Genomic DNA, 72089 nt, shown 5'->3' on the forward strand with positions numbered 1-72089 from the left:
TAAGTAAGTTGACCTCCTTCAGGCTACTCAGCAAATGAGAATAGGACTTCCCCTTAACTCCAAGGAAAGGGTTCCCTCAGGCTGCCCAGTGGATGTGTCTTTTTTTCCTTTAAAAATATTTTTCTATAAAAATAAAATAAAGTAAAATATAATCCTTTTACTTAAGCACCAGATGAGTTTCTGTGTCAAGTTCTTATCTCACTCCTGCAGTAATTCATCAATACTATCCCATGGGAAGTTATGCAGAAAAGCTGAAATATCACATGGTTGAAAAGAAAGAAAAATAAGTGGTGAGCTTGCAACATTTTTTTAAAAATAGAGAAACAGGTCTATCTTTATTAGAGAAAAATCCCTACAGAAAGTGGCATAATTCAATAATATCTCCTGTTTGAAATAATAGTGGAAGAGTCCCATGTAGTGACAGAATGGCATGGTCTGTGTGTGCCACAAATGGCTTTAATCTTTTTCTATGCAAAACCGTATTGAAAATTGCAGATTAAAGTGAAAATCGTTCTTCAGGTTGCGTAGAAATTGTCATAGACATGAATGTAGGGGAAGACTGTTGTTAACCTAGTCACAGCAATGGAGAGATGGGCACAAGCAATGTAACTTGTACAACTGACTTGGTGGTTTAGAAAGAGAACTTGGCCTGCTGCAGTGAGCCAAGAGCAAATGCACAATGACATCATTCATCAAGTAGTGCCATCCATGCAGTAGGGTAAAACAGCCTCAATGACAGCATGTACCTTGTGTTGTAGGCTGGAGAAGGGAACCATTTGACAATGCAGCCTTGCACAGCTGAATGTGACTCACTTTGTCACTGAGTGCTTGGGCAGGGAAGAAAGAGCTGTGTGTGTAGGAGCTTGCTGCCAGAGGCCAATTCATTCTCCTGCTGGGGCCATAGTTGCCTCCCTGCCATCCTGTTCCTGATGGCAGAGCACAGGAACTGAGCCCAGCTGGCTAGCAGGAGGAGCCAGGGGTGGAATGACCCAGCCCCAGAAAAACAGATTCAGGTAGATGGGCAGGAGGCACAGAGCTTGGGACAGACATAGGAGGGGCTTGGGAGTGCCTTGGAAAATGGGACCAAGCTGTGGTGCCAAATTTTGTGCTGTCCATGTTGTGTTCCTGCAGATCAGAGATGAAATCAATTTGCATTTTCACAACTAATTTGCATACAGCCATAAACTGCACCCTTCCCAGATGGACACAGTGAAAGATGCAAGCTTCCTTGCATCCTGCCCTGCTTTTCTCCACAGCACTCGCACCAGAGGGAGTAAACAGTAGCTCCCTTTCCATTGCCCAGGCATGTCTTAGCCTCTCGGAGAAACCTGCTATTAGTGCAAAGCTTGCAGAGGAATTACAGTATGGAAGGTGGAGCTGGGCCATCTCTCCCCATCCAACCCCCAGCAAATTCCTCTCAGAAGAGTCACCAACTTCAGTAACAAAGTTAGAAGAGTGTTAAAGTAGCAGACTTAAACACAAAGGCTAGAGACAGACATTCAAAAATCCAGAGCCTGAGTTGACTCAATCTTTGCAGATTAGTCTGACCTACCTAGATTGAACCAGTTTGCAAGTGAACAGATATTCATGAAATGCAGGCACATGCTTGCAGTGGCTCAGACCAGGTGCCAGGGAGTGCTAGAGCAGCCCTTGGCTGCAGGGAAGCTGTGCTGGGGGGTGTGGCCAGCCCCAGCAGTAGCTTGGAGTGAAGTGGCCAGGAAGGGGGTTTAAGTCCCCCCTCCCTGTCCCACTGGCACGGACTTGAGCCGGGGTCTGCTGGGCACTCCCTCCTCGCTGCTGCAGCAGTGGGGCCGGTCTGAGGCCAGATGATGGGTAGCATGGCCCCTGAGGCAGAGAGGGGCAAGGAGTGGGGGTTATTTTCCCCTCAACCCCCACTGCCTGCCCCAATTGTCACTGCCACCATTCACTCCCTGAATGGGGCAAGCAGCGCAATAAGCCTCTTCTTGTCCCCTCTGCCAGGCACCAGAGGGAGGGGGGAATAACCCCTGTCCCTGCCACCTTGTCTAAGAGGCCATGTTGGCCAGCCTCTGGCTGGGCCCTTGACCCTGCCACTGGAGCAGCAAGAGGGCAGGGATCTGATGGGGCAGCAGCCCCTGTCCTGGTGTCTGGGGAACATGAATCTCTTCCTGGTTGGGAAGCTACAAGTGGGGATGAGAGCTGCACAGACTGCGCGGGTGGGCGGTGGCACCAGGGTTTGGAGGGAGCCATAGCCCCCCAAGCCACACTACTGCTTCTACTGCTTGCCCCATGCACTCTGCAGCAGCTCTGCCTACCCCACAGTGCAGCCCCCCTGCCGGGAAGAGGCTCACAGTCTCAGACGCTGTGACAGGGTTTGCAGCCCCCATCAGGATCACTCGTCCCTCACCGCTCCAGTGCCAGGGGCAGGGCCAGAGGTCGGCCAGCAGGTCCTCTTAGGCAGGGGGCAGGAAGAGGGGTTATTCCCTCCTCCCTCCAGCATCTGGCAGAGGGGGTAGGAGTGTGCTTATTCTGCTGCTCCTTCTGCAGGGAGTAAGCGGTGGCAGCAGCAGTTGAAGCAAACCGTCCCCCGAGGGCAGAGGAAGGAATAACTCCCTTCCCTGCCCCTGCCTAATAAGGCCCTGTTGGCCGGCCTCTGGCCCCACTTCTGCCATTGGAGCAGCGAGGGGGGAGTGACCCTGATGGGGGCTGCAGCCCCTGCCATGGTGTCCCAGAGCATGAGTCTCTTCCTGGCAGGGGGTCTGCACTGCAGGGCAGGGAAAGCTGCCACGGACTGTGCAGGACAAGCAGCAGCAGTACTAGGGAGGCTTGGGGCACTATGGCCTCCCTTGATCCCCTGTTCTGTGATCCGCCCCACTCAGTCTACGGCGGCTCTGACCCCCACCCATAGCCTCCTCCCCACCCCGCTAGGAAGAGCTGGTTAAACATACTAAATGACCGTGCAGTAACCATCTTCACTACATAGTCCCATCAGTACATGAGTCCTTTCTGACCATACTGCATAGTATGCTGCCCTGTCAGGGCCATGCCATGCCATGCCCTCTCACTGCTCCAGTAGCGAGGTTGGGGGCCCAGCCAGAGACCAGTCAGCATGGCCCCTTAGGCAAGGGGGCAGGAAGGAGGCATCATTTCCTCCTTCCTCCAGCATCTGGCAGAGGGGGCAGGATAGGGCTTATCCCTCTGCTTGCCCCATGCAGGGAGTGAGTAGTTGCTGTGGCAGTCAGGGCGGGAAGACCCCAGCTACGGTCCCCCAAAAACAGTGGGGGTAGAGGGGGGAATAAATTTCTCTTTTCTTTTGTGAATGGTGTGTATCTGTTATTTTGACTTTTGTATTAATTGCTTTTCTGCAAACTTCAAGAAAAGTTAGGTTGCAAAAAAGACAGCTTATTAGTACTGTTATTACATGTATATGGTATCACCTTTTGTTTTATGCTGTTACAATTCCTACAAGTACTTAGCAAACTTAATTGTGGTTGGTGTTGGACAAATAGTAATAATAGCCTGTCCCTGCCTCAGAGTTACAATTTAAATAGACAAAGTAGACAAATGGTAGGAGGAAAAAAGAAGAAGAGAAAAAGGAAATGATTCACCTAAGGATTTTAAAAGACATTCTAAATTTTGATACACACTAAAAATAAACAGTGATGCTCTCCATGTGACTCTTGGGATTCTGAAAAAGACTTCTGATAAACGGTTTTGTCATCAAATTGACATGGGTGTAGTAGTGCCTTCCATTAATACTTTAACAATATCTAGAGAAGACTTGTCTGAATCTTGGCTAACATCCCTCACCATCATCATCACCAGAGAGAAAAAGAAATATCTGTTTTTGTACAGCCTAAGGTGTACAAAATTTGAAAGCAAATTTTACATCAGATTATTTACTAGCTGAAATTCCTTAGTTCTTTTTCATAGCTTGTTTGAGCATGTTAAAATAATGAACAATTGAGAAATTTGTAAATTATTCATCATCATTTCAGTAAATTATTTTTGATTTGTAGACTTCTTTATAAGCAGTTGATTTGTATTTAAAATTTGAACTACAGATTACTTTTGATTCAGTCTCATAGTGTATATCTATCCTCTGATTGGATTAGAGCAGCTTTTGGATTTGGGAGGAAAAAACAGGTTACCTTGTGTGTTCATTTTGACTGGTATGTATATTTGGACAAATGTGCTTCAAGCAACATGATTTTATTTAATAAAATACATTTCTTGTTGTTATAGCTACAAATAACCCTCAGAATGTGAACAGGATACTAAGCAATGTCATAGTACCTGCAAACAGCTAAAAACAATAGATCATAGACTATACATGTATACATAGGCACTTGCAGGGGGGACTTTTTTATGCTGATTAACTTTATAACTTGAGTTGTCTTAACTTTCTTTAGTATCTCCAGTTAGACAAACCTATTTTCATGTTAAATGAATGTTTATGCTGAAACTTAATATTAATAATCAAAGTATGAAGATCAGCTACTTCTCTGTTGGTTAAAGCACTCAAAATTAGGATATCATCACAATTTATACACAATCCACTGAGTTCATTTCATTTTCATTTTGGGACCAGATTGGTCTAATAGACTGTGTTTTGCATTTGGAAGAACAAAGCATTCCACCCCCCTCACTGGCCCCATTTGAGTCCTTCTTTCATGGAACAGTTTTCTGGTACAAATATGGGCATTTGTAATTAAGAATGTGTTTTCTACAAATATTCTCCAATATTTGCTGGAAATAACCTGTTTAGGGAACTTTCTTACAAGCGCATTTGTCTCCCGAAATATAAGTGGAAACTGAATGTGAAATGGCATGAACAGTCCAAGTGAATACATTTAAAAACTCAAATCACCATTTTTAGGTATTCCTGTTGTCAGTATGTGCTCTTCACAACATTTGCCTATTGCAGCCAACAGGAATATTTGACCATAAGAGCCAGTGAACTTCTGACTTAAAAGTTTTTTCTTCCCTGCACTTGACCCTGAAGAACCATTAATCCCCTGCCTCTGTGAAAGGATTTAGCCTTTTAAAGAAGGAAATAAGATGTCAATACAAGTTTCTGCAGCAAGTACTTTGAAAACTGGTTAATAATTTATTTATGCTCAAATACACATCTCCTGCAATGAGTCTCGGAGGAAAGAGCATTTAAGACTAGATAAACATTTTTATGATCTCCGTGGGGATAACAGCATTCTGGATTACAGATTTTTTTGTTCTGAATATTTTAGTTTATATCATCATGACATTGCTTCAAAACTGCCTAGAGTCATATGCATAATTGATTTGGGTTCTAGTAAGTCCGCTCAAATAAATTTGCCTTGCAGTGGTGCAGTAGCTGGGGCAGAGCCAATGCATTGTAGTGGAGGCTTTGTTCCCTGCTGCCACTATGAGCCTCACATCACAGCAAATCTTTGAAGGCCTATAAAGGTATTTGGATACCCTAATGACAGGTGTGTTGTAAAGATGGGGACTGATAAAAGCAGTTTCTGTAAAACATTTAGATTTAAACACGAAGACACAAGATCTGCTGAATGTCTTTATTGTGTTGGAAAAGGGCTTGTGTATACTATTACCTTAAATACTGAAACACCACACTGCCAGAAGTAAGGAATCTGTCCAATTTGGGGTGGTGAGAAGACTGAATAACACTGTTGAGAAGAAGAGATAATATAGCCTCAATTCTGTGCTGTGAGAATGCAGCTATAGTAGAACTGGCACAGTAGATATGCCCAGAAGTTCTTTGTCAGTCCTTCTCTTGCTCATTTGAAAGTAATGGTCCCAGGGAAAATTATGTAAGAGTTCTTTGCAGGTTTTTTGTAATCCAAATAATCTTTTTAAAATTATTTTTTGGAAATTAAATGTTTTTATTTAAAAAATGGTCATTTAAAATTAACAGTTGTGTAAGTTTAGCTGACTCTGTTAAAGGACTTTAAAAATAAAAAATACAAGTAATGCATATTTGTTCCAAAGTTTAAAGGTGGTAAAGATATAAAAAATGAGATATCAAATCCTAATGAACATGGTGACCAGAAAAAATCAGCTTAATTCACTAACCACACATAATTTTCCCTTATTTAGTAAATCGGTTAGTTTTAAATGCAAAACAATTTGATGAAATAAAATTTTCCTTATGTATTCATGATTTTAAGGAGTTCTTTTTATAAATGTTGTTTTTGTATGTATGAATTGAAATCCATTTTGAATTGAAATGCAGTTTGAAATTATTACAAATAAAGTAATTAGTCTGGTGAATAGTAAATGTCATTCATCATTTTCAAATATAAATGATCTGAAAAAAGGTCAATCAAGCTATATACTGTTAAATAATTCTATAAGTAAAAATAAGCTCAGATGTACACTGTACATACATGGAAGTGTAGGGTGGCTGTTGGTCCTGTTTTATACTGGACTGTCCTGTTTTTAAACTCGTTGTCCCCTGTCTGTTTCTGAATGAGGAATGGACTGCAAAAAGTCCTGTTTTTCAGTTCATTGGTGGAAATACACATCAGTCATTTGTCCTTGTAATTCTATTGGCTGTGTCTAGAGATGGGGTGGTGCACAGCCAAGAGAAGCAGGGCTCTGAGCCAGCCAGGGATGGGGAAAGGGGGCCTTTCTGTGATGGCCCCACCCCTTGCTGCTGATTAGCCAAAGGGCCCAGTGCACCCCTCCCCCCCCCTTGCTGCTTTTTGGCCATGGAGGTGGCAGCCTGGAGGGGATGTTCTGTATTCTGGGGATGTGTCAGTGGCCACACTAATGTAGCGTAGTGTATTCTCATCAGCCAAAAAAGAAGTACAAAATCACACTAAACAATGCGAAACACATTTTCTAGAAAAATACCTGAAGTACAAATGCAGAACAGGTTTAGAATTCATGATTTAAAGTAAGGTCTCCTGCTTCATGATTAAATCATGTCAATATAAATCTATCCACACTAGTCATAAAAAGGCTGTTATGTCCTTCCCCAAAAGGCTCATGATATTAGGACCTGATGTGGCTTATGCGATATTTTGATGTCCTGCTGAGTCCCTTGAGAAACAGCCAAAGAGGGTGTATTTGGGTCAGCCAAGTTTCTGCTCCACAGTGGCAAAGAGGGAGGCCCCTAGGAACATACCTGGAGGGAAGGCAATATCTGAGCATTTTATCTATGCACTGTGAAGGGAGACATACTTAAAAAAAGTTAAGTCAACTGAAGGTGCTAAATCAATGCACTCAGCTGTATTAAACTTCCATGTAGACACTCTTATTTACTATTAAACTAGTAAACCACCTTTTTGGTACTTTAACTGCGTAAGCACACAGATATTTGCATATATTACATAGTCCAAACCAATAAGTTTATGCTGACACTTGCATCATTTTCTTTTCTGAAATTTTGATAAGATACAGCAACTACTTTGACATCAAAATAGGCACATTCTGCTCTCTGTCTCCCCTTTGAGTTCAATACTAAGTTCCCACTGGGTGTGTCTACACGTTGTCCTACAGCGATGTAGTGATGCACTTTATCACCATACGATGTGCTACAGTGACATAGTGATCATCTACACATGATCACCAGATACATCACCATAGTGGCATTCTCCCTGGGTATGGTATGCTGCCAAGGTGATATAGCAGTGAAAATTATCCATGCGCCATTTGCATGGTGCAATGAGCCGCCCATAGTGCACCATGCTGTAGTACTTCCAAAAGGAAGTACTAAAGCACAGTGACATGTAGACATGCCCACTGTTACATTCCATTTAGGCAGAACTGTAATACCTGCTGCCTGTTATTAAACAGGCATGCCAAAACTATATATAAATTTATATATAGTTTTGGAGCTTTGCAATTGATTTAGCCCTGAAGGAGATTAAAGATGAACAGAGAAAAGAAGGTAAGCTGTCCTAAGAAGACCAGAGAAATTATCCCTTCCTTTGTTTAAAAAAAACCCCTGTCTTCACAAATATCCTCAGATTTTTAAGGTATCATTCAAAATATTCAGTAAATGGCCTGGATCCCAGTGTAGCTGGTTGTGAGGGACTCAAACTTGCCTAAATTTGAATCTGTCGGTCCTGGGGAAGGCAGCTAGAACAAAAAGGAAGCTCAGACCACTAACCTTCTTTTTCCCAAACAGTGTCTTATGGCCAGTCTTAGTTATGTCCACTTAGAAACAGTTTCTCATACTTCCTTCAGAGCTCCTGCACTCATTCATGCTGAATTTCATATGGCCCACTGTAGAAAAAAATGTTTCAGGTGATGAAGAAAACTCATATCTCTTGGAATGCTAGCATTCAGCTTTGAGTTGTATGATATATGTGTGCCACCTAGTGTAAGCCAAGACATTACCAGCTACTACAACCTCTTGGGTCGTGAGTGCTCAGGAAGTATATGAGCCCTGCTGAAGGGAATTCTTCCTCTGGTGTTGTGAGACAGCCCATTAAGTTTAGACTCCAAGGTGAACTGTCTAGTTTCACTGTCCAAATGGACTGTATCAGTGAAAACTGGGATTCTGCTAGATCTCAAATGCTTTCAAAACATATTTCATATTAATTATATTGTGCAACATAGATACTGTTAAATGTTAATCATAACATTCCAATAGAAAATTACGTTGCATTTTGCATTAGATTAGGGGTGTAACTGGGCAGCTTCGTGCCCTGGAATATTGCTGACTGCCACACTCCTGGAGGAAACACCACAGCAAGCTGTCAGCTTCAGTAATGACTCTTTATGTAATCCCCTCAGTTACACCACTGAATTAGATCATGCTTAAATGGATTTTGTTCTTGAACAGCCCAAGATGGGCTTCCATTCCTTTATATTTGTTTGTGAAGTTCAGGTAATTTTTGTATGCCAACCACTGGGGTGGGGGGAAAGGGAAAGCTTACTTCACTGCTGCTGCTGCTGCTGTATATGGGAGCATAAGCTCCACTCAGAAGCAGCAGCCCTGTGGCCAGGGTCCCTGGGAACCAACCCTGGTGCTCTGTTTGCTCCTCCCTGCCCCCCATACATACATAGTGAGTGCAGTGCTATGTCTTCTCTGGCAAAGGCTCCTTGGGAGAGTGGTGGAGGGAGCACCGTTTTGCTCACTTCACTGGCTCCCCCACCTCCCCAGATACACCACTTCGTGTGGGGCTGGCCCTTCGAGGGAAAAGACTCCTGAGGGCAATTCTAGTGCTCCCTCATTCTTAGCACTTCGTGCTGGTGCCCAGCTCACCTCACCCTAGTTATGCTATTGGTCTTATATATTACCCATTGTAGTAAAGTACTGCCATGGATTATATACCCACAATATTAATGCAGTGCCTGAGCAATGCTGTAGTATCACTGGCACTCAGGTTTGAGTCTAAATGTGTGCATTTTGGGAATACAAGGTTTTCCCTGGGAGACTTGCTATGGGTTAAAAGCGGGATAAGTGGACAGAGAGTCTTTTACCTCTGCTAGGTTAAAATTACTCCTTGTCACTAGTAACCAAAAATTGTTACTCTTCTGTAATCAATATGTAGTATCTGTCTAGTTTCTAGGTCTGAAATATCCTTATCTAAATCAGGCAATGTAAAAAGAAAGACTCAATCCTAACAGACATATCAAGCGATTTACTGTATTTTCTAACCCACAAGTTGTATGGGAACTCTGTCCTTTCCATGCCTTTGCTGTACTTTTTTTTTTTAGGTAAACTGATGCCCCTAGAAAATCTATCTCACTCTTTTTGGGAGTGGTAGAAATAAATGCATGTAGATTTTGAAGGCACAAGGGACTTTCAGTATGTTGTTCTTGTTATTCAAATTCTTGGTGTAACTTTGTGATGACACCAAATTTAATATTTGCATCACAATCGGTGAATCAGCTATTGTGGGCTCATTGCTATAGTTTCTGTTTTCTCATAGTCACAAGCTTGACCTGTGACTCGCAGTTCATTATGATTTGAAGCTAGGATCTCTCATTGTGTTTTTAACAAAATTTCCAAAGCGTAGTAAAGCACTAGATTCAATAACTTCTCTATGTTATTGCCAAAGTTTACTTGTCTGCCTGGTCCCTTAGTCCAAGTAAATGTAACAATTTGAGCAATGCTTTATATTTTTAGATTCCATTATATTTTAAAATCAGTTTAATACGTATTAGAGATTTAGAGCATTTCAGCCTGAAATACTTTACCTGCCTTAGATTAGGTTCAACGTGATGGTAGGTAGTATATGTTTGTTCAGGCACTCTTTTGAACATTAGCCTTGACACCATTTCCAGGGACAGGAGTGAGAGGTTTTAGATCTACATGTCTTTGCTCAACATACTTTTTGAGAAGCTTTCATATCCCGTTTATTTTTGTCCCATTGCCTCCTGCCATTTGTAGAGACCCTTGGTACAATGGCATTATTAGCATAATGCCCGTTAATCATTCTGGATACATCTACACATGCAATTAATATGACATGATAAACCCTGGAGCAGTTTGCGCCAGAGTACACTGCTCCTAGGAGCAGAATCTTCTCGTGTAGGTTGAGATGGGGCAATGCAGTCCTGGGCTGGCAGCAGGCTCAGGGGGAGTCAGCGCTGGGCTCCATGTGGCTCCACATGGCGGCATTGGGTGGCAGAGGGGCTGGCGAGGCATGAGTGTGCTGAAACTGTGAAGCCATGTGACTAACCCCTCGAGTTTGCTGTCAGCCTGGGGCTGCTCTGCCCTGGCTCAAAGTGCTGCTGTCCTGCTCACTTTCTACACGTGTTGCAGGGCAGTAAATGACTCTGTTGTAAGATAGTACTATTAAAGGGTTCATTAGCTTACTGTGGCCCAAATACTGATGCATGTGTAGATGGTGATGCTTTACTGAGGAGGCAATTAGTTTACTTTGTGGTAAAGCACATGTGTAGATGCAGTCACTGGAGAAGAAATGATTTCTGTCATGTATTTTGAAAATACTGTGTTTTAAAAAATGAATTGGCTGCTTGCACAGTTAGTATAATTCCAAACATGGCCTTACCAACAGATTAATTAAATAAGGTTATATATGTGTCATGAATTTTATAGAAAAATATTTCTGTGCAGAGTATAACATGCCTTTTTAGTTTTCAGATTCATCAGTGGCTGTTCTTTTAGGGCTGAAGTATGCCTTAGGGTACAAATGAATCGTCGTTGATTTTGGGCTACTTATGTAAAATATCCCTAAGCAGGTGTTTGACAAGTATTTTTATTTTGTATTTTTATCCTAGTCAGAAATGGCCAATCTTGCAGTTTTCCACTAGTTTGCATACCCATTACTCCTGAGATTTTATAAATAGTATTATTTATTATTTCTGATCCTAGTGAAAAAGTGATGAGAAAATTCGAAAAAACAAAAGACCTCTCTAGGTTCACTTTATGCTTGTGGTGGCTATACACCCTGGATTGGCCAGGACAGTCCTGGATTACATAGGCTATCTCAACATCCAAGCCGCTGAATAAAACTGAAGCAAAAGTCATTGGTGAGACCCTGCCCGCATGTGCCTGGCTCCTGACTGGCTCTAATGGGCAAGCAACTCCTGGCTTTGTCCAGCAGCTGGGACCAGGGAGCAGCCAGTGCCAGGGCCTAGTGCCCAGGTGAAGACAGGACCTCTCTGTGAGGGTGGGCAGCTTGGACCCCTGCCCTGAGTGGAACAGGGGTTCCTCCCCTGATCCTGCCCTCCCAGCTGCTGGGGACCCTTGTTTGCCGGGGGAGGAGGGGTGGCTCTGGGCTCCAGGCTCTGCCTTGGGACTGAACCCCGGCTAGCTGATGGCTGTGTGGGGAGACATGGTGTGGCTGCACAGCATGAGCTGGTGGAGCCTGGAAAGTGCCACACAGGGGCCACTCCTAGCTAGGTCCAGTCTCTGCATGTGGATGATGAAGCCTGATTGTGGGCCTTTGTGCTGTCCCACCCTGCGTGTGTGTGTTTGTGTCTGTGTGTGTGTGCGTGCACGCTCACGCACACGTGCATGCATGCATGCCATGCTGTGCCACCCGGCTCTACTCCTGGGAGCCACGGGATCAGAGCGTGTGTGTGTGTGTGTATACATACACAAGTGTGCCATGCTGTACCACCCGGCCCCACTCTTGGGAGCTCTGGGGTTGGGGCTGTGTGTGTGTGTGTGTGTGTGTGTGTGTATGTGTTTGCATGTACGTGCATGTGCTGGTACTCCCTGTCCTGAATTTCCCTACAATTATTCTGCCTAAGTTAGAGAGGCATAATTAGGATGGCATAATAAGTTACAGGTTTACCTTAACAAAACGGGCACTGCTTGGTTTTTTCTATTTTACCTGTTGTAGTTTATAACCTAGATTTGCATTTTTGTTAAACATTTGCATTGGTTTACCAATCTTGCGCAGTTAGATTTCCTTTAAGATAGGCAATGTCTGTATGACTTGTGTATCGAATAACATGCAGCTAAATGTCATCTTAAGCATTTTTTAAGATGGTAAATTGTTATAGCTTAACTCAGGGATGGGCAAAATACATTGCCCTATAGGTGTATGTTTTGATATAATTGAATTCTAGCCATTGCACGATGGAAATAAACCAGTAGTTATTTGATGAGATAGAGGAGAGACAGTAGCAGCACAAGTGTGACTTAATGCAGCTGAAAGATGTAGTAAGGGAAAAGAGCCTGACTTAGATTTAGGGAGTATGAGAGGCAATACAAAGACCTATATGAAGATTCACAGAGTTTGCAGCTCTTTTAAAAAATTAGACCATGTATATGGGAAACAAGCCATCACTAAACTATAGTGTGTGAATGCTACTGATAAACAACCCATCTGATCTCTTCCTACTAAATGGAAATTTACCAAAACTGTGAAGGAGTTTTATATGAAATCTTTTTTTTCTAACGGTAACTATACATCATTGTCATGCTACAGAGTCTTAATAGTACAGTACACTGCACAGGACTTAAGACACAAACAGAATGTGGCCCTTTAAAGAAACTGATGCCCTGTTTTGGCATGAATAATGGCATGAATAACTAATCATATTTGGGGCCAGGTTGTTTTCTCAAATCAGCTGTCTTTGGTGCAGTCTTGTTGGTTTATTAGCAATGTACACAAAATCCTGACCCAGCCTGTTACAAAGGCCCATTTCCTTGAACACAATAGGAACAAAGAGAAGGGCTTCCTTTCTCATATTTTCCTGGTCTCCACTTTCCTGGTCTCCAGTTTGTTTTTTGGTCAAGGAGCTGTCTCTGTATTCTTTTAGGGGTTATGTTTATCAGTGCTTCTCTTGGTTTCTCTGCCTTTCCTTCTGGCTTTCTGTCTCATATGCAGCTATAACCAGTCAATCCCTTCTTAATTTCTCTGTGTTATTTGTAGTTCAGGTCTTCCCTTGCAACCATTGGCATTAAGCAGCAGTTTTTATTTTTTTCCAGCTATGTCAGTATATAAAGGGGCACTTGCTTCTTCATGTAGAACAGTGCTTAGTACTTTCCAACATTAAGTAGGTCTTGTGATTGTTTACAGATCCATGAGTTGTTTCACAGCAGCCATTCTTGCAATATAACAGTGTTTTCTTAAAGTGCAGAGCTAAAAGTGGCTGCAGTATGCTGTTATTATGTTTTCAGTTTGTTTAACAAGAAGGGCTAAACCATAAGCAGTGGACGTAATATACCTTGACTTTAGCAAGGTTTTTGATACCGTCTCCCACAGCATTCTTGTAAGCAAGCTGAGGAAATATGGGTTGGATGAACGGAGTGTAAGGTGCATAGAAAGCTAGCTGGATTGTCAGGCTCAAAAAGTAGATTTCATAGATTTCATAGACATTAGGGCTGGAAGGGACCTCGGAAGATCATCGAGTCCAGCCCCCCTGCCCAAAGGGCAGGAAGTCAGCTGGGGTCATAGGATCCCAGCAATATAAGCATCCAGTTTCATCTTCAAGGTGTTCAATGAAGGCGCTTGAACAAACTCCGGTGGCAGGCTGTTCCAGACCTTGGGGGCTCGGACAGTAAAGAAATTCTTCCTTATGTCCAGCCTGAAACGATCTTGTAGTAGTTTGTGACCATTTGACCTCGTCATCCCTTGGGGCACTCTGGTGAACAAACGTTCCCCCAGATACTGGTGGTCACCCCTGATAAACTTGTAGGTGGCCATCAGATCACCCCTGTGCCTGCGCTTTTTCAGGCTAAAGAGCCCCAGGGCTCTCAGCCTGTCATCGTAGGGTCTGCTTCCCTGACCTCTGATCATGCGCGTGGCTCTTCTCTGGACTCTCTCAAGCTTCTCCACATCCTTTTTGAATTGTGGAGCCCCAAACTGGATGCAGTACTCCAGCTGCGGCCTCACTAAGGCCGAGTATAGGGGGAGAATGATGTCCCGGGATTTGTTTGAGAAGCATCTATGGATGCAAGCCAGCGTTTTGGTCGCTTTACTAGCCGCAGCATCGCATTGCAGGCTCATGTTCATCTTGTGGTCAATGATGAACATTAAAGTAGTAATTAATGGCTCAATTTCTAGCTAGTATCAAGTGGAATGTCCCAGGTATTGGACTTGGGGCTGATTTTGTTCAATATCCATTAACAATCTGGAAGGTGGGATACATTGCACCCTAAGCAAGTTTGTAGATGACACCAAGCAGGGGGATATAGTAAATATACTGGAGGGGTAGGGCTAGGACTCAGAGTGACCTAGACAAATTGTAGGATTGGACAAAAAGGAATCTCATGAGGTTCAACAAGGACAAGTGCAAACTTCTGCACTTAAGACGGAAGTATCCCACACACTGCTAGAGCCTGGGAACTGACTGGCTAAGCAGCAACTCTGCAGAAAAGGACCTGGGGGTTACAGTGGACAGTAAGCTGGATATGAGTCAGCAGTGTGCCATTGTTGCCAAGGCTAACAGCATACTGGGCTGCATTAGTAGAGGCGTTGCCAGCAGATCAAGGGAAGTAATTATTCAGGTCTATTCTGCACTGTCGAAGCCACATCTGGAGTACTATGTCTAGTTCTGGGCCCCCACTATAGAAAGGATGTCAACAAGTTAGAAAGAGTCCAGTGGAGAGCAACAAAAATGGTGAAAGAGCTGGGGTACATGACTTATGAGGAGAACTGTGTTTATTTAGCTTGGAGAAGAGAAGACTGAGAGGGGATTTGATAGCAGCCTTTAACCACCTGAAGGGTGGTTCTAAAGAGGATGGAGCTAGGCTGTTCTCAGTGGTGACAGGTGACAGAAGAAGGGGCAATGGTCTCAAGTTGCAGCAAGGGAGGTTTAAGTTGGATTTTAGTAAAAACTTTCTCACTAGGAGGGTGGTGAAGCACTGGAAGTTACTTAGAGAGGTGGTAGAATCTCCATTCTTGGAGGTTTTTAAGGCCCAGCTTGACAAAGCCCTGGCTGCAATGATCTAGTTGGGGATGATTCTGCTTTCAGCAGGGGGTTGGATTAGATGACCTTCTGAGGTCCCTTCCAACCCTCATTTTCTGTGATTCTATGATATGGAAAGAACAAATATGTAGTTTTTCACCAGGACTGCCTGGTGAAGGCCATCCCAGCCACAGCAGGGGAAATGTCTGTGAATCACACTGTCCCGGGCTGCGAGAGCCAGATGCTCCCTGACATCATCACCACCCATGAGGAGGACAAGAGAGTCGTGATCATGGATGTCACCATCCCCTTTGAGAATGAGAGCTAAGCCTTCACTGATGCCCAGGCTCGCAAGCCCTGCTGGCTGACAGTCTGAGGAACCGTGGCTACGACATGACAATTGATGCGCTCATCATGGGAATGCTCGGTGCCTGGGACCCCAGCCATGAGAGTGTCCTGTGTGCCTGCCACATCTCCCGCCACTACATCAAGCTGATGCAGTGCTCCATGGTGTCCAACACCATCCACTGGTCCCGTGACATCTATGTCGAGCACAATCACGGGCCAGTGCCAGTACACCAACCCTACCAGACTGATCACCACCAGACTGGACCCAGAGGAGACCTCCTGAACCTCCCTCTGCACCTGATGGACTCTGAGTGCTACTCTCCAACCATGGACCACTCCACTCCACCCAGTGAGGACCCCTGCAGTAGGACTCCATGGACTGAGTAACTTCTTCAACCTGCCCCCTCCATCACTGTAGACTATGGGTTTGTGTGCATCTATCTTCTTTCTCTCTCAGCCTTGCGACCCCCTCCCTTCCCTTTCCCACCCCTCTTCCCCATCCCCAGGCTTAGTTGACTAACACTGTATTTCCTGTAACCTAGTTGCATTCTCCTCCTCATCCTCATCCCTCTTACATTAGTCCCTTGCTTGGCCACTCTGTATTTCCCTAATAGCTTTGTCATTTTTGTCTCATGACTCTTAACATTTTCTAATAAAATTAAATCTGTTATAAAATTAAGACTGTTAAAAAGAATCTCATGCAGATATGTTGTCCTAGGTGGTGCAGAACTACTCTGACCAATATGCTTAGTACAAGGTGTTTTATTTCATGTAAAGCTGCTCTAAGAAGCCTGTGAGTTTAAAAGAATCCCTTCTAAGACCACTTTCCAAATTGCTGCCACCAGACCAATTGGTAGTCAAAGCCTTCCAGTGCTTAGGACCTGATATTTACTTCTTTCTGCTAGTTCTTTCCCCTATAATACACGAGCATTTCCTCTTTTAATAACCTTAGTAGGCTTTTTGTATAATATATATAAAGTAGTGTAAAGGTGGAACTAGTCTGTCCGTACCTGCAAATTATTCTTAGAAAGACACACGTGCTGCACTACTTTCTTCTAGGAAATCAAAGCAGATACACTATATCTTTCAGCTAACTTCTTTCAGCCAGACCCTGTGTACATCCTGAATAGACCAAGGAAATCTCCATAGTTCTCCATTATACTGAGTCACCCAATTTCTGGTGTACAGAGACAATTAATATACATAGATGCAGCATGTGTATATGGAGAGCTAGTAGGGATCCCTTTATGTAAATTTTTTACACTTTCCATCATTAAGGATTCTTGCCACCTTTTTGTGGCAGGCCTTTCATATTTGGTGGGAAAAGAGCCTTAGGCTACAAAAATGCCTTTTTTTTGTTCCATGAAATTCCTTTCAGCTTTTGTTGATGTATCAATGGTTCAAAAGCATAATTTGCTTAGTCTTAGCTGAGTTCCTGAGGCATATTTTGTCAGCTAGTCAAAATAGTAAATGCAATCAAGTGCATGTCATCTGCAAAGCAGCCACACTATCATACTGTAGTGGCACTACACAGAACCAAAGCACCTGCAGTGAGAGATTCTGCTGTCCTTTCACAATAGCATTTGGCCCCATTGGCCCTTTTCTTGCCCTAACTTACCTCTTTTTCATATATAATCCTGCTTCATTCAGTGCACAGGATAGACACACAAGGGAGCTTAATTAAGGTTATAAGGGGAACTCTGTTATCTAGCATTTCCTTGTTTGACTCTGCAACCTAAATATTATTCTTTTAATATATTTTTTGTATGTAATCCAAAATGTGATATGTTCTCTGCATATATGAGATTCCTGTTCTTTATAACGTGTTGTTAACAGTCAAGGGCAATAATAGATTTCCTAAACCAAAGTTCATTAGTTCAGCATATTTCTTTGTGGTGGTAATGGAAAAATATAATATTGTTAAAAATCACTTAACTGCTTTTGCGCCTCACTGCCATTTTCTCTCAGCGTAGCATTTTTGACAATTTAGGGACCCCCCTTCACAGTCCCTGTATCGTGCTGCAGGGAGGCAGCCTGTGTGGCAGTCTGGGTCAGCCAACCAGGACTGACTTGCGCACTAAGACAAACTGTCATCAGGCAGATTGGGGAGCATACAGAATAAGCCATCTGTGCACAGGGGCTCCCTGGCTGTTCAGTGGCTTGGCGTTTGTTCTGCGGTCTCTGAGTATGTGTTTCTACCAGGAAAACAAACCTACAAGAATTCTCTCAGATCATTTGAACATATGTATGCAGCCAAAGATTTTCAAGTTGGGTTTTCAGGAAAATGGTAGTATCAAGAGAAACTGACTTTTCTGTCAGCACTGCATAATTAAAGCTTCCTTAATTCCTTCATTGAAACCCTATTCTGATAAAAGCAAGTCTGCCTTTTGTTAGGAGTAAACAACATCTTGTGCATTTCATGGCTCAATGCCTGCACTTCCACAATAGGACTTATCTTCTAAATCATTTACATGTTATTTTCATGACAGAAATATATACCAGCTGTAGAGGGACATTCAGTGAAAATATCAGTGACTGTATTTTTATAATGTCTAACTTATAGGTGAAGAACATCCGTTACTTCTGGTGTCTTCTAAATAAATTAGCCATCAAGGATTTAGGCATCTCAGAAATTATTTCACTTGCAGATGATGGATGTGTGCTCTCTTGTAGAAAAGAGCTCCATGGGGAATGTGATTTTTCCAAATATGTTTAGAAACTCCAGTTATGTTCTGTATCTCACTGTTCCAATATGTCATATGTCCTGGGAAGTATTGAAATCTTCAAGTTCACAGTTTCTTCATGTCTTATATTTGTCTCTCTGTATGTATGTGCATAGCAAACATGATATATGTATACCAAAAACACATTTATTTTTGTGAAAGTGTGGTAGAGATTGATTTCTCTTGATGTGTCTCATAATAGGGTTGCTAAATCTAAATTGAGAGCATTAATTCATCTTAGATTTTTTCAAAGTTAACTTATTTTCATTCAAATGTCATCTTAATTTGGTATGGAATGTATGATAAGATGCATACTTAATGAACAAGTACAGGTTTTAGCCATGCTGATGCTTATAGTTTTAGATTATTTGGGTAAAAGAAGGACCATAAGGTAAGATTTTTTTTTGAGATGGTGATAGTAGGAAAAGCACAGATAAGTACAAATGGTCAGAAAATAAATGTATACTTCTCCTTCTATAACAGTGCAAGATATTATAAAAGAACAGCAAAAGGGAAGTTGGAAAATTGCATATTTAGCACTTAGGTCTGTGTTTAGAAGCCTTCCTGCAAACAACTGAACACTGGATCTTTTTTACTAAAAATGAAAAGGAAGCTTCCTTAATTATCTGTTACATTCTAAGAGCTGAACACATGATATGTTTTCACTGGTGTAATTTCCATCTGTGTTCTACACCAATGTAGATGGCATCAGGGTCTAGAGTGGACAGATGGGCACCCATCCTGGGGTGGCTATATGCAAATAGGCAGCTTATTACTGTGCCTTGCTGATAGGCATCAGGGAAACGAGTATAGCCTGTTTGTCTTAATGGCATAAACCAGGTATCCAGGTTGTAGCTGTATTGGCCTAGGGGAAAAAATGATCAAGACTTGTAGTAAAGATAATATCTTTTATTAGATCAACAAGATTTTTGCAAAAAAATGTCTTTAATTGCAAGCTTTTGAGCACAAATACCCTTTATCAGGCACTGGAGAAAAGATTGTAAAAGTTCTCCTGGGTAGAAATGAGAGTTCATATTTCACAGAGGATTTTGCAGAGGAGTCAATACAATACTACACTACAATATTATAATACTTTGCTAGATTTAGCTCCCATAGGGAGTAGAGAGAGTTTCTTGAAACCCTGCAAGGGGCATTTAGCTGAGAAAAAGGGGAACCCCTCCAGGGTGGAGAGGAGGCTTTGCTTTGTTTGGGTTTTTTTGGTATTTTTGCTTTCCCATTTTACTGGAGGGGCTGTTAGGGCCAGGACCCACCTAGGCCCATATCTAGGGATCAACTCAGGGATCAACCCCCTTGCATACAAGAACAAAAGAATCAAACCAAAGAAGGCCAGGGAAATCCCATCAGGATTGCCACAGACCATAACCGGATCAGGCTCAAGGCCTGCATCATATTCTATCATCTCAACACCGATGGCTAGCACATGGCTGGGGTGTAGGGGAGGTGGAGCCACAGAGTCAACCACTTCCAGAACAATGAGTACGCCAAGTGGAACCTCTTTAATGATGACACTGAACCCCTCCTGTTAATTTCATTACCATTAAAGTAATGGCAGGTGAGTTGAGGGGAGGCCCACCTATGTGGGCACTTGAGGAAAATCACATGGCATATAAATGGGAGCATTACAGTGGTGCACTGGGGGGACTGGTAGAGGATCACTGATCCGATCCAGGGTCTAGCATTATGCATTTAACAGTTATATCACATGTGGAGCTGTTGGGGCAGGTCCTTCAGGTCATTGACTAGGTTTTAGACCTGCAACAATGTCAAGGTGCCCTGCTGGAAGAGTGGCTATAAAGGAACTCTTCCTGATTCTAAATGCTATTGATGACTAAGGAAGATGATCTGGAGGCTTATATAGAATTGTTTGAATGAACAGCCTTGCAAGTGGGCTTGGACCACTCTCAGTTGGCTCATCAACTGGGAGCATTAGTAGTCAGTAAAGCTCAGGCCACCTACCAGTTTCTGTCTAGAGAGGACACTTGTAATTATGAGACTGTCAAGATGGCAATATTCTACTGTCTTAAGATAACACCAGAAAACCATAGGTTGGAGTTCCGGGCCTGGAAGGTGTGCAAGGAGAGACGACCTTGCATTCTTATGCAGGTACTAAAGGTTAGGTTGAAAAAGTGGCTCCCTCTAAGCTGTTATGACTGTGATGTGGTCCTGGATCAGATTTTGCTAAGGCAATTCATCTGGGACCTAGAGGAAGATACACAGAGGTGGGTGTGCAGACACCAACCCCACAACTGTGAGGAAGCCCTTTGAATCACAGAGGCCTTCACAGTATCTGAATGTGGCAGATGCTGCAGCTGAGGCCTCTGGCCCCCCACTCTGAGTGGGACACGTGAGGAAGATCAGAAGCTGGGTCCACCAAAGGTAATACCATGTGGGGTAGTGTGTTATTTCTGCAGCAGCATAGGACATATGGCTAAGGATTGCTCATAGGGATTTAGTACCTTGAGTAAGTCAACTAGAGAAAGACCTAGGGTGGAGGAGTGTGGGGAACCTATGGATTGCAGTTTTGCTGACAGAACCCAGGCCAAAGGTTGGGAGTGCCCAGTTGTCACAGCCTGGATTGGGGAATGGCCAGTGAGGGCCACCCTAGACACAGGGTGTTCACAGTCACTCTTAAGATCAGACCTGGCTATTACAATTGGGGTCCATCAGGCTGAGCCAGTCACAATGACGTGTATCCGGGGGGGTGGGGGCACAAAATGCATTTCAAAGGCTGCTATGTGCCCCTTTGGAATACTAGAAGGAGTTGAAGGTGGGGATAGCACCAAAATTATCTTGTGAAATGGTTATCGGAAGGGTGTGGAAGCCAATATACAACATCCTGGAGAGGGTTAGGACCACTGAAGAGGAACAGAAGAAATTGCTCAGGGGCAAGGGATGGCTCAGAGAACTGTCAACGGTAGCCCCAGCTGAGGCCGGCATGGACATTGACATAGAACAAGTGGCCAGTCCAGTCCAGTTTCAGCAAGCGCAATGTGACGATCCTGAACTACAACACCTCACAGACGAAGATCCTAAGGAGGGCCTGTCAAGCACAGACACCCTGTACAATGTAAGGAAACTTCTCCTATACTATATCTGGAAATACAGAGGGACAGGGGAAGAAATAGTCCAGTTGGTGGTAATGGGAATATTTAGAAGGGTGGTTTTGCATCCCTTCTGGGTGGCCACACAGGGAGAAATAAGACCCAGGTGAGAATTGTCCAGAACTTCTTCTGGCCTTACCTGTGGGAGGATGTAGAACAGTGGGGATCCACATGTTCAGAGTGCCAAAAGACTCAGGACCACAGACCTCTGAGAGCCCCCTTGTAACCTACTCCCATAATAGAGACCCCTTTTTCTTGAGTGGCACTGGATCTTGTGGGTCCATTACCCCATTACCCCAAACAAGCATGGTGCTTATTGGTGCTTATTGATTACACTACATGCTTTCCCAGGACCATACTGTTTAGGTTTATTATGGCCCCCAGGATTGTGGGGAACTGCTGAAATGGATCACAAGAGTTGGCATCCCTCATGAGATTTTGACCAATCAAGGGATCAATTTTATGTCATGAGGGTGTTGTGTAGCACATTAGGGATTACTCACCTTAAGAATTCCATTTATCACCCACTAACCAATGGGTTGGTTGAGTGGTTGAACAGGACCTTAAAGAGAATGATACAGAGATGTATGCTGAATGACCCCTGCAGGTGGAATCTGGTGTTCACTCCATTGTTATTTGCTTTATGGGATGCCTCTCAGGAGTCGACACAGTTCTCCCCATTCCAACTAGTGTATGGCCACAACCCTAGGGGCCTGATGCAGGTCCTCTGGGAGGAATGGGAGAAGCTGGTAGAATCCAGAGTTGGGGCTGAAGGATATAGACAAGAGTTGTGAGAGTGCCTGCAGAAAGCACAGCAATTGGCTAATGAGAATTCAAAGGATACCTAGCAAAGGCAAAAGACACAATATGATAGAGGGACCACAATGAGGACTTTGTGAGCAGGAGACAAGGTCCTGGTGAGACTTCCTACATCAGTGAGCAAGCAGCTCACACAATGGCAAGGCCTCTTTGAAGTTTCCCAACAGATGGGACCTGTAGATTATGAGGTCCTCAAACTGGGACACTGAAAGGATCGACAAACCTACCATATAAACTCCTTACAGAGTAGAAGATGCCCCAAGTCTGGATGGCTATGCAGGTAGACAAAGTTGAAGAATTAGAGCTCCCGTGGCTGGAGCCAGAGACTGGCTTACATGAGTGGAGGGTTGTATAATGAAGAAATATAAAACTCTAGAACTCTTGATTCAGAGATGATACCTTTTATTAGACCAACTAAGAAATCACAAAAAAACCCCATCTTTTTCTGCAACCTTTTAGGCTCACATGCCCTCCATCAAGCTTAGGGAAAATTAAAGATGGTAAAAAGTCCCTATAGGTAGGAAATAAACTTTATTTTTGCACAGAGGAAGCTGAAGATGGAAATCTGTCCCTCTGGGTGTTTTTGTGAGTTTCTCTGTTGTGCAGATCAGGCAGGAGTCCTTCCCTGGTGGTGTCAGAATGCAAGCAGGGAGGTGTAGAAATCTTTTTGTTGTTCAGCAATGAAGTTTATAATCCAAAATCGGCTAAAATTTGGCATCTTCCATGTTTCAGAGATGTATTTGATAGTCATGTTGGTCTGAGACAAAAAAGTAATGCAAAACTCTAGAACTCTTGGTTCAGAGATGAAATCAATGTGCATTCATTCCTTTATTATACTTGAGTAAAGGCTGACTGCACCAGTGTGAACATGTCCTGTGTCCAAACTCCAGACACATATTTTCAGCCTGATACTACTTCCCTCTCATCAATCATTTGGGAGATTGATAGCTTGCCTGAAAATTCACATGGCTATAAGTCAGAAAGATCTAATTAGCTGTAGAGGGAAAACAGTACATTATATTTAAATATATTTCATATTTGAGAGAAAGGAGATTAATTGTCAAAATCTGGACTAGATTTTGTATTAGTGATCAGTATAATTCAAAAGCCTGAGTTCCTATAAATGTGGATTTATAACACATTATAACAATAAACCCTCCACGTTTTACCAGCTATTCTCATTCCCTTCCCCCGACCATCTTTGTCTCATCCTTTGGCTACAGCTACATTCATTCAAAGGCCTATGTGGTGTCTATCTTCAAGAAAGGGAGGAAAGTAGATCCAGCAAACTACAGAACCATCAGCATGACCTCTATCCCGGGGAGGGTCTTAGAAAAAATGATCAAAGAGGCCATTCTTAACAGACTGGCCGATGGCAACATCCTGAGTGATAGCCAGCACAGGTTGTTGCAGGTAGGTCTTGCTTGACCAATCTTATTTCTTTTTATGACCAGGTGACCTATCACCTGACAAGGGAGAAGAGATTGATGTCATATATCTTGACTTTAAAAAAGCCTTCGATCTGGTATCCCATGATCACCTCTTAGCAAAACTGGCTAAATGCAGTCTCGACTTCACTGCAACTGGCTGGCTGGGGAATTGGCTCCGTGGTAGGACACATACGGTGGTGGTTGATGGAAGTCAAATGTCCTGGTGCGTTGTGACCAGTGGGGTCCCTCAAGGCTCTGTCCTTGGTCCTATACTATTCAACATCTTCATTAACGATGTGGACATTGGTATAAGAAGTGGACTGGCCAAGTTCGCTGACAATACCGAACCCTGGGGTAAAGCGTCCACACCTGAGGACAGGAGGGTGATCCAGGCTGACCTTGACAAGCTCAGGAAATGGGTGGATGAGAACCTGATGGTGTTTAATACCAAAAAATGCAAGTTTCTCCACCTTGGGAAGAAAAACCTGCAGCATGCTTATATGCTTGGCTGACTAGCACTACAGATGAAAGGGACTTGGGGGTCATGACTGACCACAAGATGAACATGAGCCTTCAATGTGATGCTGCAGCTAGTAAAGTGAGCAAAACACTGGTTTGCATCCATACATGCTTCTCAAGCAAATGCCAGGACGTCATTCTCCCATTGTACTCGGCCTTGGTGAGGACACAGCTGAAGTACTGCATCTAGTTTTGGGCCCCGCAATTCAAAAAGGATGTGGAGAAGCTTGAGAGAGTACAGAGGAGAGCCATGCACATGATCAGAGTTCAGGAAAACAGACCTTATGAAGAGAGGCTGAGAGACTCTTCAGCCTGGAAAAGCGCAGGCTCAGGGATGATCTGATGGCCACCTATAAGTTTATCAGGGCTGCTCACCAGGATCTGGGGGAATGTCTGTTCACCAGAGCGCCCCAAGGGATGACAAATTCGAATGGTCACAAACTCCTCCATGACTGTTTCAGGCTGGTCATAAGGAAGAACTTGTTTACTGTCCAAGCCCCCAAGGTCTGGAATAGACTGCTGCTGGAGGTGGTTCAAGCACCCAGTTTGAGCACCTTCAAAATACATTTGGATGTTTGTCTTGCTGGGATCCTATGATCCCTGCTGACTTCCTGCCCCTGGGGCAGGGGGCTGGACTTGATGATCTTCCGAGGTTCCTTCCAGCCCCATTGTCTATGAATCTATGAATCTATTCCCCCTTCACCACCCCCCACCTGTCTCTCACCTACTGACCACCTCAATTTACATTTTTAACTGACTGGCTTTTTTGCATAGGTACTGACCTCTGGCTGCTTTACCACTACATCCAGGAAGAGCACAGACATTCTTCAGAAGCTTTCTCAGGCCAACAAAGGACATTTGTCCTGAAAAGCTTACTAAGAAGAGTTTTTCCAACTATTTGAGTTGGTTTAATAAAAGATACTGGATTTAGCCAAAGAACCTTGTCTGCCTAGTTCCTATCATTAAGCTGAATAAGGATGCTGACTGAAACTACACAAACTTCACACACCAGATGTTGTCTGTATCACCACTGACAGTCTCACATTGAGGCATAATTCAAACTTTCTAAAAGTTAATCAAATTCTTCTAAAACTTTGAATAATATGAGGTGAAATTGTTAGATGTTTTAGCATTGTGAATTAAAATGTAATTTCCATTTTACTGTAAGTGTAATGAGGTGCATGGCTTCTGGGCTGGAGCCCAGCTGCAGGGGGTTAGAGATAAGCCTACCTGCTAAGGGTTCTGGGATCAGCTGGCAAAGCTGATTGACTGGCCAGAGGTGTAGTTAAAGTCTCCTCAGAAGAGTAGCAAAGAGAGAGAGAGGAGGCTACAGCAGCAACAACAGCAGCTGTTTCACCAGCTCCAACTGCAGCAGCAGCAGCAGCAGTTTCAGAAGGAACAGCAACTACAGCAGGTCCAATGGAAACAGAAGCAGTAACAGGAATTCCTGTGGCTGCAGGTGGAATCGAGACAGACTTCTGTCCAAGTTAGTGAGTCGCCCAGTTTCCCGAGGTTGGTGCATGGGGTACTTACCAAGATAGGACCTTCAGATTTACAAGAAACAATGGCCATAAGCTAGCAGAGAGCAGATTTAGATTGGACATTAGGAAGAACTTCTTCACAGTTCGAGTGGCCAAGGTCTGGAATGGGCTCCCAAGGGAGGTGGTGCTCTCCCCTACCCTGGGGGTCTTCAAGAGGAGGTTAGATGAGCATCTAGCTGGGGTCATCTAGACCCAGCACTCTTTCCTGCTTATGCAGGGGGTCGGACTCGATGATCTATTGAGGTCCCTTCCGACCCTAACATCAATGAATCTATGACCCAGAGGCATTCCTTGTAATGTTTGAGCAGGCGGTGGAGATCTATCAGTGGTTCTGGGATACATGGGCTGTGACAATAGCCCTGCTATTTACTGGGGAAGCACAGGCTGTATACCAGGTCCTGGAATAAGAGTCAGCATGGGATTATAAAACCCTCAAAGTGACCATCCTAGACCAGTTGGGTCTCATGGAGGAGGCCTATTACCATCAGTTCCAATCAGGGGCTTGGGACATGAATGTGTGGCCTGGACCATGGCCCAAAAATTAAAGGACATATGTGCCTGCTGATTAAACCCTGACTCATGGTCAGCTATGGAAACTGTGGAACTGGTGACTCTCAGGCAATTCAGTTGCATCCTACCAGCAAAGTCCTGGAGGTGTGTGTATTGGCACTGGATACACCTGGAAGCTAACTTGGAGGAAGACACCTGAAAGATAGAAGACTTAATGGGGACAGAATTAGAATGTCAAGAGCTTTGGGGTAACCAGCAGCTTTTGGGATCAAGAAATCTGGGGAAACAGCTCAGGTCTTTAAGGAGGGCCCTGGTAGGGGCAATACCTCAGTCAGTGCTGAGACCCCAGCCAGGAGGAGGGGCCTTGAGTGACCCTTCTAGAGGAGAAAGCCCCCTAGGGCCTTCCTGCACCCCAGGAAAGGGAAGAGAGGCACAAATAATGTGCTTCCAATGTGGGGGAAAAGGAACATCGATTGTGGGAGTGCCTGCAGATGGACTGTGAGTACACTGACAGCTATGTCTCAGAAGCAGGGCAGGAGAACCCAGATACAAAGAAATATGTGTTCTCAGTCAAAGTCAGGGATGCCCATGTTGTGGGGCTTATAAACTCCAGCATGGGCCAGACATCTGTGCATTAGTTTTTTTGTGAATCCAGCAGATATCCTGGGAGAAGAATGTACATATATCACGTGCATTCATGGGGATATTCAACTCTAACCCATAATATACTTAAACCTGACCATTGAGAGATAGTCAGGCTGCATAAGCGCTGTGGTGGCCCACCAGTTAACCTTCCCAATGGCGGTGGGGTGAGACTGGGGCTCAACTTTCAAGCTAATCCAGTTGTCACAGCGAGTGGAGAGAAGCCAAGATGATCAGAACCCCACTGAACCAGTGTTAGGGGAGATATTACTATTTTCAGACCCAGAGATTTGGGGGCCTCAACCAGATCATACTAGGACCAGTGGTGGGTTAGACAGGAGGCTCTTCCCTGCCAGCAGAAATACACAGGAAAAAGGGTTGGGGTCCAGTGCAATATGAAGCCACCTCCGGAGGGAGCAGAGAATCAGGGACCCTCTGGGACCCTTCAAGAGAGGGGCCTGGATCATCCATACAAGGACCCTGTTTTGAATTACAGGGGGTCTCTTGAAGATGACTCTTGATGAGTGGCCAGGGATGAAACCATAGGCCCTGGTGGTCACAACTACTAATCCCAAGGCTGTACTGCAGTCAGCTTTTGAAGCTGGTCAGCAACATTCCCAGGGAGAGACATCTGGGGATTAAGAAGACTCAGGATAGAGTGTTGGTGAGGTTCTCTGGCCTGGGGTATACCAGGAGATCAAGGAATATCCTGCCTCCTGTCCTGAGTGCCAACTAGTTGTACCCTGGGTCATATCTAAGGCCCCACTGGTGCCTGTTCCACCGGTGGGTTCCTGCCTTTGTGTGGGTTGAAATTGACTTGGGATCTCTGGAACCTGGATCTAGGTTCATCCTGGTTCTTGGTGACTATGCCCCCTGCTCCCCCAAGAGGGTAGCGATCCTTTTGGTATCAGCACAGATGGTGGCATCCGAGCTGCTACAGATATTTTCCTGGGTGGGCATTCCGAGAGAGGTCTTAACTGACCAGGGCATGTCCTTCATGTCCCAGGGATTAGAAAAAGTTTGGGCTCTTTTGAAGCCATGTTCAGTAAAGACTTCAGTGTACCATCCCCAAACAGACGGGTTAGTCAAAAGTTTAAACCGAACCCTGAAGAGAGTGCTGCAAAAATTTGTCTCAAAGGAACCTCAAAATTGGGACCAAATGCTTGCCTACTTGTTGTTTGCCATTCAAGAAGTTCCACAGTCCTTCATGAGCTTTTTGACTTTCCCATTACTATATGGGAGGCAAATCCGGGGCATGCTGTACCTCCGTGTTAGGGCTCTCTTCCTTCTCAAGGGGAAGGTGAGTAACTCACAAGTCACACGCCAAGGTTAAAACAACAAGTATAACTTCATTGCAGAAAACATCACATGCCAAGTCAATACTAAAAGCTTACAAGTTGCTAGTGTGTCGGGCTGGAGGAAAGGCACTCCCCACCCTGTGCTAAGTTATTACCTGATAGGTCTTGGAAACCTCACCCTGCATCCAGGGTGGTGAGACTACTTCCTTTATCGGGTCCTCAGTCTTGTCTTCCCCGAAGCAGTTCCACCCAGGGCCCAATTCTTCTGACTTTTATACCATCCCTCTCGTTAACTATCTCTTCCAGAAGGGGTTTACCAATGAAAATGACTTTTAGCCTTACTGCCTCTCTGGGATTAGAGCCAAGCTATCAACACATTTTGCAAAGCTGTCATTTCTAAGTAAAAAGCTGTTATATTTAAATTCTTCTTGGGCCAGGACTTTCCAGGGCGATTGGTTGGGCAAGGGCAGTTCCCCATTTTTTCCTGCATATCAGCAAACAGTATCAGATACATTACGTCACTATCCCGTGGCTTCTAGGTTCCACGAAGCTGACCCCCCCTTTGGGGTGTCAGCTTGGCCCCCTCCCAGAAGCCTCTTCAGGACGGGCCTCACAATCTCTCTCTGACCGGTTGCATCTGCATGTATTTATGCTGATTAAAATCTTGCAGGGTTACATAGCCATCAATGTAATCTATCAGGCCCTTTACTCGCCAGTACAACCTTCGAGCATAACAGGTAAGCATACACATAAGAAAGCATAGAACAACAATACACAGCAAAATGATAACTATTGGATGTAACACAAAGTTCATCATCTCCATCTAAGTGGGGCTATAACTCACCAAAATTTCATACCAATGATGTCCAGACACTGACTCCAATTCAGCTGTTAACTTTAAAAGTTTTCTCTTTTGATGTATTATATGCAAGCTTACCTGCTTTTCTTTATTCAAAACAGTAGCATAGCTATTAATCATCTTCTCCAGCTCCCCCAATTGCTTGTAGATAGCCTCCCAGGAAGGGCCTAATGACATCATCCAATTCACTGGGAAGATTTTTGCTAAGGCTAATAAACAGGAATAGGTAGGTTGTGCATAGATATGCCCCCCACTTTCTACAGTGGTTGCGTTACAACAGCATTCTCTAACAGGGGCCAGGGAGACATTCCTGTCATTCTAGGTAACTGGGGTCACCGAAGCGACACATAGACACCCAATGGCATTGTTAACTACTACCGTAGTTTGATTAAAGATCTCATCTAGTACATGATCTCTTACACTTTCCTGGTGTAAATGACAGGGGTCCATCAGGAAGTTTCCATGGTAGCACATCTTATAGTTGGTTGGTAGGGTCGGAAGGGACCTGAGCAGATCATCAAGTCCGACCCCTTGCCATGGCAGGAAACAGTACTGGGGACAAATGACCCCAGCACGGTGTTCATCTAGCCTCCTCTTAAAGACCCCCAGGGTAGGAACCATCACCACTTCTCTTGGAAGTTGGTTCCAGGTCCTACCTGCCCTGACAGTGAAGTAGCACCTCCTGATGTCTAGCCTGAATCTACCCTCTGCCAGCTTGTGACTGTTATTTCTAGTCACTCCTGGTAGTGCTCGGGGGAACAGGGACTCCCCCAGCGCCTGCTGGTCCCTTCTAACTAGTTTGTAAATGGCCATTAGATCCCCCCTCAGCCTTCTCTTGTGGAGGCTGAACAGGTTCAGGTCCCTTAGCCTCTCCTCGTAGGACCTGCCCTGCTGCCCCCTGATCATGTGGGTGGCCCTCCTCTGGACCCTCTCCATGTTGTCCACATCCTTCCTGAAGTGCAGCGCCCAGAACTGGATGCAGTATTTCAACTGTGGCCTGACCAGTGTCACATAGAGGGGGAGGGTCACCTCCTTGGACCTGCTCATGATGCATTTGTGGATGCATGACAAGGTGCGGTTGGCCTTCCTGACCACATCCCCACACTGTCGGCCCATGTTTATTTTGGCATCAATAATGACTCCAAGATCCTTTTCTGCCTCTGCACTGACAAGAAGGGAGTTCCCCAGCCTGTAGGTATGCTGCTGGTTCTTCCCCCCCCCACGTGCAGCACCTTGCACTTGTCAGTGTTGAAACCCATCCTGTTCTCATCTGCCCACCCCTGTAACCTGTCTAGGTCCAATTGCAGCCTATTCCTCCCTTCTAGCGTGTCCTTCTTAGTGTCGTCTCTGAATTTGAACAGGGTGCTTTTTACCGCCTTGTCCACGTCACTGATGAAGAGGTTGAACAGTGCGGGCCCAAGGACCGAGCCCTGCAGAACCCCACTGCCCACATCCCTCCAGGTCGAATAAAACCCGTCCACCACCACTCTTTGGGTGCGACCCTCCAGCCAGTTAGTGACCCAATTGACTGTGTAGGTGTCGATGCCACAGTCCCCTAGTTTTTTTAATGAGAATGGGGTGAGAGACAGTGTCGAAGGACTTCCTAAAATCCAGAAATACTACATCCACTGCTACACCTGCATCTAAGGATTTTGTGACCTGGTCATAGAAGGCCACCAGGTTGGTCTGACAGGACCTGCCTCTAATGAACCCATGTTGGTTGCCCCTAAGCATAATCTCCCCTGCTGGCCCCTTGCAGACATGTGCCAGGATAATTCTCCCAAAAAGCTTACTCAGGGTCGAGGTAAGACTAACTGGCCTATAGTTTCCTGGGTCCTCCTTCCTCCCTTTTTTGAAAATGGGAACCACATTGGCCATTTTTCCAGTCCTATGGCACCACACCTGAGCACCATGAGTGCTTGTAAAGCCATGCCAGGGGTCCCGCAATGACCTCTGCTAATTCCCTCAGCACTCTGGGGTGGAAATTGTCAGGACCAGCTGATTTAAATACGTCCAGTCCCTCCAGAAGTTCCCTGACTAGATCCTCACTGACCCTAGGCCTGGGTGCGCCTCCCCTGGGGCCTATGGGGGTCCCAGTTGTGGGGGGGTGACCCGGTCCCTGCTCAGAAAAATGGAGGCAAAGAAATTGTTAAATAGTTTAGCTTTGTCATCTGGTGTGACAATCAGATTTCCTAGCATGCCTTGCAGAGGCCCCACATTACCCATTACCTTCTTTTTACCCCCTATGAGCAATGGAGACGTCATCTACTCATGGCATCTCCATTGCTCACACCTTCTAGGGTCTAAGAGTTCTCTGGACTGAGTCACTTACTTGGCAGGGGACCTGGGGACCCAAACTCTCTCTGCAAATACTATAGGGATTGGGACATACTCATGGAGAGGCCAGGTTTTGGTTTCCACTCCTACTGATCTTTCATGAATATGCCCCCTCAAGGGTGTTTTTATCCCAGAGGAAATAACTTTTGCGAAAAGGGGTTTGCATTTTGGGCACCATTTCCTATAAGAGTTGAATATGACTGCCGGATCTCCTGACTTGATCTAAAACGCCTGTCTTTCATATTGGTGTAATACGAAGGTTTGCATAGTTACACAAGATATGGCAGAATTTGTCTCATTTGTGAGGTCCTGCATCCCTTTTAACACTGAATGCATAATGGTATGTAGTTGCCTGAGTGTTTGCACTGGCACCGTTACGGTCTTAACATGGTTCTCTAGGTATTCTGCATTAGCCTATTTGACCCTCTAATGCCTGTCGGGTGAGTTGTCTCATCTTAGCAAGCTTATTCTTCACAACTTCTATATCTATTTGATTAAGCACCACTCCAGCACTCCCCAAGGAACCCAGGATGGTTGCTGAATTTCTGCAGAATCCTCTATGCAATCTGGGATTCTCTTGCCAAGTGGACAGGATAGGCTCTGCCCATTTGCTACACCACGGATGTACCCGGGTGACATTAATCTCTCACTGCAGAACTACAAACCTTTCTAGGAACAGTGAAGGGAACACCACAAAGGTTTATGGACTCTAGCTCCCATAATTGTGGGAATCTTTTCTGGGTAGGTGTTACTCACCGAAATCTAGAATGAGATTCTCTCTCCATTTCACAACTCCTGTTTCTGCCCTGAATTTAGCAGATTTCCAGGAGTTGTGAAAGGGAAGTTTGGCCTGTCCCCACCCAAGGTCTGCTATACCTCTACAGGGATGGGATGTCTTCTGGGCTTACAATCTGCTATCGATCTCACAATATTGGAAAACACTAGCACAAAGTCTATTTGGAGTTTATTGTGCATGGCATGCTCATTTAAATGCCTTCCATGTGGTCACAGGTGCCTTCTGCTCTGGTGGGCTGAAACTCCTCAACTTCCATGATATATTCATCATCGTAGGCTAATAAAGACCAATTGGTGCCCGGGGCTACAGTCACTTTGTAATGGAATGTAATGTTCTCTTTAGGGTCCAATACATGCACTCTGTGGTGGGTAGCCCCCCACAGCTGCGCTCCACTCACTTGTGGTGTTGATCTATGCATACCAATGCACCCCATATGGGCTACTGGTAGTGTCTGCCCGCTGCCAGCTTTGGAGATCACTGGAATTCTAGGCGTGAAGCAGGAACACCTTAGACACGTACCCTTGGAGAGCCATGGGGGGGAGGGCAAGAAGCATTGGGCCACGTAGCCTCTAGTTGCAGCACCTGGGAGGTTGATTTCCAATAGCCAGGGTAGAAAAAGGCACCACAAGTCCAAATCAGTCTCATCAACAGCAGTACTCCATCTCTCATGATGCTTCCTGGAAAAGAGCTGTTTGATTAGTGGGAATCTAATATTTGCTGGTGGGGGTCTCTACCAACTCCGTATTACCCTGCCTCTAAGCCAAGACCAAGCCCTCTTGCTCTCTTCTTTGCCCTCTTGCTCTCTTCTTTGGCCAGGAGGTAAACCTTAGTTTTACCCCTAACGTAGGTCGGAGGGAGCGGTTCTGATCTTCCTGTTCTAGACCCAACTCCGCCTCCTCCTCCCACTGAAACCTCAGGGGCCAACCCATCATCTGGCTGAAAGGGCTGGTTCCCCATTCTCCTCTGTGCATCCACAAGGCCCATAATACCCAAGGAATTTGTTGGACCTATCCTCTTCCAAAAACCTGTTGTCCAATTCCCAATTTTCTTTTTATCTTCTGGTTCAGTGCTCTACTTTTCTCTGGCCTTGTGGATGATAAGGGATGCCGAACTGATGTTCTACCTTTGCTTTTTCTCACCATTGTCTCACTACCGCATTTTTAAAATGGGACCCATTGTCCGTCTTCAAATGGCATGGTTTCTCAAAACGGTCCTCTATTTCCCTCAAGGCCCGAACTACCATCTCTTCGGTGTCCTCTGTGGTAGGCCATACTTCTGGCCAGCTCATGGCTACATCTGCTGCCACTAATATATATCTTTTTCCTTCACTCATTTTGAAAGGTTCTATAAAATCCATCTGCCAGTCTTCTCCCGGCTCTGAGACCCAAACCTCTATCTTCCCTTTCCCTGGGTATAGGGATCGCCGATGAGTGCTGCAGGTCAGACATTCCTCTAGGGCTTGTCACACTTCTAATTCTGTAGCCCTCTCACCCTCTTGTTGGAGTCTCCTCTGCATCCCTTTTCCCCCTTCATGGGCAAATGCATGGGCTGCCCATGCCATCTCCAGAGAGCTGGTGCAGGAAGGGCAAGTCAGTGAGTCTACCCTGGAATTTGCAAGTGCTTCAGGAGAACCATCCTTTTGATGTCCAGCCACATGTCAGATGGCCACTCTAATCTGGCCACTCATCTCTCAGATATGTTGCCAAATTTCCATTCCCTAAATGGGTCTGCCTTTCAGGTGCCGGATCGGCAGGGTCAAAACTGTCGGCACAGGTTATGGGGCTTATGGTCTCCCCCTCTAAGTGTTTCTAACCAAGAGAGCACAGGATTCTTCAAATTCCCCCTGCCTCCCAATGCGAGTACCTGGCCAGCTGTAAGCTCTACTTTAGCCACTGGGTTTGGTGAGGAGACCTCATAGGCAGGCCTTTCTTTAAGGCAGTCAATATCCCAGGCCATGCTCGAATCTTTAAAGGGGAATCTCTCACCAGCCTCTCCCCCTTTTCGAGTCCAAAAACCACTGCCAACATCTCCTTTTGTAATGGTTCATAGTGAGTCCCTGTATTGGATAGCTCTCAGCTCCAAGCCCCCAACAACTCCCAACTTTCCCATCCTTGTCGACTTCACTGGTATAATACTGCACTGACGGTGGCCCCCCAAACTCCTGCCTCCAAATACTTAGGTGTGCTGTGGTCTGGAGGGAATAGGGGTGGGTTCTCTAATATAGCTCACAGCATCTCTTGGCGAAGTCCCTCTTCTTCCTCTCCCCATGCCCAAGGGTCACTTTTGACCTTTAGCACTTGATAGAGTAGGCGTGCCAGGGCTGCAAAGTCAGGTACTGCTGCCCGACACCATTCTATCAACCCCAATTGGGACTGTAGTTCTTTTTGAGTGCGGGGTGGGGGAGGTTGGGTTAAAGCCTCTTTGGTCTGTTCTAGGATTCCCAAGCCTCATACATCTAATTACATACCCAGGTATCTCACTGAGCACTGCACCCATTGAACCTTCCTTTTATCCACCAGAAACCCTGCCGCTTGCAAAGTTGTAGTACCAGGTGGGAGATATCAGCACGCTCCCCAGGAGTGTTTGCCCAAATTAATGTGTCATCCACATAGCTTTGAAACCACGGCAGGGAATCAAGTGCCTTATGCACCTGTTGATGTGCTAATATCGTTAAATTGCACCAGCCTTGGGGCAGGTACAACGGCCAATACTGTTTTCCCCTGAACATGAAAGCAAATATATCTCGGTCGCTTTCCTGCACTGGAATTGCTCAGAAACAGTTTGAGATGTTGATTACAGTAAAATAGGAAGTGCCTGCTTTCTGGGCTGCATCCCACATCTCGGGAAGAGTGCTGACCACCGGGCCTATCTTTTTGGTTCTTTTATTTATTTCCCCAATATTCTATTACCATTCTCCACTTTCCACTGGCCTTTCACACGGGCCATAAAGGGGAGTTCCACTGGGAAATAGTAGGCTTCACAAGCCCAGCCTGCAATAGTCTCTGAACCATTTCATTTACACCCCCTTCGGCCTCAGGCATCAAGGAATAGGGGTGCACTAAACATGGTTTTGCTCCCTTTTTCAATTCAATTTGTATGTCATCTTTGGTGTTTCCCACATCTCACTCTGAACGGACCCATGGTCTGTCCTTTGGCATGGGGACTTCTCTCTCTAGGGCCATCACCCTCCTGCAGGGCCCATCTATGATGCAGTGTCTCAGAACATTGGTTCCCAATATCCATAATTGGTGTCAGGTAGCAGTCACTACCATGGGGACCTCCCGCTCCCCTAATTTTACCATACCTTGTATCTCCCAGCCTCTAACTGCTCCACCCTCCACCCCTTTTAATACCACTGGACATCCACTCGGGGTGGGGGGTGTCTCCATTGGAAAATTGTAACCTCTGTTCCTGTATCCATTAGAAACTACCCTTCCATGTCACCTCCTTCAATCTTAATTTTGGGCAAAAAGTTACTCCCTAGAATCCCCAGGGATTTGTCCCACCGGGAGCGAGGGAAGGGGTGTCCCTCATGTCCCCTCCCCACGGCCCCCCTAATCCAAGTGCAAATTCCTCAGATCAGGGTAGAGACCTACTGGGGTCCTGGGCTCCTCCTCCAGGGAGGAGCTGAGGGAACAGCTGCTACTGCACGGCAATCTTTATTCTTTTCCCTGGTTATCATTTTTCCAGATCTTATACAACTCACTTGTGGGTTTCCCATCAATTTGCTCTGGGGGACTCCTGTCTTCCTCAGCAATATCCAGAGCTGTTGGCAGGAAAGGTTCTTTGGATTCGCTGACATTCCCTTCACTACCGCCACTTGTTTCAGTTTTGGGTGCTCCCCTGTCAAATTAATCAAGGTCTGCAGCCCTTTTATAATTTCTTTTATGGGACAGTCCATCTAGGCATCATAGCATTGCAACAAAAGACTCTGCAAGGGACCAGATCCCTTACGAAGGGTGCTCTCCCAGGCTGTCCCAGTGACTGTAACCTGCAGGGGGTCCGCGGTCAAATCCCCTCCCAAAGCTGCCTCGATGAACGCATCTCTACTTAGCTGTCGTACTGCCCCCGGCCAATCCACCTATTCAGGCTCTCTAGCATGCCGGTCCTTGGTCACCTCTCATGTTTTCAAGGTCTCCAGTGCAAACTCCATTAATTGGAAAGCATAATACTCTGACATCTTTGGATCTATCTGCTGTGTGGCCTGGGCTAACTTCTACCACTCCCCTGAAAAGATTTTTGTCATTACAGTTATTGCCTCTTGGGGAGTGAAATACTTATCTACTCCTTGGGCTACTATTCAACTAGCTCACATGGCCCAGGTTTCTTTCAGGTCCTTCGCCCAGCCTGCCAGCTCAACTTGGAAATCTGCTGGTTTCCAGGGGGTCATCTCCCATTCATGTAGGACCAGCTCTTCATTTTGATTTCACTGCAACCTAGGGTTCATAACTGCACTTACCTCTAATTTCATGGAGGGAAGCTTCCCTTCCAGAGGGCCGTCTCCTCCTCTGCTTCCGGGATGGGCAGGGCAGGTTGCTCTCCCTCATCACCAATTAGATCGGTCACTGCCACCTCTTGTTCCCCCCCTGACTCCAGAATCAGAACCTCTGGGGGCAATAAAGTCACCACCATTTCCCACAACAAAGAAATGTCACCCTCTAGTAACACAGTTTTCCCTGGTTTCCTGCCTGACTGCCACTGGGCAAAAACTCCCTTCATGGCAGCGAGGGACCTGAGGTCTCTCACCCCAGAGGACACCCATGGATGCACTCTCCTACTAAGTTAAAAAAGACTTATGATTTTTCCCCAGTGCGTAAATGTGTCCACTGCTCCCCAGATGCAGCTGGCCAGGCTGCCCTCGAGGAGGGGTCTCTATGATCTTTAATATGCCCACATTCTCCACCAATTGTTAGGGCTCCCTCCTTTCTCAAGGGGAAGGTGAGTAACTCACAAGTCACACACCAAGGTTAAAACAACAAGTATAACTTTATTGCAGAAAACATCACACGCCAAGTCAATACTAAAAGCTTACAAGCCGCTAGTGCGTTGGACTGGAGGAAAGGCACTCCCCACCCTGTTCTAAGTTATTACCTGATGGGTTTTGGGAACCTCACCCTGCATCCAGGGTGGCGAGACTACTTCCTTTATCGATCCTCAGCCTTGTCCTCCCTGAAGCAGTTCTGCCCGGGGCCCAGTTCTTCTGACTTTTATACCTTCCCTCTCGTTAACTATCTCTTCCAGAAGGAGTTTACCAATGGAAGTGACTTTTAGCCTTAGTGCCTTTCTGGGATTAGAGCCAAGCTATTATCTCATTTTGCAAAGCTGTCATTTCTAAGTAAAAAGCTGTTATCTTTAAGTTCCTCTTGGGCCAGGACTTTCCAGGGTCTTTTGGTCGGGCAAGGGCAGTTCCCCTTTTTTTCCTGCTGTAACAGGTGCGCCTCTTCGAGGTCTGTCTACTGGTGACCCCGCCCACCTGTTATGGACCAACCGCCTGCCTGCTCACCTGCCATGCCTTGTTGTTAATTAGTTAAATAGATGTAATTAAGTGGGAGGCTGCCCATTTCCTGCCCCGATGCCAGGGGGTGCTATCTGCGGCTCCTTTTCTCCCCTATACCACAGCCCAAGACTCACCAAAGGTACTGACGTTGTTTGGTCTGGGCCTTGTTATAATCTGGCCCCCATGTCCTCCCTGGGTCCTCCATGGCCCTATCTCACACTGTGCCCTCACTGGCGCTCGGACTCTCCGCAGCCCCTGTCTCTCTCTGTGCCCTCTCTGGCACTCAGGTTGGTGCACCCTAAATGCTGCACCCTCTCTGGTGCCGGGGTCGGTGCACCCAAAAATGCTGTGCCCTCTCTGGCGCCAGGGTCCCCACGCTACAGTGGATACCCTATGAGGCCTCCTCCATCCCCTAATAGCCTCACCCAAGCCACTGGTAAAACAGCAAACAAAACACAAGCCCCTGGGCTATAACATAAAATCCAAACCACCTGGTTATAACATCATTCACCCTACCAGGGAATATTCCATCCCTCAACAGTGACAGACGCGGTTCCTGTGGACAGGACTTTTCCCTTTTGGTTGCTCTGGGAGAGCTCCTTCCCCTTTGGTGGCTAGCAAGGAACTGCCCCTCCTGGTCTCAAGCCTGGGACTTGTATGTGAGCCAGGCCCTGCCCCTTCCTGTCAGCTGATCGCTGGCAAGTGTGGGCCGCTAGCTCACCCTAGTTGCCCTGGTAACCCACAGCTGGGGCTCCCTACTCACTGCTAGGACTCTTTCCCTAGCAGTTTCCACCCTTCATAGGAGCTGGGCACCTAAAGTGTCCTGTGACACCTGCATATCACCAAACAGTAGCAGATACATTAGGTCACTATCCCATGGCTTCTAGGTTCCGCGAAGCTGACCCCTGCTTCGGGGCATCAGCTTGGCCTCCTCCCAGAAGCCTCTTTGGGATGGGCCTCACACTCCTACAAGTCCAAAGGACCACAACCCAGAATGTAGTCCAGCCCCTTAGATTGTAGCCAGAATTAAATCTCTCTTCCCTCACTATGTCAATAGCACTTGATTCCAAAGGGTGAAAGGTGACATTATTATAATAGAAAATAACTGGAGATGAGCCAACATTGAATTATGCAACTTCCTTAAAACATCTAGATACACCTGTTGCTGGGTTTTTGATTGTAGCCATGTTGGTCTAAGGACATAGGCAGGAAAGGTTCTTTGAGTAGATATGATATCTTTTATTGGACCAACTGAGTAGCTGGGGAAAAAATTGTGGCAAACTTTCAGGCGCAGTAACCCTTCTTCAGGCATGGGGAGTCTCTGCTGTTCTGAGATTCCAAGAAAGAAGCTAGAAGTGTGATAGGATGTCAGTGAAAATGTAATTAGGTAGAATTAGAAAGACATGAGGTGAAGCAGAGAAGTGAAACAGAGGTGGGAGGGGGAAGAGAGCAGGGGGAAAAAGTCTGAGACAGTGCAATGATAGAGTACAAGGCAGAAAAGAGTCTATCAGGTAGGTACTTGATAAATATACCCAAATAACAGTTAAATTTATTCAGGTCTTGTTCATCTCATATCTTGATCCACTGTGGTTGCAAACGGTTTCTTTTATGGCTGCAACATCACATACTGATCTAATTAAGAAAGACATGTTATTAGATTCCTGTCATTTTGCTACTGTTGACCTGTATAACATCCCATTTTACAAGCTACAATATGTATTTTGACTGAGGTAAAGTCTTGAGCAAAGCTTTAGTTGTTGTTTAGATACTAGCACTCTTCTAATTTTATTCTAATTATTTTGTTCCTTTTTGTTCTGCTCTGATAGGACTCAAGTCAAATTTGATAAAATAAGATATGTTGTGGAAAACCATTAGAAGCAAGTATTAATTTCATGAACATGTGAAGGTGGCTGACAGATGTTAACTTTAATTAGATGAGTTTTGTCCCTAACTGCTCCATTGCTTTTACTTGGAGCGTTTCAGTCTTAGGCTTGCTCAGCTTCATTATATTGGTCAGCTTAAAGTATTGCAGCTGACTAACCTCACCTATACTCTTCTGGTTATTCAGTAAGTGTTACCAAGTTAACATTATAAATAATACTAGCCTGTTTACTATAAACCTGTTGTGCTACTTTGTTCCGTTCCACTGAATATGGCTGGTAGTATAACGCTGCGGTGGGGAGGTACAAGCAGGCAGAGAGGGTGCCAGAAGAGCAGGCCCCATGGGAGCTCATGCTTTCAGAGGCTTGCACTGAGCTTGTATTGTGGCCACCTGTGCAAGGAGGGAAGTGCCCACTCCCCCTGCACTGCTGAGGGAACCAAAAATGTTTAAGTTATCCCTCTGCATATAGTATAGAAGGAAATAGAGACTTTGGCTTGACCTGTTTTACCAACTTTTGGCAACATAGTATGCCAGGGTAGAAAGGCCATAACAACAGAGAAGTGCTTTTGTTAACTAAGCTTACGTTGTTCAGAGTGGTGGTGCAGCTAAGTTGGCAGGAAGATTCCTACTGACAGGGTACACTGCATCCCTACTAGGGGGCTTTCCTGACAAGACCTGAGGAACAGAGGTTCTGTAGTGTAGACCGGTCATTCGAGGGGCAGATCTAGGGAAGTTTAGTGGTGCACCCCCTTCCATTGCTGCCCCTGGCTGACCCAACTGCAAAGGGAGCCCCAGAGCTTCTGCTGTTCTGCCCCAGCAAGATACACAAGGTGCCATGGGGGTGCTGGCAGCAGGCTGGTGTCCTCTTTCTGCACCTGCTGCTCCCCAACTATGATTTCCTCCCCTGCACCCAGCTGGGAGGGAGCTATGTGGGCAGGGGCTCAGTCCCCACCACCGCCACTGTTCCTGGGTGATGTGGGCATGGGGAGAGCTCCAGATTCCCCCTGCCTTTCTTCCAGTGCCTGTTAGCTGTCAGTGGGGGATGTGGCTTGGGCGGGAGGAGCTGGGCAGGAAACAGATACTGAAAGGAGGAATTGCACGCTCATGCTGCTGGCCCTGGCTGAGCCTTGCACTCTTCACAGATGTTCCCTGCAGCCCACAGTGGGAGCATGGCAGTGAGGGGTGTGGGGCTCTTCCACTGCCAGTGATGGTGGTGGCAGTGGGGGGTGGGTTTCTCTTTCCAGCATCCACTCCATGCTAGTGGGGGACAAATAGGAGCTTGCGGGGGTGGGGCAGGTAGCTGGTATGGAAGGAGGAACCACCTCCTGCTACCACAGCTGTGATGGCAGAGCCCAGCTCCCTTTGTAGCTCTCCCTGCAGCCTACAGCAGGAGTGGGGCAAAAGAGGCTCTGAGGTTCCATCCATGTCTGGTTCAGGCAGGGTCATAGGGTCCCCCGCTTCAAGGGTCTGATCCCTGCCTAGCTTCCCTCATGTCCCCTACCAGCCTGGGGGCTCCAATCTCTCCTGGCCCCCACCCTCTATGGTTTGAGAGTGGTGTGCCACACCCCCCTTTAAGAAATCCTAGATCAGCTCATGAATGGTTCTCAACCTTTTTAGCCTCAAGACACCCCTTGGAAAATGCCAGCTCTTAGTTTTCACTTGTTTCTCAACCAGAGAAAAATGATACAGCAATTCTTCTATAGCAAAGAACTCAAAAAGATCACAGAGAGCACATCCACACATGCAGGCACATGAACTTGCAGCAGTTCAAATAGGAGCGGCACAAATTTGTGCCAGGGATTTTTGCTTCAGCGCACATGGCTGGACATGCACTTTGGTGTGGGGCAAGTTGTGCTCCATCCCGACCAGATGCATGTGGTGCCTGGCACTCCATCTTCAGCAACCTGTCCCTGGTTCAGGATCTCCCGCAGCTAGCACATCGAGAGGACCTGTCTTTCACCTTCCTGTCCTTGGGCCAGGAGAAGGCGTTTGACAGGTTGGATCATGGGTACCTCACAGGCACGCTGAGGGCCTTTGGCTTCAGGCCCCACTTCATGCAGGCTCTCCAGGTGCTGTATACCTCTTCAGAGTGTTTGGTCAAGCTCAACTGGACCCTGATGGAGCCCATCCCATTCAGGTGAGGGGTATGTCAAGGCTGCCCTCTGTAGGACCAAGTGTATGCTTTGGCTCTGGAGCCCTTCCTTGTCCTCCTGTGGAGGCAGGTGGCAGGGTTGGTGCTCTGGGAGCTGGCAGTGTGGCTGGTTGGTGCTCCTGTGGAAGCGGCTGATCCTGTCAGAGTATGCTGACAACGTACTTCTCGCAGTCAAGGACCCGGGGTGACCTGGTGTGGGTGGAGGCCTGCCAAGCATTGTACTTGGCAGCCTCCTCTGCCCAGATCAACTGGGTCAAGAGTTTTGGCCTGACGGTGGGTGGCAGGTGGGCTCATTCCCCCCCACGCTCCATGGAATCCAGTGGCACTTGGGCTTGCTGCTCTACCTGGAGATCTACCTGTCCCCCATGAGCCCCTTTTTGCTGAAGAACTGGCACCAGCCAGAGGCAAGGATGGTGGAGTGGCTCCAGGCATGGGCGGGACCGCTGTGGTGGCTCTTCCTGTGTGGGAGAGTACTGGTGTGGAACCAGCTGGTGCTATCCATGCTCTGGCACTGCTTCCACACCCTGCTGGTACCCCCTGAAGTCATGGCCAGGCTCCAGAGATGGACACTGGAGTTTTTCTGGACAGGACAGCACTGGGTCACTGAAGAGGTCCTGAGCCTCCCCTTGCAAGAAGGAAGCCAGGGCCTGGTTTGCCTGTGCAGCCAGGTCCTTACATTCCTTACATTCTGCTTTCAGGCCCTGCAGCAACTGCTGGTCTCTGTCTCTAGGTCTCCTACAACACTCACCCAGGGTACCTACCTGCTTGTTGAGCCCTTCTTCTGGAACCCCCAGCTAGAAGTGCTGACAGTGCAAGCACCCCAGTTGCAATAGAGGCTGGGCATGGGTGTTGTTTACCCATATCAGAGACCTCCTGGACTATGATAGGCAAGGGTGGAGCCCACTGTGCTGGCCTGATGCATGGGTTTACTCACAATGCATGCGACCTGAGCCAGCTGGAGGATACCAAACTGGTCTGCTTCTCCACCACCTCTACACATTCATGCACCACACAATCCACCATGCTACCTTCGCGTCCCTCCCAGACACCAAGTGCAGGGACCTGCTCGGTGAGGGTGTAGTTGGGCACCCCAGTGGCTGAGTCTGTACTCCACCCTCATCCCACAAGCCACTGGGGACCTCATCTGGTGGCTTCTCCATTGAGCCATTGCCATGGGTGTGTATGTGGTGAGCTTTACCAATACCCCGGTCTCCTGCCCCTTCTGCAGGCAGAGGGAGACCCTGGTGTACATGATACTCAAGTGCACCAGACTGTAGCCTCTCCACCTCCACCTCTGGAGCCTCCTCCTGAGGTGATGGATGAACTTTACCCCCCCCCAGTTTTTTTTTTTTGGACACCCCATCTGTGGCCCTACCAAATCCTGGGACCTCCTGGGCAACCTCCTCCTGGCCCTGGCCAAATGGGCCTTGTACATGACCAGGAAGGAGGCTTTGGCCAGGAAGGTCCCTGGGGACTGCAGGGCCTCTTTCTTCTCACTGGTTCACACACTGGGTGGCGTCCACCAGTTCCTTGGATGCCTTTGAGGACTGGTGGGGGCTGGGCCAGGCCAGGTCCATTCAGCATGTACAGAGCCCACATCAGGCAGCACCATGCTCTTGTGGGCTATGCCTGCAGCTTGGCCATGGCTGCACTGGCTGCTGCCCCTGGCACCAAGTGGGGGGCAGGCATGTGGCAGCTTCCGCTCAAGCCCCTCCACAAACCCACCCACAGACCCACCCACCCACATCCCCCCACATCCTCTGCCATTCCCCACATGTGCCCTACATTCCACCCCACCATTCCTCACACCCACCACACCCACCCACAAAAATAAACCCCCCATGTCCCTGACTTACCTGGGACAGTGCCGAGGTCCCAGTCATGCCAAACTTTTTCCCCACTCTTCTGCTTGCCCCAGTATGCTAAGGGTGCATGCTTCATGTGCTGGGGAAGCAGCAGCACCATAGAGATGCTTTGACCAGAAACAAGAGTGTCCCTCTATAGGACCAGCTTCCAAGTTACCTCAGGTCACAGTCCAGGACCGTTCCTTGTCCTACTTTTTCCCCCCTGTGTTTTTTGTTTGTTTGTTTGTTTTTTGATACCTGGATTTCCAGGTATCAGATTTTGAGCCCATGCTGCAAACATGCAGTGCAGGAACACTTTTTTGTTCACGCCTCTTGTGGTAACTCAAACTGGTTTGAGATCATAGAATCTTAGAAGTAGGGTTGGAAGGGGCCTTGTAGATCTTCAAGTCTGACCCCCTGGGCAGGAGGAAAACTGGGCTTAAATTACCCCAGCCAAGTAAGCATCAAGCCTCTTCTTAAAGACCCCCAGGGTAGAAGCCAGCACCAATTCCCTTGGAAGTTGGTTCCAGAGATGCTGCAAGAGGCACGTGCGTGCTTGTTTGGATTGCCCAGGTCAGAATGTGCCATGGTACCTTTGTTAAGAATCACTGGTGTAGACAAATCCAAACTTAGAACTGGGATTTTTGTACTGACATCCTCTAGCACTGCTCCTAGAGTTGGTTAATCATGCATTTCCTCATGTACTCTTTAGCCCCAGTATAGCAACAATGCATGCATTATAATGCATACATGAGGGAAGCAGCCAGCCAGATATGTATGCTTTCATAAAATCTGGAGCAGATAATACAGCAATGATTTTCAACCAGGGTGCTACAGCACCCTAGGGTACCGTGAGATCTTTTCAAGGGTGCCATGGGATGCCACACAATGTTAGCACTACTAAGTTTGCAAACATCATTCACAAGATAAACCCAGAGGTTTCAGTTAGAAATCCATGGTTGTGGTCTTTCTACATTCTTTGGAATAGAACCACTATTCTATTACTTTAGTGTAGTCAAAAAGAAGTGAAAACTAAGAGCTGTCATTTTCTGAGGGGTACCTCAACTCCAAAAAGATTGAGAGCCACTGACTTAAAGCATTAATAATCCTCATCATGATTTTAACCTGCATTTGATACGGAGTCCACCAATCCAGTGACCATTAGGCCAAGCTACATAGGGATAGCAAACTTATTGGATCACAAGGTGTGTATGACAATAGGTAGTTTCACAACATGCTTCTGGAACAGGTAAGTGTTAACATTTATAATCAATGTAGGAATGAAATTCTGGTTAACACCTGGAACTGGATTGTTAAAAAAAGTATTAAGGCACATGTATGTAACAGAAGTAGCAGTAATGTGCATTCAGATACCTGACCACTCTTAATCACATGCACATAAATCTTACTATGATTAGTTCCTACTAAGAGAAGGAACCACCTGCCCAGGAGCCTGTGCATCTAGCTAATTGTTATATGCAAATCTATCCTTACACCATGCTATACCATGCAATCACTCCTCTCCTGTCACAATAGGACTGCAACATGGCTTTCCTGGAATTTTTTGAGGGCTACAGTGTTATGACCAAGGATCCTAGTTTTCTCTGTTTAATAATCACAAATTCTCTGATTAAAAAATTTGCAAAATCTCTGATATAAAAACCTGAAATCTGTGATTAAAATGAAACGTATATATATACATATTTATATATATATAATGTATACACACACACACATATATATATAGAGAGAGAGAGAGAGAGAGGTATCAGTTGAACACAATGTTTTATATTTACAATTTTAGAGGAATTTGGAAGTCTACCAGTGCCTCAATCACTATAATAAAATACATTTTAAATACCTATAAACTTTGGTATTTAATTTTGGGTTTTTTATCATGGAAAATCAGAGCTCTACCCACAGCCCCCTGCCCCCCAAGCCATGCTGGAAGGGACCGCAGCTGCCAGGGCTATGTGGTCAGGGGCCTGGGTCTGCAGTCCCATGCTCCCTGCAGCAGTGCCTGAGCCCTGGCTGCTACCAGCAGGAGGCATTGGCTGATGTGGCAGAGCAGTGTGGAGCCTGGCTACCCCTCCCCTATGGGCATCACAATTGGAGTGGAGCCCATGGAGGGGGTGGGCTACTCGCTGTGGGTTCTGGCTCCCTGCCCTGCTGTCATCCCCCCGGGGCCTCGAAGCCCAGTGGGCAGGACCTGGCACAGCAAGGCAGAGAGGGGCTGGGTGGGGAAGTTTCTTGCTGCTGTGAGCCTTGCACTGCCCTGATGAATCTCCCCCTGAGAGAACAGCCCTACCCCCACTGCTGCCGGGAGGGAAAAGGGCACTTTGCCAGTGTGGCATGGGGAAAGGAAAGGAGCTTTCCTGCCTTGCCCCACTCTGCCCTGCCATGCCAGGTCCTGACCATTGAGCCACAGAGGCACCAGAGGAAGGGCAGCAGGGAAGGGAGCCTGACCCTCTCCCACCCTGGACACAAATCTGGGAGGCAGATGCCCTTGCAAGAGCCACAACCCTAGCCCTGCCCAACTCAATCCCTTCCTCCCTATGGGGGCCTCAGATCTCCCCACCCCCTACCAGGCTTACCTGCAGGGAGCTGCTTTCTTGGCTGCCTAGTAGCTATGTGTATGTGTATGTGTGCACATACATATAGCTCCTGCTGCCTGACAACCCTCCTCCCGCTTCCCCTAGGCCGTTGAAGGCTGGAACTCTGCCAGCTCTTTGCAAAAGTGGAAAATTCACATTTTTTTTTTCATTAAAATGAGAAATCCTTGTTTTTCTCAGTTAAAAGGGAAAATCTGCATTTTTTCCATTTTTCTGTGGGAAATGGAAAACCTGGATCCCTGGTGGTGACCAAATTATGTCCTTTCTTATATTATTAAAGGTGTTTTGCTGTGTGGTTATGAGCATTCTTATCAGGGATGACATAATGCCTTGAATGTCTATGAATAAATCCTATACTAAAGCATTGTTGTTCAGTTGCAGAGAAAATGCATAGCTATGAATTAAGTTCATTTATATACTTTTTATAATGGAAGAAACTAAAACAAACATTTAAAAATTAACTGAAGCAGCTTCATAAAATTATGTTCAGGTATAATGTGTTGCCTTTCATATTCCTGAATCATTTAAAGATGTATTTTGATAATCAGTTACTATGTATTTTAATCATCAGTTATCATCAGTACATTAATAATCAAAGCTAGTTAGTAGAGGACTACAACTCAGCTCAGCTCAAGAAGACTTTTGAGTATTAAACTATTCATAGAATCATAGAAAATTAGGGTTGGAAGGGATCTCAGGAGGTCATCTAGTCTAGCCCCCTGCATAGCAGGACCAGCCCCAACTAGATCATCCCAGCCAAAGCTTTGTCTAGCCAGGCCTTAAAAACCTCCAAGGATGGAGCTTCCACCACCTCTCTGGGTAACCTGTTCGTGTTTTACTACCCTCCTAGTGAGAAAATTCTTCCTAATATCTAACCTAAACTTCCCTTACTGCAACTTGAGACCAGTGTTCCTTGTTCTATCATATAACACCACTGAGAACAGTCCAGCTCCATCCTCTTTTGAACCCCGCTTCTGTTAAAGATTGCTATTAAATCCCCTCTGTCTTCTCTTCTCCAGACTAAACAAGCCCATTTCCCTCAGCCTCTCCTCATAAGTTATGTTCCCCCAGTCCCCTCACCACTTTTGTTGCCCTCCACTGGACTCTCTCCAATTTATCCACCTCCTTTCTGTAGTGGGGCCCCCAAAACTGAACACAGTACTCCCCATGTATCCTCACCAGTATTGAATAGAGGGGAATAATCACTTCCCTGGATCTACTGGCAACACACCTACTAATGCTGCCCCATATGCTATTAGCCATTCTTTTGGCCCAATCCTCCAATTTGTCTAGGTCACTCTGAATCCTAGCCCTACTCTTCAGCATAACTATAACTCCACCCAGCTTCGCAGCTGTTGCATGGCATCTCATATGTAAGAGTTTTCCTTGGAAACCAACAGCTTTGTGAGTTATTTGCATCCTTCATAATGAAAAAAATCGACTCCAGAAATGTCTTCTACTTAATCTGCTCTTAACAGATTTTCTCAAAGTTATATTTTTATTGTTATTTTTACTGTGCAAATTATATACAGTACAAAGGAGAAACTGTCTACATTAAGTTTTCAGCATACTGTTCTCTGTATATTTTCTCTGTTTTCCTGGTCGTGGAACCCTGGCCTTTTTTATTCTTCTAGGTTACCTAGTGAAATCATCAGATCTTTGGAAGATTTTGCACATTGTTCTGTACAATAATGAGGATCACTGAATTACTGTTAGAGCTTAAAGCTATATTTGTGTTTCAAGGCCTAAGAGTTAAAAATCTCTGTGTAGTAAACACTTTAGAGGCTATGTTAGTTCAAGAGATGACTATAGCTTTCATACTTATTTTCAGCATGGTGGCAACTCTTGCTAGTTCCTTAATTTTGCTTCATATATATTCATATTCAACTATGTATTTTTGGGACGAATACATATGATCATCTAGGTGTTGATGATTATTTAGCAAAAAAACATACCTTAGGAAAGTTGAAACCACTTCAGCTTATTTCTGTTTAACTTGGTTCTGTTTTCTATTCATTCCTGGTCTCATCATGGAATAAACATGAGACATGAGATTAACGTCTAGATTCTCTTCTTTTTTTTTTTTTTTTTTAAACCAGACAGCTGCTCCATATGAATTACTAAAACAGCCCACAGCACAGCCAGGCCCTTAAGCAGTTTCAGTATCTGCTTATATCCTAATTTTTTTTCTTTTTTCTTTCCTTATAACAGACAGTTTCTAAGACCATCTGTTTGCATAATTCACCAAGGTGATACAAAACTGAATTTTTTTTCACCGATTATTTTCAAAGCTTCCAAAATGTTGAGAGTTACTGTGTAATTTAACTGTTTACATTGTTTGTATCTCTTTAATTATGCTAAATATTTCACAGCTATCTACATATTAGTTATTTTAATATACTGCATCATTGACTTTACACTCCTGATTTAAAGATGAGGCATACAAATAGTTTCTTCAATCCCAGTAGCACTGCACAGTAGATGTAAATAGTTTGGAAACTTAAAAATGAACATATTCTTTCTTTTCTCATTGTCTGATGTGCAGTTTGTGCTTCTAATAAAAAATATTTCTAAATAGAGCTTCCAACAAGTAAATTTTATATAGAGGCCACATGAAAGAGAAACTAAAATTGATATAACAATATGTTGAAATGAAAATGTTACTTATCTACCAATACAGTTTAATTGTTGCTTAAGTTTTATATCATGTCATCTGTTCATACTTAGTATTTTGTTTCCACTGTAGGATCTTGCTATCTTGCAAAATGCTGAAGTAAAGATTGCTTTGAACTTGTCATGTATAGCACGGAGGCACTCTGATCAGTGGTGCAACTAACAAGTTTTGTGCCCTGGGCAAAATCTTGCCAAAGAGATGGTGGTGGGTGCTGAATCTCAGAGAGTAGAGTGAGGAGTGGTCCTGTTCCTGGGGCTTGAAGACTCCAGCTGCTGCTGCCACACAGCTGATTGCTCTCCCTTGGCTGCTGTTGCAGTGTTACAGTGTTGTGGTGTTTCAATGCTTGGCTCCTGCTGTTGATGTGCAAGGCTGCTGCTGCCCTAGCAAAATGTTCCTGGGGGCCTGCCGTTCCAGGGTCATGCCTAGAGCTGGTGCCTCACTCACCCACTCCTTGTTAAGCTGCTAGGTCAGTTCAAATCTGGTTGTAGCACAGGGTCCCACAACCCTGATGTCACTGGGCTTGGATAACCATTGCAGAATCAGAGAGGCTTTTCGTCATGTTGAACAATAAGGAATTAATCCTGCAAAATATATGGCTGCCTTAACTTTACCAGTATGAGTATTCCCACTGATTTCAAGTAATTTAGTAAGAATTTGCAAGATCCAGGACTACAATAGTGCCGTACAGCATTCTCCCTATATGCACACCAAAATAATCACTGACAATGGAAGTGATTCCCACCTAAGAACCCAATAACTTAACTGCAGCAGGAATAAATGGATCTTTTGTTGTGTTTTCAGGTAGCCAGCTTGTTTTCTTGCTCTTATTTCTTTTTAAAGTTGATTTAGTATGTCAGTCAAGCTTTTTGTCATATGAAATTCAGTGTTTGCTTCCAGGAACATGCAATACTTTCTACCATACTATTGATTATCCCCAGGACTTTCAATCATTTATTTTTGTAAGACAAGGCAAAAATCCATACATAACCTGGCTCTATTTATTTTGGTGCCAGTTGCTAGTTACTGGGATGCTGTTCTCTGTAACAGCTGTTGTGATTCTGTAGGATATCTATCTTTTACTATGACCTATTCCCACTCACCTTTATCTAACAATATGTTTAAATCAATGTATGTTAGTTACCTGAGTAAAGTGAAAGAGATTCAGTTCTATATTTGTTGTGGTTCTGGGAAACTTGATCTAATATTTGTTTCTGCCCTGTGTCTCAAGAAATCAATAAGTTTTATCATCAAATGACTCCCTCTGCTTCCTACCCATCCCAGCAACAGCAGTACTGAGGGTACTAAACTGGACAAAAACAGATTAAAGCACAAGTAAGAACATTTCTCAAAATACTCTAATGATGTAAGTATGAGACGTTGGCCTCGTACTGACATTCTGTTTCTCCTGGGCATGGAGAGTTGCTGCTCTCCCAGAAGAAACCATGAGTGTATAGATGTTCATTTTTACTTCTAGAGTAAAAATGGCTACTCCAGGACAAAAAACCTGGGAATAACCAGGGTTAAATCACTCCCAGGAGAAACTCACAGGAGCACAAACATTTGTACATGCTGTGGTTTCTCCTTCTCTAAGAAGAGAACATATAGTTCTCCAGCCTCTGTCTCCCACCCTGCTTACAATTAGACAGTATGTTACTGGCTAGATTCTGTTCCAGCAAGGAGCAGGACACATCCCCTTCACAATCTCCACATTGTGCTACAGGAGAATACAGGCTGACCATGGGCAGTCTGGGTGAGTCAGTCAGGGCTGCCCTATGCACTTCTGTCATTTGCCACCAGGCAGACTAAGGGAAGCTGAGATGTACACACAGAGGATGTGTGCCCACCCTCACCTCCACTCTTCACGGCCTCAGCATTCAAATATCTATACCTGTGGCTCTGGGTAAGTTTTCTATCAAAAGAAGAAATCTGGGAGAATTCTCCCAGATTATTTGACTGTGTGTACACAGCTAACGAATTCCCCCAAACAGTAGGGGTAACTATACAATATGAAAAAGGCAATAGCAGTTGTTACAATATAAAGTAAATATTTGCCTACAGTTAGCACACTTTTATAATATACAGGTTTCCCTCACTTGATGCAGGTTCTGTATGTTCAAATTCCCTCTTATGTGATGACCCTTTCTATACCAAAAATTCATTATATGCGAGGTAAATTCACTCTTATGCAATTGGTGTGGTGGAAAACAGCAGTTAGCTGCATTGTGCAGTGCTGTATCTCTTCAGCCTCCATAAGAGAAGGCTAAGAGGAGATCTTGTGGCCACCTACAAATTCATTGGGGGGGAAAGCAGGGAGATGCTCTGTTTACCAGGGCACCCCTTAGAGTAAGTAGGAACAATGGCCACAAGCTGATGGAGAGCAGGTTTAGGTTAAACATGAAGAAGAACTTCTTCACAGTAAGGGTTCCCAAAATCTGGAATGGGCTTCCAAGGGAGGTAGTGCTCTCCCCTACCTTGGGGGTCTTTAAGAGGAGGATAGACATGCACCTGGCTGGGGTCATCTGACCCCAGCACTCTTTCCTGCCTAGGGCAGGGGGTCAGACTCGATGATCTGCTAAGGTTCCTTCTGACCCAAACATCTATGAATCTATAAAATGCAGGCACATGCCTGCAGTGGCTCAGGCTAGAAGCCAGGGGGCACTAGAGCAGCCTTCCCTTCCTTTCACAACACTGAGCTGAGGGGTTCGTGGCCATGCCCTAGCAGAATGCTCTGATTAGCCCAGCAGGGAATTTATAACAGTGTTTATCACCCCATTAAGAAAACAACACAGGGACATTACCAGCTACCTGTTGATTCTGCCTTTGTCACAGCAGGGCCTGGAGCCAGCACGTAGTCTGCTAGCTAATACACAGATATCTCCTGGGGGAGAGGTGAAGCAGCCTGCAGTCTGTGGAGCTGCAGCCAGGGAGCAGAGGGGAGGGGCCAGCTCTGTTGTGGAGCAGAGAGCCTCGCCCAGCCAAGAGAGCATGCTGGGATGCTGGGGGTGTCTGGTTTATCTTAAACCAGCAAGAGGTCTGGGATAGACATTGCATAAATTGGTTTGAGCCAAATCAGTTAAGTCTGTTACTACATTCAACCAGGTTTATCTCAAACCAGTTTCAGCCATTTTCAAACTGGTTTATGTGCACTGAACATCTGTTCTGTTACAGGTTTAAACCAGTTTCTAATCACTTAAACCAGTTTATGTGTAATGTCTGTCCCTAGACCTAAATGTCTAAAGCTTTACTTCCACAGTTTCCTAGAAACATCTTAGGCCCCTGGCATCTAGGTCACCCTAGCCTTGGTTAGGGCAATGTAAATGTAATGCTTATAGGTACTCAGTGAGTCCCTCAGTTTTAAAATGTGCAGGAGCTTTTTTCATACACACTAAGTATATATGCATGCAGGTGTGCAGGGTCAAAGGCTAAAGCCAGAAAGGGGTCACAGTGCTGTGGCCTTCTATTACAAACCCCATTTAGACACACTTATGTTAATTTAAAATGAATGAATGAATGAATGAATGATGTTTATTTAAAATTTAGCCTGTACCATTAAATGTTAAGAGACAAAGTAAACCTATATAAAGCAGGTTAAAGCTGGATTGTTTTGTGTTTTATGTGTCAAAGTGGCCAAAGCATCAGATAACAAATGCTGGAGCTGGTCAAATTGCTGGGCTGTTCACTGGTGTTCCCAAACAATATTGAAATCAATCCGTTAATGTATCATGCTTCAGATTCCTTATGAAATAGGGAGAAATCAATTGGCATCAATCATCTAAAGAGGAATTATACTTAAATACCTTTGAGCATTACGCCTACATTGGTAGCATGTACTAGACTCGATGGAACTAGCAACAACCTTTCTTGAAGTTTTAATTTTCCAAGTGACGCCCCAAAGTGCAAGAAGGCTTTCAAAATTTGAAAAAAAAAGGTCCACTGTATTTTTTATGTTTAAATATAGTTTTCTTTTTGGTTTTAGTGATCATGTTTCGTTTAATTTATCTAACCTAATTTGCTTATTCCCAATTCATTATGTGAGGCTATGTAGTTTGGAGTCTGAATAGAGCTAATCCATTTCTTATGGGTATGTTTTTGCAAGCAGCTTATCTTTGCAACTGCAAAAACCTTCGCATTTTTGAAGGCAGGAAATAGGAACTGCCTATGACAGCAGCATGCCTTTCTCGCTCTTATTCTGAGCTGCACGGATGCCCCTGACTTCACCTGTTTAGTCCTGAATCCTGAACTAACATTAGATCAGCATGGGACTAACTTGACCTGGAGAAGGTGCACAGCCGTGGGGCTGGGAAAGGGAAAGTCCAGCTACTCTCCACAGCCCCCGGGGTGTACTATTTTAACATCCCTCCAACCCTGATTTTTAACACCCCCCTTTCCCAGACCCCTAGCCCCTCTCCTGAAACCTCCTTGCCTCCAGACTGCCATGTCTCCTCCTTCAAAATGGCAGCTGCTTGCACATGCCACTCCTGATCTGGGTCCTGCAAATACTTGTTTGCACCCATTATTTGCTGGTTTCAAGTGGCTTTGGCAGATTAATTTTAATGTAAATTCGCTGTTTTACAGTAGCAGGAATATTTGAGCCTGGAAATCTGGCCAATGATGTTACACAACATAAAAGATAGTGGGGGAGCTTTGAAAGGATTAATGATTTTTCCCCTGTTGAAATTACAGATTGTAACAATAACACAAAATAATATTTAATTTGGGGCTTTAATTAGTTTAAGTATAATTAGTATAAATATACTGACGTCATTAATATGTTTTATCTGTTATCTTTGTTTTTATTGGTAAATGAACTGAAAATTCTGTTGTTGCTTAGAAAACTAAAGCTATCCTAGCCACAGGACATACAGGAGTTTGTCCTTCAACCAATTTTCCTATGTGGGTATCACAAAACATTTTTCAGCATTAATATTTAAAATCCTTCTCGCACCTTCATGAAGCAGGAGGCTTCCCTCTATGAGGGAAAGATTGAGGCACAGTAATTGATTTGCTCAAGGTCTGTTTATTAATGAGAGAAAAAGGTTAGACTCAGATCAACATCAGACCTTTTGTACTTTCCTACAATTGATAGTTGATTCATGTTAAACCTGTTTTCTTAAAAACAAATTACTGAATGATAAATCTTTTTGTAAAGAGTGTTTCAGCATTTTACAGTTATTTAAAAATAATTATAGTAAAGCACAAAGCAAATGTTATGAATACATTTCCAGTACTGTTTATGCTGGTTATACCATTTATATGTGTATAACATAAGGTCTTTGCAAGAAACTATTTTTTTCAGTTTTTGATTCAGAGTAGGTTTTGCAATATCTTCCTCTTCAGCAATACTTCCCACACATTCAACAAAGCCAAACAAGTTGCTGTATAACCTCGAATCATTAGCCATCTCTGCATGGTATGTAAATTAGGGTGATACAGCTGTCTGCTTACACTCTTGTGATCTAGAAGCATTCATTGAGTCATGGTTAAGGAGTGCCTACTAAAAGACAATACCCGTTCCTCGGAATGGTAAGTTCTAATCTATAGTGAATTAGACTCTCATGTCCTATTGTAACTTCTAAACAATTATACTCTTTACAATTGTAATTATGACAAAGGATGGAATTAATATATATTGTCTATTAGTGAACAATGGTCAAACTAAAAGAGATGCCTAACTATATGGCATCAACAATATGAAAAATATCAAAAATATTTTGTTGTTTTTGAATCATCTGTACCTTGAAAACTGATTTGAAGATGGTTAATTAGACTGCTTATTACATGACACAATAAGGTTTTCAGTATTTTAACTTTCTTTTTTTAATTGAAAATACCAATGATTTTTGAGTGTGCAGGCATTGCTCTATTTATACTCTTTTTTCCAAATAAAATTTCTCTAGCTGTTCCCAATTGTTTGAATTGCAAAGTCTGAGCTTAAAGCAGCATGCAGTGTTGCTGGTCACAGCCAGTAGCAATGTCTAATAAAATGGAATAGATCTCTATTGGTGTGTTGATGGATATTATTTTATGTTATATAACGTGTCATTTTATTTTAGCTGTTAGCCTGCCTTTAAATTCTTTTCTTATTATAATATTTATCTTGCTACCAACTAGCCATATAATCAACCGATTGAATACATTTTAGACAATATATATCATAAGTGAACAAAACTTTAAAAATAATTATATCATCTTCCTCTTCCATTCTTACCTCCAGGGTTTCCTATATAGGAGATTCTGAGACAAAAATAATTTCTCTTCTTGAAGCTATTAGATTTAGCTGCATTTCTATTGTAATCTATCTTCTGTTTTTCAATATTTCATTTTCCCACCATGTTCTATGCTGCCAGTATTTTAAAACTGTGCTTTGAATAAAACTTCTTCCTTTGCCTGTGGTAAGCCCCAGAAAGCAGGTATGTAAGAGTGTAAGCACATTGTGGGCACGTCCCCACAAGCACGCACGTACAGAGGCACACATTTCCTGTGGGACAAATAGTAGATCATATTTGTGCCGCTGTTATTTGTCCTTGGGCACACTCCTGAATACACGCTCCAGCACATGGCAAAGAGTGGGGTGGGCATGGCTGAGGCTAGCACTTATGATGGCCCCAACAGCCTTTCTTGGGGTCCTGGGGGTTTCCCAGGGCAGCAGCGGCTCTGAGACGGCCATCCAGAGCCTGCCCAGAGCCAGAGCATGGCTCTGGCCAGATAGGCTCTCGTTTCTGGTGGCTCACACTGCTGCCATATCTGCTGAGCTTCTTTTTTCAGTGGTGGGCTTTTGGCACTGGGACACACCAGGATCTTCCCGCTTGCTCTACAGCAGCTGAAGATTCACTGTCTGGCCCTACAGTTGGCTGCCTATGGATGTGGCTTGGGCATGTCCAGTGACTTCTCCACCACTGGCCTTCAGTCCCTTTCCATGGACTAGATTCGTTGGGACTTTCTCTGCCAGGAAGTGACCCTTCCTCCTCGACACAGAAAGTCTTAGTCAAAGAAAATGAACAGTAAAAAAAAAAGAGTGCAAAAAATAAAGAATACCCAAAAAAAGGAATGCAAGCAAAACAACAACAGGATACCTCTCCTCCTGTCCTCCCCTCCAGGAGGAGGAGGGAGGGGTGTAACTTGACAGACAAGGGGACCCTGATCCCCACTATCCTTGCCCTGGTGGTGACCCTGCTCCGTGGGTGGTGCATCACTCTGACACCAAACAGCATCTCCTGCAGCCAGGCTCACACAGCCCAGTGCTGGCTTCCCCTTGCTTTCTTCCTGACACTTTGCCCATGCCCATGCACTTTAAACCCTGCATGATGGCATGCAGGGTTGACATCATTGGCTGGGCACTGCATAGCCAGATGGACAGTGTACTTAAAAAGTGGTGCTGTGATTACACACTGTGGCTTATCCAGGCTTGCCCTCTCCATCAGGTAAGTTTCCCTGTCCCACGTTGTTCTCTGCCATTTTCCATCAGGGCTCAACGGGGCTCTTGGCGGGGCTGGGTGGATGTGCTTGGTCCTCACCGCCACAGGTACATACATTCAGGGAGGTTAGAGTCAGTTAAAAATGGCCACCCAATCTAAGGTAAGTCAGGATGGGGCAACTAGTGGCGGAGCTTGTGTGCATCAGGGGGTCAAGCAGGCTCTAGGCGGGGATTGCGGGAATCAGGGTCTGTAGGCAGGGTTGTGGTGGGGAAGTGGGTCCAGGGGTCCACAGGAGGGATCTGGGCATAGGGAGGGTAGCACAGTTCACTGGTGGGGCTTGGAAGGATCAGGCAGCTTGCAGGGTCCATGGGGGACTTGCAGGGATGGGAGAGCCCCTCTCTTCCCCAGGACCAGGGGCTATGTTTAGCCTCCTGACACCCCATCCCCTAGATGAATGATATCCCCCTGGCAAATCAACCACCCTCCCATGCCACCTGGTTCTTCCCCCACTCTGAATTACTTCCTTGACTCCTGGCACTGGCAAATGCTAGTAAAACTGGCACTAGGAGCAGCTTGTGGGATGTGGGGTTTGGTGTGCTAAGAGGAGGCTGCCTAGTCCACAGGCTGGTGAGGGGTTGTCCACCTAGGGGTAGGGAGAGGGGCCAGGGGACTAAAAATAACTCAATGCCAGGGAGGGTGTACGGGCCAGGGGCTGGGCTTTCCCAGCCCTGGGGCTATACTGGGAACTGTACAGAAGTTAGTTAGATTGGTCTCCCTAAATATAATCTAAATTGGACTACCTCTGGGGCAGGGTTAACTTAGATCACATCAGTCATTTTTAAACTGGTCTAAATTTCTTGAGCTTCTGTACAGTTCACACTTAGATTGACCTAAGTAGGAATTTAAGTGTAAGGTCCACACTTGGGTGAACTAAGTTAGATTAGGTGACCTTTTTTAACGCAATCTAACTTCCCTGCAACCTTTCCAAACATCTGTATGTAACCTGTGTGGTACAGTCTACTTTCTTTAAAGGCAAAGCAGGTTTTGAGCCCAAGGTATAGTTACAGTTTTTTGGGAAGAGAGATGGTTGATATTCTTCAAAATGAGACAACATCCCAATCCTTGGAATTTAAAAAGGGTCTTGTGAGAGCCTTTTCTCATATGTCACTATGGTTATTATGCTGAATTCAAAACCAAAAAACTAAACAGCTGTTTACAAGAAACAAATAGAAGGTAAATTAAGCTGCATAAGCTCTCTCTTAATTACTCTTACCTGATTATAAAATCATTAGTATTGTCAGAGAATTTAAAAATAATTATTTGCAATTAGACGTATACTAAAAAGGAATGTTGTACAATGTATTGTTGCAGCTTGGCAAAGAGAATGAAAAACCAGAATTAAGGCAGTTAGAATCTTTTCATATATCATTTCCCTTGACTTGCACCAATCAAACAGTTGTATAATTGATAAATGAGTGAAATCAGACTTACTTGAAAGCTCTTAGTTCCAAATCTGCCCTTTGAAACTTTTAGTACGCAACAGAACAAGAACTGAGCACTATGTAATACAAATAATTATTCATGGTTTAATATGCTACACAGAAACCTATAATTCTTGGCAAACTATGAATTGATGATTATTTGTGAACTTTGTTCTTGTAATTTCTAGGTTAATTTTATTCTGAACGTATTTATGTTTTAACTATTATCTTCCTGTTCACTTTAGTAAGGATAGGCCTGACTCCGATTTGTATGTGAATTTTCCATTAACTTCCAACAGCAGCACTTCTACAAAGAATTTTTGGAATAATATGTTTAGCATTGATTTGTGTTATGGAGTAACAGAACAGTAAAATTATGCTTCATGTAACTACAAGTACTGGGATATCTATATTTCTTTAATAATGTCTTAAAATTCCTAAGAAGGAAATGTAGGCCTACATTATATGTAACAAGATGTTTACCTATCATTAGTTTACTACTGTGAAAACATAAAGCACATAGCAAATATCTTTCTTGATTTCAAAAACATCCAATATTCATCTTTCTTAAACTACAGTGGTTCAGTCCTGTGCTACTCTTTCATTACTTGTTTGGGCAGATGTCTTGGGCTAGAAACAATGGACTTTTGCCTTTTGACTCACTATCAGTGAGTAACACTTGAGAATAAAGCAACACAGATACAAAAGCAGATGATTTCTTAAATACCTTGCCCCCTGCCCTGTTGCATATTAACCATAAAACCAGATTTTTCATCTTCCTCTCTTTCATCTCCATCTCCTCTCTCTAACCATTTATTGCTTTAGGGTAGCATAAGCTTGCATTCTGCTTTATTTAAGACTTTCACTTAGCTTGATGTTTCAGCTCTAAGTCCTTACACAAATTCTTACCCAGACAGAAATTGTACTGGATTTACCTGCTTTTTGTAACCATGCCTTACATCTAATTGGTGTCAAGACCTTGTTCTCATAAGGTACCCATGTTCATAAGAAATATTTTTCCCAGAGCTGTAACCTCTCAGACTTTTGTTGTTCTCTTGTAAGAGATAAAGGACATGTCAGTGACCACATAGCTATCACAGTTGTAATACCAGAAATTGCAATGTAATTGTCATTTCATTTTATTGATTTTTTTTTTAATTTTCCAGGATGCGAATGAGACAAACTGCTGCTTGGAGATAATTAATAACCTAGAAAAGTATTACCTTTCCACCATGTACATCCTTGAGTTGATTTTTGGTATCATTGCAAATAGCATTGTGGTGTTTGGCTACATCTTCTGCCTGAAGAACTGGAAAAGCAGCAACATCTATCTGTTCAATCTGTCCTTATCAGACTTAGCATTTCTTTGCACTCTTCCAATATTGGTGGCAAAATACTCAACGGACAAATGGATACCTGGGAACATTTTGTGCCAAAGCAATAGAGTATTGTTGCATGCAAACCTGTACACAAGTATCCTTTTCCTTACCTTTATCAGTATTGATCGATACATCCTTATGAAACATCCATTCAGAGACCATTTTCTGCAGAGGAGAAAAACAGCTGTTGTTATCTCTGTTGCCATCTGGATCTTGGTTATATTTGAACTGTTGCCAATAATCAACTTCATTGGATCTACTGTCAATGACAATAAATGCATTGATTATGCAAGTTCTGGAGTTCCAGAAGATAACTTGATCTACAGTTTGTGCCTGACTGTTTTGGGATTTCTAATCCCTCTGTGTGTCATGTGCTTCTTTTACAGGAAGATGGTTATTTTTCTTAGAAACCATAATGAGCAGCTCAGTGGTTCCCTGCCACTTGAGAGACCTCTTACTTTAGTCGTCATGGCAGTGGTCATTTTTTCGCTGCTCTTTACTCCCTATCATATCATGCGCAATGTCAGACTTATCTCCCGCATACAATCCTTGAAGCTATCCAAGTGCACACAAAACATCATCAATGTCATTTATATCATCACAAGACCTATTGCATTTTTAAATAGTGCAATTAACCCTGTCTTTTATTTTCTAATGGGTGATCACTTCAGGGAGATGCTGATGAATAAAGTAAGGCAGTTCTTAGAAAGAGTGACTATTAACTGAAAATGAGATGATAAAAGTGCACTCTGATGCAGCAACATACAGTGGATTAAAGTGTATTGATGTCTCGGACAATATTTACTGATGTAAAATGAGGTTGTATTTAGCTATATGTATTTAACTGCATGTAATCTGTTGATTGGACTGTTCTTTGCCAAATGGTTCACAATAGAGCCACTGCGTTCCCATTTTCTCTGCCAAGAGGAGCCAGAGACATTTGTTTCTCTCACTCCACAGGACTGGACTGGGTCAAGTCAGAGGCAGAGCAAGTATAAGTTCTGCATACATGTACTAAGGGCAATTGTTACGATCCACGATGGATGTGATTCCAGAGAATTATAATAATAAATAACTGTAGTTCAACACAAGAATGTCCAGAGTGTAGTTGCTGAACTCACAACTTATCAAGTTGTATACTCTGGTCCATGGGAGCAAAGGTTGCCAAACCCTGCTGTAATGTAATTACTTACCTAATTAATTATCTTCTCTTAGGTAAGAGCAGAATGTCTAAATTGGAGCAGAATCTGTGGAATTTAGTTAACAACTCTGCTGACAAAGTAGGCCCAGAAGATAATTCAGCCTTCTGTCTAATAGTACTAGAGAGCTAACACAGCTAACAGGAATTTAAAAAAAAAACAGAAGAAAGTTACTTTTTAAATTCAGTGGTTTAAATCCTAAATAGAAACCAGAAATAGAAGGTGTCACTTATAGAGCTCTTTTTCTGAATAGAACCACATTTTATTGAATGGAATCAGAAGTCGGGGAGGGGCACTTATTAAATATTCTCTTCAAATAAACTTCTTTATGGGAAAACTAATACCAAAAAAGACTGATATAATCAAGCTATAAAAAGAGAATGTGGAATATATTGTAAGAGAAAAGAAGAAACAACAAGAATAAAAATACTCCATGCTTTATATGTCTTTACAAATGGTTTGAAAATAGATTCATAGATGCTAGGGTCGGAAGGGACCTCAACAGATTATCGAGTCCAAACCCCTGCCTAGGCAGGAAAGAGTGCTGGGGTCAGATGACACCAGCCAGATGCCTATCCAGTCTTCTCTTAAAGACCCCCAGGGTAGGAGAGAGCACCACCCTTGGAAGCCCATTCTAAATTTTGGCCACCCTTACCATGACGAAGTTTTTCCTGATGTCTAGCCTAAATATGCTCTCTGTCAGTTTGTAACCCTTGTTCCTTGTTACCCCAAGAGGTGCCCTGGTGAACAGAGCAACTGTGATACCTTGCTGCACCCTCCTAATGAATTTGTAGGTGGCCACAAGATCACCTCTCAGCCTTCTCTTGTGGCGGCTAAAGAGGTCCAGGTCTCTTAGTCTCTCCTTATAGGGGTTGGCCTGTGAAGCCTTAACCATATGAGTGGCCCTCCTCTGGATCCTCTTGAGGCTATCCACATCCTTCTTAAAATATGGTGCCCAAAACTGGACACAGTACTCCAACAGCAGTCTGACCAATGCCAAGTAGAGGGGAAGTATCACTTTCTTGGATCTATTTGTCATGCATCTGCTGATGCATGATAAAGTGCGGTTAGCTTTGCTGATGATTTCGTCACACTGATGACTCATATTCATCTTGGAGTCCGCTCTGACTCCAAGATCCCTTTCCACTTCTATGCTGCTGAGAGGGTCATTTCCTAGCCAGTAGGTTTGCTGGATATTTTTGCACCCTACATGCAGCACTCTGCATTTGTCCTTGTTGTACTGCATCCTATTGTGTACTGCCCACTTTTCCAACCTGTCCAGGTCAGCCTGCAATTGTTCTCTACACTCTGGAGTGTTTACTTCACCCCACAATTTAGTATCACCTGCAAACTTGGACAGAGTACACTTCACACCTATATCCAAGTCACCGATGAAGACGTTGAAGAGTACAGGTCCAAGGACCGAGCCCTGCGGGACCCCACTACCCACCTTCTTCCGGGTCAATACTGACCCATCTACTACCACTCTCTGGGTGCAACCCCCAAGCCAATTTGCCATCCACCGGACTGTATAAACATCTTAGTCACAGCCTCTTAATTTATTTATGAGAATGGGATGAGATACCGTATTGAAGGCCTTCCTAAAATCCAGGAAAATGACATCCACCTCTACTCCTGCATCTAAGCATTTTGTGACCTGGTCATAAAATGAAACCAAATTAGTCAGGCATAATCTACCTGATACAAATCCATGCTGGTTGCCCTGCTGCATTATTTTTCCCAGCGGACTCCCACAAATATAATCCTTAATAATCTTTTCAAAGACTTTTCCAAGGATGGAGGTGACACTGACTGGCTTATAATTACTTGGGTCCTCCTTCCTCCCCTTCTTGAAAATAGGGACCACATTTGCCCTTTTCCAGTCCTCCAGGACCTGACCTGAGTGCCACAAGCACTCAAACAGCCATGCCAGTGGTTCTGCTATGGTACTCTCATATGTAGCTCATCCAGGTCTGCCGACTTAACACATCCAGTCCACCCAAGTGACACTGCACCAAATCAGCATCAACAGTTGGCTGGTGTCCCTCTGATGACCATCTAAGAACCCATTAGGAGATTTATCTTGACCCTTGTTCAAGAACACTGAGTCAAAAAACTCATTGAAGAGCTCAGCCTTGTCGCCCCTGGATGTCACTAATTGCTCCTGCTTGTTCAGTAGGGGTCCTATGTTGCCCTGCATCTTCCTTTTACTCCCTACATACCTAAAAAAGACTCTTTGTTGTCTTTAATTTGTGTTTTCAGCCTCAGCTCTGTAGTTCCTTTGGTCTTTCTGACTGCCTCCTTGCAAGTGCGGGTCAAGTAGGTATATTCCTCCTTGGTAGCTTCCCCCTGTTTCCACCACCTATATGCCTCCTTTTTTGCCCTTAGACTTGATTTCTCTGTTTAGCCAATGAAGTTTTTTGGCCCCTTTTCTCCATTTCCCTTGCACTGGGATCATCTCCCTCTGTGCCCGAAAGATCACTTCCCTTAGGAACGACCACTCTTTCTGGACTCCTGTCTCGCCAATACATCTATCCTGCAGTGCGTCATTGACTAAGCTCCTGAGCTCACTGAAGTTAGCCTTCCTAAAGTCAAGTACTTCCAACCCTACTAGTTATCTTACCCACTCTATGCCATATGGTGAATTTGATTGATTGGTGGTCACTGTCGCCAAGGTGACCACGAATCTGTAGCCCCCCTAAATGTGTTAGTGTATATACATGCTTTATATTCCTGTATTTTCACTGCATTAAATCTAAGTGGGTAACATTCAATAGCTCCTCCATGTTTCAGGTATACTGGAACAAATAAAGAATGTCTAGTTATTGTAATAGCTCCATCAGTACACAAGCCTATGAAGACAGGTCCACAGAGTGATGGCTCCATGAAGTTTTCAGGGCCCTCACTGACAGGGATGTGGAGTTAGGAAAGGATAGCAGGAGGCACTGAGAGGGGTCAAAAGGAACACCACAACTGAAGTATGGACTGGGAGCAGAAAGCCATTGACTAGTTTCTATTGTTTGTAGTTATGAGCAGGTAGAGGTACGTCATAAGCAAAGAGGGAGTTGAATGTAATTTCATGGGGGTTTGTTCACATAGGCCTGAGGGACTCATGACCAGTGCTGTAGTCATATAGTCTGATAGGAAACCAAAAGAGGTTGATGTATTTCACAAGTATGATGCCTATATGTGACTTGATAACTGTTCAAGATATAATTGAAAAATGGTGTGTGTCTCATTAGGACTAGACATTAATTATGTGAAATATATGGTGGAACATTAGTTTTATATCTGATGTGAGAGGCAAGAATTTCTTAAGGTGATATCTTTTGTTGGATCAAGTATGTATTTGGGATAAAGTTAGACAAACTTTCAAATGTAAGACATTCTTCCTCAGGTCCCTGATTACAGGAACCCTGATGATAAACCAGACAGTTGGTAAATACCGAAAACCTACTTAGAAGTTCTGCTTCCAATATGCTGGTTCTTACAGCTTCTGTTAACACAGAAGGTTTAGCATTTCCTGACTTCACTGTTAAATCCTGTAAGTAAATCAAACTCTGTTGAACCAAAATAATCAAATTAGTTAATATGAAAAGCTGAGACAAAATTAGAAGTCTTCTTCCATGGATAGACACATTTGACTATCTTGGACTACTATTTCAACTTGTAAAAGACATGTGTCAGTGCTAATGTCAGCAATAGATGTGGCCTAGGTGTGGCTGGTGAACTCAGACTAGTGGGGTGGGTGGAGCGGCACATGGGAGCGGGGGTGGGTGGTTTGCAGCCAGCCAGGAGCAGTGGGGGGCAGTTTGCAGCCTCCTCATTCCTGGCCAGAGTATTCGGCCATCTGCAAACTCCACACCCCAACCCTCCTGGCCAGCTGCAAAACCTTGCCTCCCCTCCCCCCCCACCCCCACCCTCACCCCCCGCACTCCTGTGTGCTGCTCCACCTGCCCCACCAGTCTGAGTTCACCACCTGATCTGGCCTTTGATGCTCTGTTAAGCAGAAGAGCAGTGAAAAGCTGATAAATCATTATTTAGTGCTATACATCATTGAGGGCACAGGCAGGAGAACAGCTCCCTGCTGTAATTTATGGTGCTTTGCAGGAAGAGCCCTGAGTTACAGCCATCCCCCAGACTCAATAGTTGTTCACGGTTGGGTCCTCGGGGTTGGGGGATCCAGCTACAATTTGGAGCAGCTACAAGACTGTAGCCACTCTCCCCTGGACTCACCTCTCCCCCTGCCCAGCCCTAGTGCTTTTTTTCAGAATGGGAGTGGGGAAGGGAGCAGAGGGAGTTTCATCTGGGTTTTTTTCAACCAGCACTGGAGGGTGGGGCAGATGGATTGGAGCTCCAATCCAGCCACCCCACCCTTCATTGTGGTTTAAAAAACCCTAGACAGAACTCCCTTTACTCCCTTCCATCCCTTCCCCCTCCCATTCTGAAGACAGTGCCAGGAGCCGGGATGGGCTGTATCAACCCAGCCCTTCTCCTGGTGTGGGCTGACACAAATTAATGAAGGCACTCTGCTTTGGAGTACCTTTATCGGAACCGTGATGTAATGAGGATTAGACTGTCATGAGGTTAGGCCCTTTTAAAGCACTCTACAACTGTGCACTTCTGTAAGGGCATGTCTGTAGACAGCTTTCAAGGGGATGATTGCATGACAAACATAATTTGTGTTTGTGCCCTGAGAGAGTGGTAGGAGAGTATTTTGAATTGGAAGATCCATTCATGGCTCTTCCTTTTTTCACTTCAGTAAGAGAGAACACAATCTTCAGCAACTATTTTCTTTTGTGGAAAGTTATAAAATTCAGGTTTTCTAACAACTCAAGTCTGTTGACAAGAACATGCCTATGAAGAAAATTATCATTCCTATTTTACAGGTAGAGAAGCTGAGGAGCCTATGTCTATAAAATACTTACATGTTCCAAAGAAGCTTCTTCAAGCCATGCTGTTCCATGCAGGCTGCTTCCCAGCCTGGAAGTGGTACAGACGTATCTGCATGGCAACACAGGCAGGCTACTTAGCATAAGGTAAAGGGGGGCACCTATCACTGACCCAGAAGTGCTGATTAGCCCACCCAAAGCACCATATAAATGTGGTTACTCTGTCTTTTTTAAAAGTAGCCTGGCCAGAGCAGCAAAGTGAACTTGAAATTCCATTCTCGAGCACCGGAAGTTTACTTATGATAAGCACTTGTAAAAATATGTTTTAAATCACCAAAGGCCGAGCTCATGCAGTATGTTAATAATACAACTAGAATGAGGACTTCAAACTCCTTAAAGTCAGATCTATACTATGAGTATAGATGAGTGCTAGACCATGTTACCTTCTTGTTAAGTGAACAAGTGCAATAAAGAAACCTATAATTGCTACCTCCCAATAAAGTATTGATTCTCCAATTTGCTTCTGTTTTACTGAGCTGTTTTACAGGATTCCACAAAACCCACATGTTGATAGTCTGCATTACAGAATGGAATTTCTTTCACAATTCTTCCTTGTACAGCATACTATGGAAGGGATGCAAGACTAGCTTTGGCACAGTATTCATTGACCTGAAGACGATGCTCCGTTGTATACATGAAAGGGCAGAGCGGAAGAGACATGGTTGTAGTGGAGGAGCTTACCTGACAAATATCAGATGAAAACTGGTTTCTAGGCAAAGAAGACAACAAACATAGATATAGAACAACAAACATAGATATTAGAAATCAAAACATTGCCAGCCGATACAGGAGTTTTCTCTAATTAGGCTTGTTCTTGCAATCTTCATTTGGGAATGGTTATTTTTACAGGTGGCAATTCCTATTGCCTTACTCAACATTTTAAACCAGAAAAATGGGTATTTCTTCTTTCTGTGAGCCAACATACTGTATGCTAGATGTTACTTCAGTATCTTATCGTATTTGAATCTAAACATGTGATAAGAGTTTTAAAAGATTCTGAATAGAATTAAATAGTATGCATTAAACTGGAAATGTACATAAAACATCAATTTCTGTACTGATTTGTTTTGTAAAAAAAACCCTATCTGCATAAATTTCAAAACACTTTTTCAGTGGGAACAATTCATCTTGTATGTTATGGCACCCCTGATGCAAGCAGGAAGCTCTGATACAGATATGACAGCTCTTGTATTTCCTATGAAATGATGAGTGCTTTCCGCAAGTTTCCAAGTGCTCTCAACTATATTCTTCTCAGTAGAAGTTGAATGTATTCAGCAATTACAGGAAGCAATGAGTATTTCATAGGATGGGGACCTATGGGCATCTATACACATGATGGACCCCTGCTCTAATTAGCAGGCATTGCAGCAGACTTAATTAACTGAGTGTGCTGCAAGTCTGCTGGATTGTACTAATTAGTGCACTCCAGCAAGCTTCTGCATCACGTATATTCAGTGTCCCCACATTTCAAAATGGCAGTGTGCATGCTTTAACTGAAGTTCATCAAATGAGCTTTAGTTAAAGATCCCCTGCCACCATTTTGAAGAGTGGGAACCTGAATACATGTTAAAGCTTGTTAAATACTTCGCTGTCTTTTGTAAGATGAATGTAGGGATGGGTTTAATATTGTTTTACTGAAAGAGCTGCAGCAACTACAGTTTTGGTAGCCTGACTACTAGCATTGATAATATTGTCAGGCAGCAACAACATTAGATTCCCTGCACAAGAACAGCAATGGTTAGGTAGCTGCAGAGTCTCTCTTTACCCTCCATAAATTCTGATTTCTGTTCTATGAATACAGCATGTGACTTTTCACTAATTTTGGAAATGTCAAAGTGCTCTTTTAAGCTAACTGAGTGGCACCTATAGGTGACAGTCATATCATACAACATAATTCAGCTTCTCTTCTTGACAACTGCCAGTCCTCTGGATTATGGTAAATGTGCAAGAGGTCGATGTCACTATCATGCCAAAACTTTCAGAACATACACCTAGGCAAGGGTATGGAGGAGTGGAGGCTGCCCTCGCCTTACCATCCCCCCTTTAGACCATCAAGACAAAGTCCAAAGGCCAGACTGAGTCCAAGTGTTCAGTGTCTTGGCTGTAGCTTCTGCCAAAGAGAAGTAGATTAGAGCTGCTGATGACTGCCTAATGCCTCAGTGAGGGCATGTTTCCATTAGGGTAATGTCTCCTAGCCTTTCACCAACCAAAGAATAGCCACAAAACAGTGGCAGCCAGGGTTTTAAGTCTCCCTTCTATTGACTTACTCTGGCAGGTGAAACACTGGTATTTTATAGGAGCTACCCCACCATGAGTAGCCCCACCATATTGCCATCAGGACCTCCAGTCATATGCAGTTTACAGTCATACCCAAGACCTTACAGTTTGTAGACCTGTGCTATAAGGATATGAAATTATTGGGTTTCCAGTTTTGGATTAGTAGCAAGGCTTATATTTTGCAGGCTAGTATATACTTTTCTGCAGGTCAGTAGACTATTATAAGCTATAATTGAAAGCCTGATGATATGGACAACAGTCAGAGGTAAAGTGTCAGAATAAAGGCTGGTATTTGCTAAATTGCATAGATGCACAAAAGCTGAAGGCAGTCTTCCAATCTATGTAGGTACCCTGACATGAATTTGGTCTTCAAAAAAATTGACAAGATTGGACTGATTGAGATGAAATGATGTTAAAACTGGGGAAACAGGCCTTTATATGGACAAAATAAAATAATTCATCTTTTTATGTCTAAAATATGTTATTATAGGATAAGGGCTGAATATGTTATTTTCCCTTACTGTGCAGAACAAGGGCTGGACCTAGCATGCATTTGAAAGCCATGATTAAACCTATGTACCCTGTCCTGTGATGATCCATGGCCTTAAAACCTGCTGAAGGTAAGAACTATAAAGGAACAGGTATGAATACTGTTTTGAACTAGAAGTATGACTACTGCCAACTGCATAGTGCCTTCCCTTCCCATTCATGCTTTCATGTTTCCATGTAAACTGGGGCAGGCAAAATAGAATCTGACCCAACAGGCCATTCTATCCAGCCTTCAGGCCCCTCTAAAATTTAGAAAATTATTACTTGCTGGTAGCTGCCTCTCAAAGCTGACAAGGCACCAGTCGCAGGACCCAGCAGTAGCAGGACCCAGTGGCAGCAGCATCAAGGTCAATTTGGCCCCACTGCACCCCGCTTCCCCCCCTCCAGTCCCCAATCAGAAGCTTCTGCCTAGCAGAGGCATCTGGCCTGATGACCATGGGGCTGTTCCCCCACCCTTCCGCCATCCAAGAGAGTTTCAGATAAAAATGGGCAGGGTGGGAGGCTCGCTGGTGATTGCTCCTCTCTGCAGGGGCTGGGCCGAGCTGGGCTGGCTCCAGGCCATACTGTGCAGTCCCACCCATGGGACTGGGAACCATGTCCTACTGAAAGCAGTACACCCTAGCCAGCTCCTTGTGGCTCCTGGTTGCAGGTTGCATGACTAAGACCGCATGGCATGGCATGGAGCCAGCCCAGCCTAGCCAGGAAGAAGGGTAGGGGAGGAAGCAGTTCTGGGCAGGTGGAGGGAGTGGGAGTGATGGGCGGGTAGGGGTAGTGGCAGTGGGCGGGCAGGAAGAGTGATGGCAGCAGGTGGGTGGGAGTGGTGGTGGTGGTGGCATCTGGGGAGTGGTGGCCACAATGGCAGGTGGGCATGCAGGAGAGAGAGATGGGAAGCAGCAGGCGAAGGGGATGGTAGTGGCAGTAAGGGAGTGGTGGCTGCAGTGGGTGGGCCTGTTCCAGTGCCCTGGGGCTGGCAGGGACCCAGGGTGGGGCAGCAGGAGTGCAGAGCCTGAGCACGGGGTCTGCCTGGCTGCACCCTGTGAGGCTTGCATACAGTTCATCTGAGCTGTGTACCTTTGGGGAGAGCCATGCATGATGGAGCTGGCAGCCCAGCCCTGCTCATTGCTATGCAGATGTCATGGTGAATGGTGGGGAGCTCTGTGCTATGGATCTGAGCTGGCTCCACCCCTCTCCCAGCCACAATGACCAAGCCCCATGACCTGTACTGCTGGCTTCATCATGTGGGGCTGGCTCCACATGCTTCTACCACCTGGACCTCCAGGGACTGGCATGTTCCAGGAACTCCAAGCACCCACCCCGCACACATGCACACATGAACCCATTTCTTCCCACATACCCCCTCACCATACCCCCGTAGTACACAGGCCCCATACACACTCCCACATTCCCCTCTCCTCACCATTCCCCAAACACACTGTCCCACCCCCACACACTCCCACCCCACCCACCATAACCCTACACCTTTGCACCGCACCACCCCAACCACATACCCCACACCCACATACATCCACCACACCCCAACCCTCTCCTACACACCCCACTCACCATACCCACACCCCACACAGCCCCATGTGCCACCACACACATATACACTCCCCAGTCACACACCTCACATTCCCTTACACCCCCCATACAGTATATACAAGAGTAGGACTGTATTTTGAGCTATTTTGCAATTGCCTCTAGATACACTATGCAAACACCCATAAATCTGGACAAAATATTTTATTTAAATAATATTAAAACAAGTTATAGTAGATGTTTAATTTTTTATTATATGGTTTGATTTTTTTTTTCATTTTCAAGATGGCAGCACCCTCCCTCCCAAAAGGAGTACTTCTGGGACAAGGGGAGGGACTTCTTGTGGCAAACGTCAGGGATTAGATGTGGGACGTCTGGTCCCAAGATGGCGACCCATCAAGGAGTGGGGCTACCCATGTGGCCCTTGAAAGCTCACCAAAACTCATTAAGTGGCCCTCTAGCCAAAATAATTCCTCACCCCTGATGTAGGCAATCATACTCTGTCATGGTGCAGTATTCTTATATTAACCATACCACAGTGAATGTTCCAATATGAAAAATATAATGGAGGGCAATATAAAGTGCAGACTCCATTGCCTCCTTATTTTACTTAGCATAGTTTATATTCTGCTGTTACTAATTTTCAGTTAGTAAGGCTAATGTCAATCAGGCTACCTGATGGGATATTTGGATTGGATTCAGGCACACCTCCATGCTTAGCTGCTAATTTATTGGGTTTTCTTCACATTGTGACATTGAATAGTCATGTATTGACTGTAAGACAATTTATCAAAATATGTAACTCCTGTGTTATGTTTTAAAAAAAATATTAATCCTTCTATAGTGCCAGTACATCCTTGTGCTGTATTTATTTTAATAAACTAACCAGTTAATTTTAATACCTGGAGTAAACTGTCCATAGGTAAACATAAAGATAATGGCATAAACCAGTCATATACAGACATAGTGTGTCTGTATAGTATTTTGGATTCTCCATCTGCTCTTTACAATAAAATTTTAGTTTGAACAATCAAAGCATTTCAATTTAGTAGAGATTTCTTTAAGAGTCATTATAGAGAAAGTCTATCCAAACCAGAGGTATTGAATACACGGGGGCCTGAGGGCCCTAGCCCCCCTCAGGAAGAGGGTTGTCACCTGAAATGTGTAAAATTTTCCACATGTTCATCATCATAGGTCCCCCTCCAGCAACAATAAAAGTTGGTCCCAGCATGCAGCCCAGGTGACTTGCCTGGGAAAATTAGCAGGACTCCTAGTTTTTTACTCAAACCTGATGGCGGATTTAATCTCACTTCTCCACCTTAGTTGGTGGAACAGGAAAATTCAGAGGATTTGCAGAGTTGTACATGCTTTGGCACTGATGTAAATTATCTTTTTTCCACTGACTCCAATGGAGCTATACCAGTTGCATTAGAAGAGCATCTGCCCATAATATATAGAAAAAACATTTGTAAGCAATTGTGCAGGAAGCCCCAACAGACCAATGATGTGCACAATGCAGTGGCGGTAAAGTAGTTGCCTAACACTTCCACCCTGCCTGCCAAACTTCCATGCACTGTCAGTGCTCTGCACTGTGCTTCAGTTTATGATTATGTTTTGTTATACTTGCATGTTTGTAATGCAGCCAATATGACCGCCTTTTGTGACACCAACATTTTTTCCCCTGTACGCATGCACTATTGTCTATCCAGATGCAGCTGAATGTACGCACGTGGGTTTATGTCCATCTTGGATATAAATTGCAAAAGGCTATCAGGCTGTAATACTTAAAGAAGCTTAACTTATTTTGGATATGTTCCATGCTTGCAACTGATTTATAATTTAACATTATGGTAAGATACAGCTTAATTTACTGTTGTAGGAAAAGTGATGACTATTTCAAAATGGCAGCTTTTTACTTATCAGATCTTTTTCCTGTGCAAAATAAATACAGAATTGTATTTGCTTAGTCTGATTAAGCTGAATAGTTAGTACACTTTTTATTCCTGCAAAAATGACAGAGAAGCTTGGTTCTGTTTTGACTGCTACTTCATTATTAGCATTTTTAACTAAGTTCCGGATGAGAAAATCTGTGTCACTGGAGATGTGTGAGACAAGAGTACAGATTGATTTTGAGAGGCCACAAGATTGTTTGCAGTGCTAAGAGTTTTAAACATAGAAGATTTTGATATAAAAATGGAATGAAAATATGTACATAGAAACCTATTTCTATTAAGTCACTTTCCAGATAATAAGAAATCTTTGAAGTTGGAAAGATAAAAGGGTGCTTTGTTTAATTTGTTAAAACATATTATTGAAGCAAGAAGGTATTAACATTTTAATAGAGAATGTTGCATCTTAGCCCATCCTTACCCAGTTCACTTCTGCCTTCAGTTATGACGCTATTAAGAAACTACAAAATCAAATTT

The 72089-nt window shown here is 44.5% G+C and overlaps 1 protein-coding gene across 1 annotated transcript; it reads left to right on the plus strand.

The window, feature by feature from the left end:
• The first annotated feature begins 21294 nt into the window (after positions 1–21294).
• Positions 21295–59873, plus strand: SUCNR1 (succinate receptor 1). Its single transcript, XM_006261965.1, has 2 exons — positions 21295–21495; positions 58935–59873. The coding sequence occupies exons 1-2, from the start codon at positions 21295–21297 to the stop codon at positions 59871–59873; spliced, it is 1140 nt and encodes a 379-aa protein (XP_006262027.1).
• Positions 59874–72089: the final 12216 nt, after the last annotated feature.

Source organism: Alligator mississippiensis, chromosome 7 (genome assembly GCF_030867095.1).
Source record: "Alligator mississippiensis isolate rAllMis1 chromosome 7, rAllMis1, whole genome shotgun sequence".
In the NCBI taxonomy this organism is placed as follows: domain Eukaryota; kingdom Metazoa; phylum Chordata; order Crocodylia; family Alligatoridae; genus Alligator; species Alligator mississippiensis.

What these genes read in the sequence shown, in the direction of transcription:
- SUCNR1 (XM_006261965.1), top strand. Translation starts at nt 21,295, where the DNA reads ATGGACATTGACATAGAACAAGTGGCCAGTCCAGTCCAGTTTCAGCAA. An exon ending in AAGAAATAGTCCAGTTGGTG is followed by an intron (nt 21,496 to 58,934) that starts GTAATGGGAATA and finishes TTAATTTTCCAG; the next exon opens with GATGCGAATGAGACAAACTG.